The following is a 72,089-nucleotide window of genomic DNA, read 5'->3' as shown; positions in this document are numbered from 1 at the left end:
ACTCTCCAATGTCTCTGGTTCTTTCATATCATCTTCCTTTCCTCAAATCTTTTAATACTCCCTCCCTCATCATTTCCAACTAGTGACCCTACTTTCTATTTCATTAGGAAAACATACATTCAGAAGAGAACTACCAGTTTAAAGAACATTTATAAAGCCATCACCCATGTAATAACCAGCCAGGGCAAGAAATAGAGCCCTTTAATAACCTACTCCTCTCCCCCCACCACTGATGACATCCCTCCCTCCATCTCAGGTGTAGCCCCTATGCTGACATTTGTAATAATCATTTCTTTGCGTATGTTTATACGTTTTCTTCCTTATAAGCATCCCTAAACAACAGTTTTGTTTTACAGATGTTCAAACATTAAATGCTTTTTAAACTTGGAATTGTGACTATCTTGTTTCATTCCACATTGCTTGTGAGACTCATCGATATTGCAGATAGCTGTAGTTGATCCATTTTTATTGCTGTACAGTTTACCATTGTATAAATATACCATGATTTATTCATGATAACTTTGAGGAACATTCTGGTTGTTTGCAGGTTTTATTTTTACAGTTTATTAGTTTTATTGATGTATAATAATTGTATATGTTTATGGGGTACACGTGATATTTTGATACATGTGTACAATGTGTAATGATCAAATCAAGGTAATTGGGATATCCATCAGCTCAAACATTTATCATTTCTTTGCATTAGGAACATTACAAATCTTCTCTTCTAGCTATTTTGAAATACACGGCTGGGAGCAGTGGCTCACGCCTGTAATCCCAGCACTTTGGGAGGCCGAGGCGGGCGGATCACAAGGTCAGGAGATCGAGACCATCCTGGCTAACATGGTGAAACCCCCGTCTCTACTAAAAAATACAAAAAATAGCTGGGCGTGGTGGGGTGTGCCTGTAGTCCCAGCTACTCGGGAGGCTGAGGCAAGAGAATGGCGTGAACCTGGGAGGCGGAGCTTGCAGTGAGCCGAGATCGTGCCACTGCACTCCAGCCTGGGTAACAGAGCGAGACTCCGTCTAAAACAACAACAACAACAACAACAACAACAACAACAACAACAACAAAACACTGTGGTCATTCTGTTGTGCTGTTGAACGCTAGAACTTATTCCTTCTCTCTAACTGTATTTTTGCACCCATTAACCAATCTCTCTTCATTCGCCCCTCTGCAGCACCCTTCCCAGCCTCTGGCAACCACAATTCTACTCTCCACCTCCTTGAAACTTTTTAGCTCCCACATGAGTGAGGACATGTGATATTTGTCTTTCTGTGCCTGGCTTATTTCACTTCACATAAAATCCTTCAAGCTCATCTGTGTTGCCACAAATGACAGGATTGCATTCTTTTTTAAATACCTGAATACTATTAAATCGTGTACATATTATCACATTTTCTTTATCCATTTATTTACTGATGGACACTTAGGTTGATTCCATAACTTGGATCTTGTAAATAGTGATGCAATAAACATAGGAGTGCAGATATCTCTTCAATATATTGTTAAAAATTTTTTTGGATATATATCCAGCAGCAAGATTGCTGAATCATAATGGTAGTGCTATTTTTAGTTTTTTGAGGGACACCCATACCGTTTTCCATAATGGCTGTACCATCTTACATTCCCAATAACAGTGTATGAGAGTTCCCCTTCCTCCACATCCTTGCCAGATTCTGTTTTTTTTTTTTTTTTTTTTTTTTTTTTTTTGTCTTTTTGATAATGGCCATTTTAACTGGGGTGAGATGAAATCTTATTTTTGACTGTTACAAAACAGTGCTACCATCAATGTTCTTGGTAGTGTATATAAACACAGGTATTTCTAGGGCACTTATGTAAGAATGGAATTACTGGTTTATGGAATATGAGCACCTTCAATTTAATTGGATGATACCTAACTTCCTCAAGGCATGTACCAATTCACACCCTTACTAGACAGGTTTAACAGTTCTCATTGCTCCACCTGCTGGCCAACACCTGGTATTATCAGACTTCTTAATTTTTGCCTATCTAGTTGGTGTAAATGGCATCTCATAATTTGATTTTCCTGATGACTAATAATGTTGAGCATCTTTTCACATGCCTACTGAACATTAGGATTTCCTCTTTTGTGTAGCATTTATTCTAGACATTTGTCATTTTCTCCTGTTGAGTTGTATGACTTTTTCAAGTTAATTTGTAGAAGTTGTTTTAATTTTAGTTCTTTCTCCTTTATATGTGTTCCATACATCTCTCCCCACCTTGTCACTTACTTTTCCATTTTAATGATTTCTTTTGATAAACATAAGTTCTAATTATAAGATAGATATCGAAGTTATCAATCCTTTCTTACGGTAAGTGCTTTTTGTGTCTTTTCAAAGGAATCTTCCTATACTAAAATATCATGAAATATTCCTTTATACTATGATAACATTTACAATTTTTATGGTTTTGACTTTCAAATTTAGGTTTTTAATATACTTGGAATTAATTTTCATGTAGAGTATGAGAATAGAGGTCTAATTTTTTTCCTTATGAATATCCAATGCCCTAATATCATTTGTTAAAAAGTCTTTCCTTCTCCCATTCAGTTACAATGCCAACTCTGTCAAATACCAAGTGTTCATATATTATTGGGACTATTTCTGACCTGTCTGTTCTATTCCACCAGTTTATTTATCTAATCTTATGCCAGTACAGCATTGCCTTATTACCTGTAGCAGTAATAATAATAAATGTCTTGATATCTGATAGGGAAAGTCTTCCCACTTCATTCTTATTCCTCAAGAGTTTCTTAACTATTCTTATCAATAAGTACAGAAATAGGTGCTGAGATTTTCTTTTCACAAAATTACTGTTGAGATTTTAATTTCAGTAAAACGTAACTGTTGAGCCTTTTTTTTTTTGTTTCTTTGTTTGTTTTTGAGACGAAATCTCACTCTGTTGCCCAAGCTGGAGTGTGGTGGCGCAATCTCGGCTCACTGCAACCTCCACCTCCTGGGTTCAAGTGATTTTCCTGCATCAGCCTCCTGAATAGCTGGGACTACAGGCAGACACCACCATACCCAGCTAATTTTTGTATTTTTAGTAGAGACGGGGTTTCACTATGATGGCCGGGCTGGTCTTGAACTCCTGACCTCGTGATCTGCCAGCCTCAGCCTCCCAAAGTGCTGAGATTGCAGGTGTGGGCCACCACGCCCGGCCAACTGTTGAGTTTTAATGTAAACAAAAATAATGGTTGAAATAATGGTTGAAATTCTAATTTTAATGTTTCTCCAAGTTTCATAATATCCTTCATAGTGTTCAATATATCTTTTTTGGGATTTTTATTTATTCCTTACTGTTTTTAAACAATTACTAGCAGTAAAGCAGATTATCATAAATGGGATTATAATGAGTTTCTTACATACAATGTCCTTCTATTTTAAGAGAAAAAATATATATCTGTTAAGAAATCAATTTATATGTGTTGAAGCCTCATGTTGACATATTCAGTATAACATATATTAACATAATGAACTATGTTATTATCTATAAAGATGCCACTAATTCCTTAGGTTTTCAAAAAGTAAACAGCAAACCTTAAAAAAATGTATTATGACAATGGAGATGGAGTTGACAAAAAAGGTCAACTCTGAGATAGAGTACATAAAAGCTCAAGATATCTGTATCTAACTGCCTACTTGATATTTTCACTGATATATAGGCATTCCAAATATGTCAAGACTAAACTTTTTATTCTCCCTACCAATGTGTCCCTAGCCTTCCCATTTCCAATGGTATCATCATTTTCTGGTACTTTCAGCACAAAGGGTACTAACATATAGGGAACTTGACTCTCTCACTCATCACTCTATTTCCAGTGCCCAGACTGTCATGCACATACTAAGTGCTCAATGGATATTTGTAGAATGAATGAATGAATGGGTCCTGCTCTCCAAACCTGTTTGATTAAAAATCATTCAACAATATACACAGAGTAGTATATGAAAAACCGTCAAAAGACTTCTCTCCTTAATTTTCAATTATTAGACCCACAGCCTTAGTTTAGTCTCTTCTTATTTTATACCTGAACAACTACCACAACTCTTTTCAATGGATTTTCTTGTCACTGTCCAATGTGAATAGCTTACAAGATAAAATCCAAACCACTTGGCATGACATTCAAGGTCCTCCATAATCTGACACCAGCTTATTTTTTTCACCTGATTTTCCTCTACTTAAATATTATGAATCTCGATGTCCCAACCACATAAGACTACTGGATGTTTCCCAAGTGTGCCCTACATTTCTCTTTGTTCTTTTCCCCTCTTCCTGTAATTCCATTGCACCAATTTCTTCCTTCAACAAATGCTATCCATTTTTAAAGGCCCAATTCAAATGTCATTTCCTCTATGCAGGCTTCTTGGACTCCCTTAGGTAGAATCAGATTTCCCTCTTTTTCACTTTCCCCTGGTACTTATTAACCTTGATGTAACATTTAAAATCATAGATGTCATAGAATTATTAGACTTAGAAGTGGTCTTGGTGATCATGTGGTCTGACTTTTTCATGCTATCAAGGGCCAGAGCTAGAAGAATCCAGTTCTTTTGATTTGCTTTGCCTCATGATTATTTGTGTGTATATGTATATATATATATATATACACACACATTTTTTTTTAGACAGAGTCTCACTCTGTTGCCCAGGCTGGAGCGCAGTGGCACTATCTCAGCTCACTGCAACCTCCACCTCCTGGGTTAAAGCAATTCTCCTGCCTCAGCCTCCTGAGTAGCTGGGAATACAGGCGCAGGCCACCACGCCTAGCAAATTTTGTATTCTTAATAGAGACGTGGTTTTGCCCTGTTGGCCAGGCTTGTCTCCAACTCCTGACCTCAAGTGATCCTCCTGCCTCATCCTCCCAAAGTGCTGGGATTGCAGGCGTGAGCCACTGCACCTGGCCTATTTGTGTGCATACTTTTTATTCTCCACCTGACATGTCGCTGGGCAGAAATAGGGTCTTATTCATCTTTGTTCTTCATGATACTTAATACAATCTATTGTACATAGTGGATATACAGTATGTTTTAATTGACTTGAGATCAGAGGGATGGATACAGTAGAGGTAGCCTTCATAATATTGTACTCTGCACCAGGTACCATGCCAGTTTTACAAGAATTACCTGATTGATTGATCACACAGTACTATAAGATAAGCACCATTTCTAGCTTTACTTGCCCAACACTTCATAGCCAGTAAGTTGTAGAATCTGGGCCAGAATCCAAATTCCTCTGGCTCTAGATACTTTGCTCTTAGTCAATGTGCTATAGTGCAAAACAGTAAGGTGGGAACTCAAAGATTTTGAGTTTAGAATATGATTGATGGATTAATTTGGCATGAAAGACTAACTTTTATTTCCTGGAGGACATAGCAGCTAGGTTTGGGAAGATAGTTTGGGACTATATTGTGGAAGACTCTGAATGCCAGGTATGGTATCAGAAGTTACCTCCCTTCCCTAGCTCTCCATCTGCACCAGTCTAGATCACTGTCTGAGGCCCAACTGAAACACTACTTACTGTCTGAAGACTTCCAGAATCTTCCAAGTCACGATGAACTGCCCCTATTCCCACAGTACTTTGTTCATACCTTTGTTATGATACATAATGTTACTTTTTTTTTCTTTTTTTCTTCTTTTGACGGAGCCCCACTGTGTTACCCATGCTGGAGTGCAGTGGTGTGATCTTGCCTCCCCTGGGTTCACGCGATTCTCCCACCTCAGCCTCCGAGTAGCTGGGACTACAGGTGTGCACCACCATGCCCGGCTAGTTTTTGTATTTTTAGTAAAGTCGAGGTTTTCCTATGTTGGCCAGGCTGTTCTTGAACTCCTGACCTCAGGTGATCCTTCAGCCTCGGCCTCACAAAGTGTTGGGATTATAGGCGTGAGCCACCACACCTGGCCAATCTGACTTTCTTAACAGAAATATTTTGCAGCTCTGTCTTCTTCACATTTTATAAATTTCTTGAGAGCAGCCACTTTATTTATGATTGTATACTTCTTTTTATTTAGCATCTGATACATAGTAGATGCTTGTCTTAGTCCATTTTGTGTTGCTATAAGTGAATACCTGAAACTGGGCCATTTACAATCAAAAGAGGTTTATTTAGCTCATGGTTCTGCAGGCTGGGAAATTTAAGATTGGGCAGCTGCATCTGGTAGCTTCTGATGAGGGCCTTGTACTGTGGCAAAACATGGCAGAGAAATGGAAGGGAAACCAGGTCCCGGCAAAGAGAGTAAAACACAAAACACAAGAGGCAACCTCACTTTGCAACAACTTGCACTTGCATAACCAATCCAGTCCCACAAAGAGTAAGAACTGACTCACTCCCACCAGACTGCTTTAATCCCTTCATGAGAGTGAATCTCTAATGACCCAGAAGCCTATTAAAGGTTCCACCCCCTCTCAACACTGTTACATTGGGGACTAAGTCTCAATATGAGTTTTGGTGGGCACAAACCATATTTAAATCATAACAATGCTCAATAAATACTAGTTGAATTAAATGTTTCATTAGGAGAATATAGACATGAATAAAGCATGGTTTCTGCTCTCAAGAGAAGCCAACATTCTATTAAGGGAAACAGTGCATTATTCCATGTGAGAAGCTATACTAATGACATGTATAAGCCTGTGGAATTCAGTAATCAATTAGAAAATGCAATAGGAAAAATAACCTATTCATGATATTCCCAAAATCTATCAGGCAACTAGGAAGATAGCTAACAAAGATGTATAAACCATTATGCAGAAAAGTATGAGATTGTACTAAAGGAAATCCAATAAAAATCAGAAAGTGGAGGAATATACTTGTCAGGAACTACCAAAGGTCTAGAATTTGACCCTATTTACAAACTTAAAATTAGCCTGACACGACACACACAGTTTCATATATTCTGTCAGAAGACATGAGAATCTTGGGTGAGAGGCAAAGGACTTTATTACTCAGAAAAAGCAGTAGCTAGAACTTCTTGTTGGCTTGTGTTTGTACCCAATGCCCCCCAGATCCCACAAGGGCAATGCAAAGGACCAATGATGGATGGCTGCACAGTGGGTTGCATTACAGGAAAGAAACAACACATTTGGAGGATCCACTGCTTTTATAGAAAATGGAAATAAGCTGGCTCTTTGTGATGTTTCCTTATCCTTCAGGGTTTCTCACTGCAAACATGGCCCTGAGAATGGCCAAGGTGAAGAGTCATCAGTGCCTTACATTTTTGGCCTACTCAGAAAAAACATGCATGAATGCTTAGGGACCATGATGGGTTGTCTTTCCCAACAATACTCCATTTGTATGTGGGGAGACTTTAAGTCAGCAAATTGGTAATTCTTCTCAAATTAATCCATAAATCCAATATTATTCCAATCAAAATATTAATGGGCCAATTTTTTTGTGGAATTTGGAACATTGATTACAAAATTGGAAAAGGCACATACAATAAATTGCTATATGAAAGAAGTGACATTGCAAAGGAGTGAAAAAAGGATGAATAATTTAATAAATGTGATTGGGACAGTTGTTTCCCTTCTCAAAGAAAAATCTAGATCCATGCCTTATACAAAATAAAGTCTAGATGTATAAAAGACCAAAATACACAACCAAAATCTTAAAACAACAAAAAAAATAATGTCCCCAGAGTACAGAATTTCCTAAACAAAATCCCAAAACAAGTTTTAAAGGAAAATATCGATATATTTGATTTCACAAACATTGTATAATAAAAGACATGAGAAATAACATCAGTGTTAAAAGACGAGCAATCATTGGCACAAGCTTTTTGGAAAACTAGTTTGCTCTATCTACTGAAGCTGAACCTATGCATTCCTTATGACCAGAAACTCCATTTCTTGGTATATACCCAAGAAAAATGCATATGTATATTCACTAAAGATATTATGAATATGCTCATAACCGCATTATTTGTTATAGTCCCAAACTGAAAAAAACAAGTATCCACCAACAGTAGAATGAATAAATGAATTGTGGTATACATTAAAACGTAGCACATAAAGGAGAATAAACTAACTACAACTACAAACTCATGACAACATGGATGAATCTCATAAACCTAATGTTGAGCAAAAGAAGCCAGACACAGAGGAGTATATACTGAAAGATCCCATTTATTTAAAGCGGAAAAGAGGCAAAACTAATTGTCAGGAGAGTGGTTATCATCCTTGGGCATAGTGACTGGAAACGGGCACAAAAGAAGCTTGTGGTGGGGTGGGGGGAGGTTGGTAATGTACTGTGTCTTGATCTGAGAGCTGGTTACATGGGTGTCTTTACTTTGTAAACATTTATCAAGATATACACCTAAGATATGTATGTATATATACTGTACTTAAATAAAACATTTTGAAAATCTGCCTAACAGGATACTTTCTTATATATGGCTCTCACCAGCAGAGTTGCATACATACCAAAAGTCATGTTTTTCCTCAAACAGTTTTATTCCAGTTACATTTGTTGTAAATGAACATAACATGGATTCGAAAAAGAAGATCAGCAACAGACTTAGAGAAACTTATTGCAAAATATATTGCTGACCAACAATTAGATACAGAATATGTGAAGAACCCCTAAGAAGCAATACTTAAAAAACAAACAACTTATAGGAAAAACAGGCAAATGACGTGAAAACATACTTCACAGAAGAGGAAATGTATATAACCAGGAAACCTATAAAAAGATGCTCATACTCGTTCATGTCCTTTTCAGGGACATGGATGAAGCTGGAAACCATCATTCTCAGCAAACTAACACAGGAACAGAAACCAAACACTGCATGTTCTCACTCATAAGTGGGAGTTAAACAATGAGAACACATTGACACAGGGAGGGGAACATCACACACCGGGGCCTGTCGGTGGGTGGGGGACTAGGGGAGGGATAGCATTAGGAGAAATAGCTAATGTAGATGACGGGTTGATGGATGCAGCAAACCACCATGGAAAATGTATACCTGTGTAACAAATCTGCACATTCTGCACATGTATCCCAGAACTTAAAGTATAATTTTAAAAAGATGCTCATCTTTATGAAATAATCTGGGACATACAGGTTCAAACACTAGGGAGATACTCACTTTCACCCACTTAATTGGCTAAAGAAGTCTGAAAATACTAAATATTGGCAAGAATATGGGGAAAATGGGACACATACACTGCTGGTATGAATGTAAATTGATGCAATTACTGTGGAAACTTATTTGGCAGTGTGTAGTCGGTTGAAGATGCATGTACTATGTCATCTAGCAATTTCAATTCTAGGTGACATTTATAGACCAAGAGGAGGCTATTGCAAGAACATTAACTGCTGCATTGCTTGTAACAGAAAAAATTGGAAACAACTTAAATGTCTAGGAGGATGGAAATGCATTAGTTAGCTATGGAATATTCATATAATGGAATGTTATATATCATTTAAATGCACCTCTATTGGTTACAGTATAAACACAGGTAAAATGTTTAGAGATGCATAATATTAGGTGAAAATTCATAATGTTGGGTGAAAAAAACAACTGTAGAAGATTACACACAGATATGATCTAACTTATCATAATGCAAAAATCACCAGAAAATGATTCATTTAACAAATATTTATTGTAGGCACAATTCTAGGTACCTGGGATCATTGAAGAAAGCAGAGATATCTTCCCTTGTAGACCTTACATTTCAATGGGGGAAGACTGAAATAAGATAATTAGCATAATAAGTAAATAAATTATATAGTGTGTTAGATGGTGATGAAGCAAAAACAGAGGATGGTAAGGGGGATAGAGAAAACAGGGTGGGCAGTTTGCAGCATTAAGTAGGATGGTTCAGGTAGGTCTCATTGATATAGTGAGATTTGAGCCTTGAAAAATGTGAGAGAATTTAAATCAGCACTCCTTCCTGGAGTGGAAAACAGCACTCCTTCCTGGCAGAATAGACATTGCCATGGTCTTATGGCAAGAGTGAGCCCAGGCTGTTTCAAGGATAGCAAGAAGGCCACAGCTGTGGCAGAATGAGGAGAGCAGATGAGAGGTCAGAGATATAATGGAGAACCAGAAAATGTCAGGCTTCTGCAGGGACTTTGACTCTGATTCCAAGTGGAATACAGTGTCTTTGCAGGATTTTGAGCAGAGAAATGCCATGATTTGATTTATATTTTAAAATTATCACTTTAATTTTTGCATTGAGAATGTACCACCATAGGGGAACGAGAGTGGAGGCAGAGAGGCATGTTAGAAAGCTGTTGCAGTTATCCAGAAGAGATATGATGGTGGATTTGACCTTACATGTACCAATGGAGATGGTGAGAAGTGGTTGGATTTTGGATGCATTTTGAAGTGGAGCAAAAATGATTTCCTGATGGATTGGATGTGTAGTGGGAGAGAAAGAAAGAAATTGAAGGTGATGTCAAGGTTTTTGGCTCAAGCAGATGAACAGATGGAGTTGCCATCAATTGAATTGAGGAAGGCAATAGGAACAATAGGTTTTATAGAGCAGATTAGTTCTGCCTATGACATTTTGAGTTTGAAATGTCCATTAGACATTGAGTGGGGGTGCTGAGTAGGCAGTTGTATGTATCAGACAGGAGTTTAAGATGAAGATCTGGCCTGCAAACATGAATTTGGAAGTTAACCTAGAAATATTTTATATTGGCTATTGGACTGGAAGAGATCACCAAGGGAGTGCACACAGAAATGCAAAGAACAGGGATGGAGCCCTGCGGCATTCTCATTTTAAGAGGTTTGGAAGAAGAGGAGAAGCCAGTAAAGGAAACTGAGAAGGAGCACCCAGTGAGATCAGAGAGTGTGTTGAACTGGGAGCCACAGGAAGAAAGTGAACCAAAGAGGAGTGACTCGTTAGCAGTGCCCAATGCTGCTGATACGTAAGGTGAGGACTAAGAATTGATCATTGGCTTGAACAACAAGAAGTCATTCATGGCCATGATCATGACCATGACAGGAGCAATTTCAACAGATTTGTGGAGGTGGACCCCTGATTAGAATGTGCCCAAGAGAGAATGAGAGGGGAAAAATTGGGAACACTGAATAGAGACCACTATTACAAGGGGATGAGAGAGTAGTCAAATTCGTTACCTGGGGGAAGAACTTTCCTGATAGATGAAACAGACATTGCAAAGGCTCTAAGACAATAATGAGTATGGCTTGTTTGAGGAACGGCAGGGAGGCTACAGCTGGGGCAGAGTGAGTAAGGAAGAGAACAGGCAGAGCTAGTGGGAGATAGAAAAGTATGGTCATCTGGGGCTCCCTCTTGGCCCCAAACTGATATAGGTAGAAGGCCTAGGGGAGTATAGTCTTAGACAGGAACACTGGTTCAAGTGATGTCTTATATTATGTATAGAAACATATTTCATATGTGTCTGTAAAAGAGATTTGCATCAAAGGGGAGCAAGGGAATTGCGTGATGGCAGGTGGGGAAGTGGAGCCAAGATTATATATATATTTGTGTGGGTTATATAATAAAGATGAGAAATAACAGTATAATTTAATCCTGATTGACTGAAATGACCCAATAGACAACACAACATTGATAATGCTGGAGATAAGGGAGAGAAAAAAGGTAGTGATATCATTCAGTTGATAGGAGAAGATATCTAGTGGGAAAGGAGAGGGGCTGGCTTTAGAGGGCAGTCTGGAAATATCATTGTATTAACTTGCTAAGATTGCTATAACAAAATACTACACATTGGGTGGCTTAAACAACACACATTTATTGTCTCACAGGGTTGGTCTTCTGAGGCTTCTCTCCTTTGCTTGCAGATGGCCATCATCTCCCTGTATCTTCACATGGTCAGCCCTCAGTCTGTGTTATCTGTGTCCTTATCTCTTCTTACAAAGGCACCAGTAGTATTGGGTTAGGACCCATCTTAATGACCTCGCTTTGACTTAAGAGGTAATTATGTTACATTATGAGATACTGAGGGTTAGGACTACAACATATGAATTTTGGAGGGGTAAAATTCAGCCCATAATAATCATGTATGATATCAACAGGAAGACCATGTATACGGATGTGGGTGCAGGTAGGTGAAGTGATGTGGTGGTAGGAGTCTGTAGAAGTTCTCTTCTGATGGCTTCAATTTTCTATTGAAATAGGAAGCAGTGGAAGAGTTAGTCAGGATATGGAGATAGTGTTGGGAGTTTGAGGAGAAAGAAGTTACAAAATAATAACTTGGAAAAGTCAGAAAATTAAGGGACAGGAGACCTGTAGCATGATTGCCTAGCAGCATTAAAGTCTGGTTGAAGTTCATGGTCATGAAGTTAAACTGAGAGTTGTCATGTGGTTGTGAATTTTCCCCTAGCCAGCTTTAGTTGTGTGGGTGCAGGCTCATGGGGACATAGCTGGATTTAGCCAGGGGTTGTGATTTTGCCAAGCAACACAAAGTGAGAGAGGGGCAGGATACTGGAGGGTATTATGTAGAGGAGTGGTTGTAAATTGAGCATGACATCTGAGCTAGGAAAGGAGAAGAGAGAAGACAATAAAGGGAAGAAGAGACAGTAAAAATCTGATAAGGTCAATGGATTGGAGATTCTGGTGAGGATGAAAGAAAATAGGGTCCAAAGTGAGTGGGCTAAAAAGAGAGGGGTGTATGGTCAGAAAGAGGGATGTCTGAAATTGAGATTACAGAGGGGTTCCCAAAATTATAGTGACAAGGGCTAGGGTATGGCTACATGAGTGAGTACATGAGTGAGTAACTGAGGTGGAGTTGAGGACAATGTCATGCAGGAGAAATGCTCAAGGAACAGAAGGGGCTAGTTTGTCAGATTATCAGAATGATTTTTTTTTTGAGATGGGGGTTTTGCTAGGTTGCCCAGGCTGGCTCAAACTCCTGGGCAAACTTCCCAACTTAGTCTTCTGGGTAGGTAGGACTATGGTGAGCGCCACCATGTCTAGCTTTAGAATGATCGACATTGAACTCACTAAGAATTAAGATAGGACAACTACCACTGAGAGTGACCATGTTCTCAGAGACAAAATGTCTGAGAAATGAGGGGAGAATATTTCTGACAACAGCAATAAGAGCTGGTTGGTGACACTAGCTGTCAAAAGCTGGAAGTTTTTAGGGAGGTAGGAGAGGGATTGCTATCTAAAGGCAGCAATGAGAAGCAGTAAAGTCACTTACACAACTTTTAGGATCTGTGGTACAGTGGTGGTAGGAGAGAAAAATCATCTGCTCCTTGTGAGTGGGCTTCAGGGGATCCAGAGTCCTCAGGAGAGGGGGCATTCAGAGAAGAGGCTTCGACTATGGAGGAATTATCGTGGGTGCATTGTGTTTTATTAGTAGGGGAGGGGTGAGAGAGTGACCTAAAGAGGGGATGTGGACACAACCTTATGGAGGTTAGAATGTAGCAGTTGAGAGGTGTCTTGGGATACTCGTGGTGACTGGCACAAATGGAGATAAATGTTATCATTAGTTGAGTTATAATAGATTCAAGGGACATCAGGGTGGGAGGATTTTGAGGTTTGGGCTATGGAGAGGTGGGTATCTGGAGCTTCCTGTCAACCCCAAGGGATGTGGGGGGTGTGGTCTTAGACTTGGATCACTGGTTCAGATAAGGCTTCATTTTGCTCCTTCATTGTGCTCAGAAATCACATTAATCTGTAATGACAGAAAAATAGGCCAGAGGGCCAAGATGGCTGACTAGAAGCAGCTAGTGTGTGCAGCTCTCACGGAGTGGAATGGAAGGTGAGAGTAGACATAGTACCTTCAACGGAAACATCCAGGTTCTCGCATTGGGATTAATCAAGGAAATAACTTGTCCCGTGGAGAACAGAGAAAAGCAAGGCAGGACGACAGCACACCCAGGAGCAACACAAAGCCAAGGGAAGCTCCCCCGCAAGAGAAGTGGTGAGTGAATGTGTGGTCCTGGGAACCCATGCTTCTCCCATGGATTTTTGCAACCCACAGGTCAGGAGATCCACTCATGAGCCCACTCCATCAGGGCCTTCAGTCTCACACACAGAGCTATTTGGAGTCCCGGCAGGACAGCAGGTGTATGTGGAGAACCAGGAACTTCATATACTCTGGCTATCTGGGCATTCCAGCAAAAGTAACTGCAACTCCAGCAAAGCAAGAGGTTAGACCCCTGTACATACCCCTAGGAAAGAGGCTGAATCCAGGGAGCCAAGCAGCCATAGTCTGCGGACCCCACTTCCACAACACTACACAGGATAAGACCTACTGGTCTGGAATTCCAGCTAGCCACCAGTAGCAGTGCTGCACCTACCTGGGACAGAGCTCCAAGGGGGAGGGGCAGGCCGCCATGTTTGCTGTTTGGGTGACTTAGCCCTTCCAGCCTTCAGGCTTTGGAAAGTCCAAACCAACTGGGGCAGAAGGGATCTCTTAACACAGCACAGATGCTCTACCAAAACGTGGCCAGACTGCTTCTCTAAGTGGGTCCTGATCCTGTTCCTCCTCACTGGGAGGGACCTCCCAACTGGGGCCTCCAGCCACCCCTGCTGGTGTTCTGTGGGTGACAGAGATTTGAAAACTCCCTGCGACAGATCTCCCAGAGAAAGGGCAGGCCACCATCTTTGTTGTTCGGATGACTTAGCCATTGCAGCCTTCAGGCTTTAGAGAGCCCAAATTGACCAGGGCCAGAAGCGGTACCCCAGCACAGTACAGCTGCCTTATGAAAACATGGCCACACTGCTTTTTTAAGTGGGCGCCCAATCCCCTTTCTCATCACTGGGTGGGGCCTCCCAACCAGGGTCTCTAGCTATACCCATTGGTGTGTCTCTGAAGTTTCAGGCCTCCATGGGATGGAGCTCCCAGGGAGAGGGGTGGGCCACCATCTTTGCTGTTTGGGTAACTTAGTAGTTCCAGCCTTAAGGCTTTGGAGTGTCCAAGGTGACCAGGGGCTGAAGCAGATCCCCAGCACAGCACAGCTGCTCTATGAGAACGTGGCCAGACTACTTTTTAAAGCAGGTCCCCAATCACATTCCCCCTGACTGGGTGAGACCTCCCTACGGAGGTCTTTAGCCACCTCCAACAGTTGTATTCGGGCTGGCAACAGGCCCATACCTCCTTGGGATGGAGCTCCCAGAGGGAGGAGCAGTCTGCCATCTTTGCTGTTTCATAGCCTTCACTGGTGATACCTCCAGGTACTAGAACATCTGAGGTGACTGGTGACTAGGGACTGGAGTGGACCCCCAGCATACCACAGCATCCCTGTAGAAAAGTGGCTAGACTGTTACATGGGTGCTCATTCCCATACCTTCCTCACCAGACAGGTCTTCCAGGCCTGGGACTCCAACTACCCTCCTGCCAGAGCCACTAGCAACTCAGTAACTTCCTAGACAGAGTCTCCAGGGGCAAGTGAAAGCCTCTCTGCCTCTGCTTTGGCAGTGAAACCGTCCTTGCTAACTTCGGACTAACAAAGAAGCAGAGACTCTAAGTGTCTTATCCACACCTCCAACAAGCTACACTTAACCCAAGGAGAGGAGGCCAGTTTGTCTCTCACGGGTCCCACATACCATCCACTGCTTGTCACCAGACAGGGAACCCCTGGCTTGAGCTTACAGCACAGAAACTCTATCCTAGGCTAACTGCACTGAGCTACTGCTGACTCACATTTCTCTGGAGTGGAACCCCCAGGAGACAAGTAAAGTGGTGAAGCAGCAAGCAAGCTGATGTGGAGCCCAGAGGTTCTGGCACAGGACCATCTGTAGCAGAGAATGGCCAAGCATGGCCACCCCTTCAAGCTCAACATGCTCCCATAAGAGACTTTAGCACTATGGGAACTGTCTGACCTGATGTGTGCAGGGCAGTCTTGTACATCAGACAGGGTTGGTCAGACCTGAGCACTCCTTGGTCTGCTGTCTTCTCCCAGGGCCGCAGCCTGGCCACACCTGCTTACAGGGCAGTCTTGCGTGCCCTAGGGGCCCACACCATAGCTTCTGTGCTGGTGGATCATGCTTGACTGGTGGAGAGCTCCAGTATGGCAGCTCCTATGGCCGTGCACCAGCCTGCATGTTAACTCCCAAGCCCACAGCAGCTACTCCCAAGCCCACAGCAACTCCCTACATCACTCTGCAGGCACCTGTCTGCATGGGTGGGTTTTGCTTTACTTGCCCTGCCAGCATGTGAGAGTGCAGTAGGCCCCCAAACCCTGCCGACTACCATTGGAGATGAAGCCTTGGTGGGAAGAAAGCCAGCAAGCCTCACCTCACCAACAAATAGCGATCAGGGGATCTGCCCATACCCTAAGCAATCACTCCTGCTTGTGGGGCACAGGAAAGGCACCCAGACCTGAGCTAGCCAGCACTCTGCCCCAAACCAACATTACCTCCATTGTAACAGCCCACACAGTCTCCAGCAGCGGCCCCCTGCTCCCTGCTCCCCACAGCTGCTTTGCCTCTGCTGCTGTGATGAATGCCCACAGGGAGGCAGGCACCTCTGCATCCACTAGCACTTGGCTGCAGCTACTGCACCTTGATCCCCCCAGTACAGTAGATTCCAAATGTCAAGGAGACAGAGAACAAAGCTGGGGCCCAACACAAGTGCCTAGAGGTAGAGCATGCAGTCCAGGGGTTGGGAGCTGTACGTTGGCCCCCTAAAATCTTCCAGAAACAAAGCCAGATGGCTGAATCCACCTTATACCACAATCAAATCCTCAAGGTCATCAAATAGGATAAAAGAAAAAAAAACCCATCCAAAGGTCAGCAACCTCAAAGGTTGAAGGTAGATAAGCCCACAAAGATGAGAAAGAATCAGTACAAGAATGCTGAAAACTCAAAAAGCCAGAGTACCTTCTTTCCTCCAAATGATTGCATCACCTCTCGTGCAAAGGTTTGGAACCAGGCTGAGGCTAAGATGGCTAAAATGATAGAAGTATAGGAAAGAAGTTCACTGAGCTACACAAATACATTGTAACCAAATGCAAGGAAGTTAGAAATCACAATAAAATATCTTAGGAGATGACAAACAAAATAGCCAGTATAGAGAATGTAACTGACCTGATAGAGCTGCAAAACACACTACAAGGATTTCAAAATGCAATCACAAGTATTAACTGCAGAATAGACCAACAGAGGAAAGAATCCCAGAACCTGAGGGCTGTTTCTGAAGTAAAACAAGCAGATAACAGTATATAAAAAAGAATGAAAAAACCACCAAGAAATATGCGATTATGTAATGAGACTGAATCTATGACTGCTTGGTGTACCTGAAAGAGATGGGAAGAATGGAATCAACTTGGAAAACATATTTCAGGATGTCCTCCATGAGGACTTCCCCAACCTAACTAAAGAGGCCAACATTCAAATTCAGGAAATGCAGACAACCCCAGTAAGATGCTCCATGAGAAGATCATCCCTAACACACATAATCATCAGCTTCTCCAAGGTTGAAATGGAATAAAAAATGTTAAAGGCAGCTGGAAAGAAAGGCTAGGTCACCTATAAAGGGACGCACATCAGACCAATAGCAGACCTCACCGTGAAAACCCTACAAGCCAGAAGAGATTAGGGGCTAATATTCAACTTTCTTAAAGAAAAGAAATTCTAACACAGAATTTCACATCCAGCCAAACTAAGCTTCATGAGCAAAGGAGAAATAAGATCCCTTTCAGACAAGCAAATGCTGAGGGAATTTGTTATCACCAGACCTGCCTTACAAGAGTTCCTGAAGGAAGCCTTAAATATGGAAAGGAAAGACTGTTACTGGCCACTACAACATCACACTGAAGTACACAGCCCAGTGATACTATAAAGCAATCACATAACCAAGTCTGCAGCTAACATCATGATGAAAGGATCAAATCCACATAGATAAATACTAACCTTAAATGTAAATGGGCCAAATGGCCCAATTAAAAGACACAGAGTGGTAAGCTGGATAAAGAATCAAAACCCATTGGTATGCTATCTTCAAGACACCCATCTCATATGCAATGACAGAAATAGACTCAACATAAAGGGATGGAGACAAATCTAGCAAGCAAATGGAAAGCAGAAAAAGCAGGTGTTGCAATCCTAGTTTCTGACAAAACAGACTTCAAACCAACAGAGATCATAAAAGACAAAGAAGGGCATTACATAATGGTAAAGGGTTCAATTCAACAAGAAGATCTAGCTCTCCTAAATATATATGCACCCAACACAGGAGCACCCAAAGCAAGCTCTTAGAGACCTTCAAAGATACTTAGACTCCCATGCAATAATAATGGGAGACTCACTGACAATATTAGACAGATCATTGAAGTAGAAAATTAACAAAGACATTCGGGACCTGAATTCTGCACTGGATCAAATGGGCCTGATACACATCTATGGAACTCTCCACTCCAAAACAACAGAATGTACATTCTTCTCATTGCCACATGGCACATACTCTAAAATTGATCACACAATTGGAAGTAAAACACTGCTCAGCAAATGGAAAACAACTGAAATTATAACAAATAATCTCCTGGACCACAGCTCAATCAACTTAGAAATCAAGACTAAGAAATTCACTCAAAATCATACAATTCCATGGACATGGTAATTGTATTACAATTCCATGGACATGGTAATTGTATTACAATTCCATGGACATGGTAATTGTATTACAATTCCATGGACATGGTAATTGTATTACAATTCCATGGACATGGTAATTGTATTACAATTCCATGGACATGGTAATTGTATTACAATTCCATGGACATGGTAATTGTATTACAATTCCATGGACATGGTAATTGTATTACAATTCCATGGACATGGTAATTGTATTACAATTCCATGGACATGGTAATTGTATTACAATTCCATGAAAGACTTCTCCTGGAAGATTTTAGGGTAAATAATGAAACTAAGGCAGAAATCAAGAAGTTCTTTGAAAGTAATCAAAACAAAGATATACCAGAATCTCTCAGACACAGCTAAGGTGTGTTAAGAGGGAAATTTATAGCACCAAATGCCCACATCAAAAAGACAGATTGATCTTGAGTTAACAATCTAACATCACAACCAAAAGAACTAGAGAATCAAGAGTAAACAAATCCCAAAGCTAGAAGAAGACAAGAAATAACCAAAATCAGAGCTGAACTGAAGGAGACAGAGACATGGAAAGCCATTCAAAAGATCAATGAATCCACGAGCCGGTTTTTTGAAAAAAATTAATAAAATCAGTAGGCCACCAGCTAGAGTAATGAGGAAGAAAAGAGAGATGATTCAAATAAACACAATCAGAAACGGCAAGGGAGATATTACCACTGAGCCCCAAAGAAATACAAACAACTATCAGAGAATATTATGAACAGCTGTACGCACATACACTAGAAACTCTAGAAGAAATTGATAAATTCCTGACACATACACACTCCCAAGACTGAACCAGGAAGAAATTGAATTCCTGAACAGACCAATAGTGAACTCTGAAATGCAGGCAGTAATAAATTAGCCTAGCAACCGAAAAAAGCCCAGGACCAGGGGATTCACAGCTGAATTCTACCAGATGTACAAAGAAGAGCTGGTACCATTCTTACTGAAACTATTCCAAAAAATTGAGAGGGAGGGACTCTGCCCTAACTCATTCTATGAGGCCAGCATCATCCTGATATCAAAACCTTGGAGAGATACAACAACAACAACAAAAACTTCAGGCCAATATCCTTGATAAACATCAATGCAAAAATCTTCAACAAACTACCAGCAAACTGAATCTAACAGTACATCAAAAGGCTTACCCACCACAATAAAGTAGGCTTTATCCCTGGGAGGCAAGGTTGGTTCAACATATGCAGATCAATAAGTACGATTAATAACAGAAATAGAACTAAAGACAAAAACCACGTGATTATCTCAATAGATGCAGAAAAGGCTTTCAATAAAATTCAACATCCATTCATGTTAAAAACTCTCAATAAACTAGGCATTGAAGGAACATACCTCAAAATAATAAGACCCATATATGACAAACCCACAGCCAGCATCATACTGAAAGGGTAAAAGCTGGAAGCATCCCCCTTGAAAACCGGCAACAAGACAAGGATGCCCTCTCTCATTACCATTACTCCTATCCAACGTAATATTGGAAGTTCTGGCCAGGGTAATCGGGCAAGAGAAAGAAATAAAGGGCATCTGAATAGGAAGAGAGGAAGTAAAGCTATCCCTGTTGCAGGAAGTCAGGGACCCCGAACGGAGGGACTGGCTGAAGCCATGACAGAAGAACATAAATTGTGAAGATTTCATGGACATTTATTAGTTTCCCAAATTAATACTTTTATAATTTCTTACACCTGTCTTTACTGCAATCTCTGAACACAAATTGTGAAGATTTCATGGACACTTATCACTTCCCCAATCAATAACCTTATGATTTCCTATGCCTTTCTTTACTTTAATATCTTAATCCTGTCATCTTTGCAAGCTGAGGAGGATGTATGCCACCTCAGAACCCTGTGATGATTGCATTGGCTGCACAAATGGTTTGTAGAGCATGTGTGTTTGAACAATATGAAATCTGGGCACCTTGAAAAAAGAACAGGATAACAGCAATGTTCAGGGAACAAGGGAGATAACCTTAAACTCTGACTGTCAGTGAGCTGGGCAGAACAGAGCCATATTTCTCTTCTTTCAAAAGCAAATAGGAGAAATATCGCTCAATTCTTTTTCTCAGCAAGGAACATCCCTGAGAAAGAGAATGTGCCCCTGAGGGTAGGCCTCTGAAATGGCTGCTTTGTGGTGGCTGTCTTTTATGGTTGAAGACGAAGGAATGAAATAAGCCCCGGTCTCCTGTAGCACTCCCAGGCTTATTAGGACGAGGAAATTCCCGCCTAATAAATTTTGGTCAGACTGGTTGTCTGTTCTCAAACCCTGTCTCCTGATAAGATGTTATCAATGACAATGCGTACACAAAACTTCATTAGCAATTTTAATTTCTCCCTGTCATGTGGTCCTGTGATCTCGCCCTGCCTCCATTTGCTTTGTGATATTTTATTACCTTGTGAAGCATGTGATCTCTTGACCCACACCCTATGCGTACACTCCCTCCCCTTTTGAAAATCGCTAATAAAATCTTGCTGGTTTTACGGCTCAGGGAGCGTCACGGAACCTGCCAACATGTGATGTCTCCCCCGGACACCCAGCTTTAAAATCTCTCTCTTTTGTACTCTTTCCCTTTATTTCTCAGAGCAGCTGATGGTTAGGCAAATAGAAAATAACCCACATTGAATATTGGGGGTGGGTTTTCCCCCGATAATCCCTGTTTGCAGATGACATGCTCCTATAACTAGAAAACGCCATTGTCTCAGCCCAAAAGCTTCTTAAGCTGATAGGCAACTTTTGTAAAGTCTCAGGATACAAAATCAATGTGCAAAAATCACTAGCATTCCTATACACCAACAACAGTCAAGCCAAGAGCCAAATCAGAAATGGACTCCCATTCACAATTGCCACACAAAGAATAAAACACCTAGGAATACAGCTAACTAGGGAAGCGAAAATTTTCTTAAAAAATACAATAGAACTACAAATAAAAAAGGAGAACTGCTCAAATAAATCAGACAACACAAACAAATGGAAAGACATTCCATGTTCATGGATAGGAAACATCAATATCATTAAAATGGTCATACTGCCCAAAGCAATTTATATTAATAGATTCAATGCTATGCCTATTAAACTATTATTGACATTTTTCACAGAACTAGAAAAAAATATTTTAGAATTCACAGGGAACGAAAAAATAGCCAAGGCTATCCTAAGCAAAATGAACAAAGTTGGAGGCAAACCATACTACAGGGCTACAGTAGCCAAAACCGCATGGTACTGGCACAAAACAGGCACACAGACCAATGGAACAGACTAGAGAAGCCAGAAATAAGACCACATATCTACAATTATATGATCTTTGACAAACCTGACAAAAACAAGCAATGGGGAAAGGTTCCCTATTCAACAAATTGTGTTCCCATAAGTGGCTGCCATATGCAGAAGATTAAAACTGGACTCTTTCCTTACCTCATATAGAAAAATTAACTCAAGATGGATTAAAGACTTAAATGTAAAACTGAAAACTATAAAAACCCTGGAAGACAACCTATGCAATATCATTTATGATGTAGGCACATGCAAATATTTCATGACAAAGATGCCAAAAGCAATTGCAACAAAAGCTTCTGCACAACAAAAGAAACTATCAATAGACAGACAACCTACAAAATGGGAAATAAATTTTTGCAAGCCATGCATCTGATAAAAGTCTAATATCCAGCATCTATAAGGAACTTAAATAAACATACAAGAGAAAAACAAAACCCATTAAAAAGTGGGCAAAGGATGTTAACAGACACTTTTCAATAGAAGACATACATGTGGCCAACAATCATATATTAAAAAAATGCTCAACATCACTGATCATTAGAGAACTGTAAATCAAAACTACAAGGAGATACCATCTCATGCCAGTCAGAATGGCTATAATTAAAAAGTGAAAAAATAACAGATGATGTCAAGGTTGTGGAGAAAAATGTATACTTGTACACTGTTGCTGGGAGTATAAATTAGTTCAGCCATTGTGGAAGACAGTGTGGCAATTCCTCAAAGACTTAAAGACAGAAATACCATTTGACCTGCCAATCCCATTACTGTGTATATACCTGATGGAATAGAAATTGTTCAATTATAAAGACACATGCACAGGTATGTTCATTGCAATACTATTCACAGTAGTAAAGACATGGAACCAACCTAAATGCCCATCAATCATAGACTGGATAAATAAAATGTGGTATATATACAGCATGGAATACTATGCAGCCATAGAAAAGAAAGAGATAATGTCCTTTGCAGGGACATGGATGGAGCTGGAGGCCATTATCCTTAGCAAACTAATGCAGGAACAGAAAACCAAATATCGCATGTTCTCACTTGCAAGTGGGAGTTAAATGATGAGAACACATGGATACAGAGGGGAACAACACACACTGGGACCTGCCAGAGGGTGTAGGGTGGGAGGATGGAGAGGACCAGGAAAAACACCTAATGGGTACTACGCTCAATATCTGGGTGATGAAATAATCTGTAGAACAAACACCCATGACATAGTTTAGCTACGTAACAAACCTGCACATGTACTCCTGAACTTAAAAGTTAAAAAAATACGCTGGAGGTTACACATCACATTCAGGATAGGAGTACCCCTGGGGAAGAGGGAAGGTGAATGGAAATGGAGTGAAGGTCAAGGAAACCTCAATTTTTTTTTCTGTAAAGTTTTCATTCCTTAAAAGAAAGACAAAGTAAATATACCTAAATGTTAACAACATTGAAATCTGAGTAGTGGAAACACTGGTGTTTATTATATTTAATTCCAGGGACATTGTAGGTACACAATTAATATTATTTGTTGAATGAGTATGCTTTTCTGTTTTAAAAGTTTCTCCAACAAGCATACACAATTTTCAAATTAACAGAAAGTGCTACAAGAGCAAAGAAAAGGGAATGAAGTGAGGTAGGGAAGGCTTGAGAAATCCCTGTGGAAAGAGTGATTTCTAATCTATATAAATCTGTACCACCATACATGGGGTGCAAGCTAAAGACATAGTTCTACCTCCACCTTACCTTAATGCTCTAAGGTTCTGGATAAGCATCCAGAAAATGATCTTGAACACTTAGTCCTTTCAAGTAAATACAGGATCCTCAATTTTCTCTTCCAATAGACACTGGGTGGTGCTATTGTCCAAAAATTCCTCCCCGTCACAGATTTATTACTTCAATCTATAGACATCTCCACAACCAATGTGTCTTGTGGGCCAAAGTGCTAGGGATTGGGGATATAAAGGTGAATAGCTTCAGTTGTTCCGTGATTATAAACTGATTGCTATCGGGTTCCGTGGCCGAGCAAGTTGCAAATGTGACTGTTACATTTTATAGGAGAGCACTACTGTCACAGAAATGTCCAGTTGTAGGGGTGAATGGCCCTGAACCACCCACCCTCACCATGAGCACCCCTACTCCACGACCTGGCTAAGGATTAGAGCAGACAACACCGAGCCCCACTTCCAACCTACTGTTAGGTTTTCATAGCGTCCTTAGGCCCCAGTGGCTATAAAAAGCCCAGAGAGCCTAAATACCGGTCATTCGGCTTGGACTTCAGTGTTCCAGATGTTCTAAGCTCACTGGGCAAGATGTGTCTGCTTAATGCAGAGGTCTCTGTTATTGTGAAAGAGTGAGGGTACTTAGGATTAAGGGAATGTGGACCCTCAGGACTAAAGCAGTGGGAGAGGCCTGGGAGGTGGAGCCTGGGGAGGCGGGGTCTGCTCTGATGTCACCAAGCCCCTGATCATAGAGGAGATGGTGGGCAGGCTCTGGAGGCTGAAGCGGAGGAGGGGAAGGAAACGAGTCCGGAAACCCTGGGCCAATCAGACAGGGCTGGGGCGGGGTCTGCTGCAGGGCTTAGCGCTGCAGGCCTCTGGCGGGAACGCTAACCTGGTCGATCCTGGGTCTCAGCCCCGCGGACAGCTTTTCACGAGTCTTCAAGCCTTCAGGTGAGGACCTGTGGCCCCGCAGGAGCCAGAGGACCATGGGAACAGGGAGGCCTCGGGGTCGCGAGGCGGAGGATGCCGCACCTTCGGGAGCCAGAGGGGCCGGGGTTGGGACTGGCGCTTTGCGTCTGCGCCGCCGCCAGGCCTGGCGAGTCTGCGCCTTTGCCTGCCCCGGGCGCCGCCTTCTGCGCGCGAAGTCCAGCCCTGCAGGGTGCAGGTCCTGGGAACAAGACTCAGGGATGGGGGGTGGGGACATACCCTTAAAAGCGACCCGTCCGCGGTAGCTGCATGTCGGAGGCTTTGAGGATGAGGAGTTTGGGGGCCGCCCGGAATGGGCCCTCTGGGCTGGGCCCTGGTTCCCTCCCATCCCGTGGCCGTTACGCTGGGCGCCAGACAACGCTAATAGTTATTTGAAAAGGTATGCAAGCTGCTCCTGACAGACTGGCCTATGCACCTGGCCCTGCTGTTATTTATTTGTTCCAGTTTCCCAGCTCGGAGCTTGGCGTCTGATCGCTTGGCAGAGGAGGGTCTTAGGGTAACCTCGATGGAATGGAGGCATGTTCGGCACTTCTGGCTGCTTGGGGGCCTCTCCATTCTACTCCAAGCACTAGACATAGTATCTTACTCCACCAGGGTGGGGCCGGGCTCTCTTATGAGAGCTCTGCCTTCCGATTTCTGGGATACCCTATTGTCTCTTTTGGACAAACTCGGGATGCTCACAGGGCACCAGGCATTTGGTCAGGTCCATAGCCACGGACTTCTGAGTCTCATCTCCTTGCCTGTCTCTTTGCAGAGAAAACATGGTGAAAGAAGACTCACTTCTATTTGGTTTATCCCATTCTGCTGAAGTCATGGGTCTGATCCTAGTTAGCTATCTCTTCTTACAACGTTTACAAACCAGTGCCACAAGGAGCTATTATGAGGCGTGCACTGCCTTAATGTACTATCGTCTTTGGGGATTTAAAATAGAAAGAAATTAGTACAACTTATGCCACTCTGTTTTGTGTGCTGCTCCCCATCTCTCAAGAAAAATGCCAAAAACCAAAAGTAATTTAATAGAAAGTGAAGATGCTCAAATAGTGCTATCTCCTGTTACAAAATAATTACCTGTTTAAAGTCAGTCTTTACTTTTTCTTCTATCCCTATCTGCTCTTGTGCTTCTATCACCTCCGTTTTACTCTTGCTGTGATTTTAAGAGTCCGACATACTGGCTCTGGGTTTCTAGGGCACCTTGGTTTATAGTGCGTTCTGATGTAGTGGCATTTACTGCCTATCAGAAATGGGCTAATGATGTAGAGATGAAATTATTTTAACAAAAATATAACTTTTTTTTTTAATAGAGACTTGCTCTGTTGCCCAGGCTGGAGTGCAGTGGTGCAATCTCGGCTCACTGCCACCTCAGTCTCCCAGGTTCAAGCAATTCTCCTGCCTCAGCCTCCCGAGTAACTGGGATTACAGGCGCACGCCACCATGCCTGGCTAATTTTTGTATTTTTAGTAGAGATGGGGTTTCACCATGTTGGCCAGGCTGGTCTTGAATTCCTGACCTCCAGTGATCCGCCCACCTCGGCCTCCCAAAGTGCTGGGATTTTCTAAGATGTGTTGCTGTTTTTCTGTTGAAAATAAGCAGGTAGAATATACACTGATAGGAAATGTGAATTTTTTTGCTTGTGACCCATTAGTCTGAAGATAGTTCTGCCATGTACATTTTCTTAAAAATGTTTTTTTCTTTTCAGGCTTTCTTCTAGTCAAGATGAGTGATAAACCAGACTTGTCGGAAGTGGAGAAGTTTGACAGGTCAAAACTGAAGAAAACTAATACTGAAGAAAAAAATACTCTTCCTTCAAAGGAAAGTAAGTCATGGGGGGTTCTGATGGAAACAAACAATAGAGAAAGTTAATAGGTTCACTAAATAAACCTATCTTCTAGTAAATTTTTGATGCAAAGTAAGCAATAATTAGAGTACCATGGTATTTAATGCAGCAGTTAAAACTATCAAATATTTTTCTTCTGGTTCTCATATGATGGGGGCCCAGTAGTGATAGGGGAATAAAAAACTAGATTCTTGTTAGAAAATTATTAAAATCACGTTAAAACCAATCTTGGGATATTGGATGTAGCACTAAAAAACACTTAGTTTTTGTCTACTTTTGGGTATTTGGCATTTTTCTGCATTTAGAAATTTGAGTCCATAATATCCCTAAATAACCCTGTAGACTGCAGTTTTGGCTTTCTATATCTGATGACAAGATAAGGTGAGACAACAAATTTAGATCTTGGTGTACTCAAAGCTCTCAGATTCAAGGGATGGGTTTTGCCCTCTGGAGTTAGACCCTGCTGGAGAAACTCTAAGCATATTCACAAAGGCTGAGGGGCACTTTTTGTTATTTCACTTTTATTTGAGAGTTGCAACATTAGTTAAAATTATTTGAAAGTGTCTAATTTCCTAACTGTGTAGTGATAGATAAATCTGAAGAAAGTGCTTCACTTGCTCCTCTGTCTTGAATAGTCTAAAAAAATGACAACAGCATTTGGAAAAACAAACCCTACAGTTGATGTAGTTTCTAATGAATGTTCAGGTGGTTAACATACACACGCATGCACACACACACCCCACTGTGAGTTTTGTGGTTAATGCCTTGGCATTCTAAATTTAAAGCATGTATGGCAGCCTTCAATGATTTACAAAGAGCTCTTTTGGAAGAAGCTGAACTTAGTCTTAGGAAAATTCTTTTGTAATGTTTTGTTTCTTTTATCCCCCCAGCTATCCAGCAGGAGAAAGAGTGTGTTCAAACATCGTAAAATGGGGATCTCCTCCAAAGAGCAGATTTCAACATTGTCTGACAGTCTTGGTTTTGGGTTTGTTTTTTTTGTAACCCTATGTGTTTGTAAAGATTTCAGGCATCTTCTGATTTCTTCTCAACTGTATTCCCTGGCTAAGAGGTCAGGGGTAGTGAATGTTTCCTTAAGTTCCTTTTTAAACTTCCCATTGGTATGTAAATTCCAAATGGCAGATGCTGTCAATAATCTTGCCATTGATGACCTTTGTGTACGTAGTCCTTGCACCTCATACAGGATAAGCCAATTTAAACTTTCTACAATGGATGCCTCAATTGTTTTGTAATCTTCATGAGGTTGCATCCTTTTGCAGCTTCTTATAGTTTATTTTCACTTCCAATGTAGCAATAAAATAATAAATATAATAGTTATCGTGTGACTGTTGTGGTTCATTCTGGTAGGTAGTTTAAGGAATGAAAAGTACACAAGGCTACCCTTTCAGCCAAACAAAATGGTTGAAGGAAAACTTTTAGCAGATTATTCCTGGGGGGAAATACTCAATTCTGTCCAGGTCCAGTGAGTCCTGACTTGGGGATGGTAGGTGCTTTTTCTTTAGAGTTGGAATCACAGAGTTAGAGAACCTTGGGAGAGAAGGTCATGTGGACTAATCTCCTTATTGCAGAATGAAGCAATGAAAACAGGGTCTGATGTGATCTGCTCAAGGTGAATAAGGGTTGGAATTCAAGCTAGGCTCTCTTTCCTTCTGGAAAGTATTTTTCAGCTTAATGGGAGTTAACATCCAAGACTGAAGTTGGATGGAGAAAGGAGCAGGAGGCACTTCCTAACAAACACATATTAAGCACATCACATCTTCTAATGACCTGTAGCACCGAACTTCTGGTATGATTTTTTCTACTGAACAGAATTTGCTGTTTTATGAACTAAACATTTCTAGTGTTCATGGTGAGCATAAATGCTATGGATGAATTTTGTCACCTGTGACCCCCCCCAATTCATATGTTGAAACCCTAATCCTTAGTGTTATTGTATCTTTAGATAGGTTGTTTCAGAGGTAATTTAGGTTATGAAGTGATAACAGTCAGGGCCTCATCCAATAGGACCATGGCCTTATAAGGAGAGAGAGACCAGTCTGCAACTTGCGAGGACACAGCAAGAAGGTGGCTATCTACAAGCCAGGAAGAGAGCCCTCACCAGAATGTGACTGTGCTGGACATCGACTTGAGATTTCTAGACTCTAGAACTGTGAGCAAGTAAATTTTTGTTGTTTAAGTCACCTAGTCTGTAGTATTTTGTTATGGTAGCCTCAGCTAATACAATAAGGAATATGTATAAATGCATGCATTTTAATTCCTGCCTTTAAACAATACTTTTATACCTTTTTAAAAATTATTATTTTATTTTATTTTTATGAGACAGGGTCTTGCTCTGTCACCTAGGCTAGAGTGCAGTGGTACAATCATAGCTCATCGCAGCCTTGACCTCCTGGGCTCAAGCATTCCTCCCACCTCAGCCTCCCTAGTCCCTGGGACTACAGGCACATGACGCCACACCCAGCTAATCTTTCTGATTATTAGTAGAGATGAGATCTCGCTATGTTGCCCAGGTTGGTCTTGAACTCCTGGGCTCAAGCAATCTGCCTGTCTCAACCTCCCAAAGTGCTGGGATTACAGGCATGAGCTACCATGCCCAGCCTACTTTAAAGCCTACTTTAATCATGTGTATAAAAACAAATCACCTATAATCCCACCAATTAGAAGTATTAACCATCCAGACTTGTGATCTATTAATGTACATATCTTCCTACAAAGACGGATTATACCGTTCATACCTATTTTCAACCTCAAGTATTATCTTACCTCCCCCTTTCTAAGGGCTCACATTCTTAAATAATCAGTGGGATTACATGAAGTGGAAGCTGTTTTCTCTGCTATAGCTTAAAGTTTCAAAATCAAAACAGTAGGTAGGTCAATTTTGATCAAGTGCTGATGAGGTGACACAGTCACAGGGCTTAGTGTAGCCAGAGAATTTGAACCTTGGAAGTAACCATGTTAGTCAACAGTACCTTATCTTCTACCTGAGGCAATTGTCCAGTAGAGTTTCTCAGCTCCTTGCAGTTCTCTGGAAGTGCACCTTTGTTTTACACTGAAGTCTGCACCTCCATGGTATACAAACTGTTCACAGGAATAGTATGCATTTCAACGGGAATTCCTTGATACGGATCATGTTGACAAAACTTAATGAGGGTATCCTTGATCTGCTACTACTGTTTTTCTTGGTATGATGCTTATAATTTGTTAGTTACATGATGCACGCCAATTCCTTTAGTTCCTTCTTTCAGCAAAACACACCATTAGATCACCGATGCTCACTTATTGCCCTTTACCTGCTTTCAGCCACAGAGACGGATAATCAGATGTATTCATTTCCCATTCCAGTCTTCAACATCAAGACCTATTTCTCCTTTCCCTTGCCTATAATTTGTCTATGTCAGTCACCCTTACACTTCTAGTCAGCATTCCACAGCTGGATTATGGTGCATTTTAAACATTTCACTACGCTCCGGTATACTTTCTGAATTTACAAAGGCAACACACAAGAAGAAAGTCCTAATCATTCAATGTTTACAAAAATGACTACTCACGAGACTAAGTGCTTAGAACTGTATGCAAGAATTAACATTCTTTAGTGGGACATTTTTATGTCCTATGGAAAACTTCTGGCAAGTTCATGCAGCACCAATGAGCCTGATAGAAATAAAGTGATTGAGGGAAATGCAGTGTTCTTCAAACAACTCCACAGTTACTTTTTATCCCTGCAAAGGCAAACAGCTCTGAAAAGAGGCTCAGCTTCCATAATTTTATTAGGGATGTGTAAGACAGTCTCGAAGCACCACACGGGGACATTTGTTGCAGTTAATTTTGTGAAAGATTTTTTCAGTCACTTTTGGAAGCAAACTTTTTTATTCTTTTTGAAATACTTTTATGAGATTTTCTTAAAATTCAAAAATAAGTACTAATCCTGATAAGGTGGGTCAATGGCCCTAAATCCTTAGTTTATCTATTTGAAGGAGAGCTGTGGAGGTATTATGGCCCAGCACAGTTAGTCAGCATTGGGCCTAAAATGAAAAACAGATTTCTCCATGGCCTCCTTGATCAGCCATCGTTCCCCTCTTTCCACCTGCACTGTTCACGGAAGCTCTCTGGAGCGTCTTGCGTTGCCCACATTCTTTCTCTTGAGCACTTGTGGCTCTGCCACAGGTGAAATCCTCTGTGGTTGGTCTCTTCTGCCAGGGATTTATCACGATATTATGAGCTGCAGAAGGATTTTGTTTTTGTAGATTATCCAGGGTTCGTTTTATCATTTCCTTGAATTGACATCCTAATCAGGTGTCGGCATCCTACTCGGAAGGAGAATTTACAACATATTTTGAAAGTACTGATAACAACAATACAATAGACAAACACAGGGCTTTCAAGCAACTCATCATACATTTCCAAGGATTGAAATCCCAGAATATGTTCTCTCTCCACAGAAGTGAGTGCTAGATATAAATAATACTTTTTAAAAAGTAACTGGAAAGTCACAACTGTTTTGAACCTCAGCAATATAGATATAGAAAAACAAACACACACCCAACGGGCCAAGAAGACAACACAATGTAAATTATATTGTATTAACATTCACAGGAATATTAACATTGACATCCCAGGAGGAGAAAGGAGGGATCATCTTAGTTCTCTTAGTGCCTCATCATCTTTTTCTTAGTCATTGCAAGGAGCAAGTGACATGCCCCACTACCAGCTAATTCATATCTCCAAATCAACACATTTGAAAGCAAGAGAGCAAAAAGTCACAGGGCAAGCAAAAATCATTCTCTGTCCCTCTTCCCTGTAATAGGGCAACACCAAGGAACACACATACTGTTTCAGTCCCAGTCATCTTCCATGCTTGTGCCAATGGCTGTGGCTCATGGGCTGCAGGTTCCTCTGTGGTGAAATGAGTGGAGACCGGGGCTTGGCATTCTCTTTGGACGCTCCCGTCAGCCAATGATGCACAATTGCAACTGATAAAAGTTTATGTTTTTAAAAAACAGGAGTTTATGGACAAGAAAGGAATAGAATTGGATAATTCTGAAGCAATCGGAACAGTAGTTTCCATGCTCAAGGACCCGGAATAATGAGATGCTTCCTGAAAATTCTACTTGGCTATTTAATGTACTCTCTTTGCGTCCTAATTTGTGTATTGAAAAGAATTCTGTGTATGAGACATGTTCGAAAAACAGGATTAAATAGGTAAGATGTTTATATCAAGAATTTCTTTTTATATGTTCCCAAATCGAGCATAACGGACATGTGGACTATTCCACCAAACTCTCTAGGGAGAATAAGAGTGAAAATATTAAGGGACTTAGCTACAAAAATAACATTGATCTGACTAATCCTTATAAACAGAGGCCTGGGAATCAAACTAACAGAAATGAGCATGTAGCGAAGGGATTACATTCAAAATTATCAAATGAAATCAATTATTTCCTGTGGAATAAACTGCACCACAGATATAAATTGAAGCAGAGTTGACAATGTTTAGTTCTTGGGGAAAGAATGCATGAAAAATCAGTGGGATGCCACAGGTCATGTGCCTCTTAAATCGCAAGGATGATGCCCTTGTGCACATGATGCGTAATTATAATATTTAGTTCTTTCTTATTTCATTGATTGTTCAATGTCTTCATAGTCTTCACGGTATCCGTTTCATAAGTCATTGTTTTTCATTCACCCCTATATGTCAGTGTATTGCATTACTATTCCCTGTTGGCACTTCCAGTCGTACTCTTTTGGTCACTTTACATCTCTTTAAATGACATTCTTCGGAAATTTCTTTAACAAGGTTTCTGTTGATGTCAACACTGGGAGTTTTCAATTTCTCTCCCATCTCATTGTTTCTGGGTTAGGTTCTGCAGGAAGCTGACACCGTGATGGAGTTTAGTGTGCAGGACACTTATCCCGGATCAGCAGCTGAGGAACAGACAGGAAGGAGGCAGGAGTGGGCAGAGGAAGAAGTTCATGCTTACTTCAGGCCAAACAAAAGCCTCTTGGGATACCCAGAGAAGCTCTGAAGATAAAATGGCTCATCAGAGTTATTCAGCATTGGGAATAGTTAGCTAGATCTTTATACCCCTTCCTGGATTTGTCTTTGCATGTGGTCCACCTCGGGAAGGGCATGAGGTAGAGCAAGGCAGCTCAGGTAATGTCCTCAGGGACAAGTGGCTGTTGACTGGCAACTACCTGCACTCCGAGCCTCACAAACATCAAATCCATCCTCCACAGGGATTCTGGGTGGTTCTCCTGCCTGTCTATCACAGCCTTCTTATTATTTCATGATACTTTAGCTAGGAATGCAACTCTATGTTGACAGTATTTTCTCTCAGACTCTGCTTTTGACTTCCATTCATTGATAGACAGAGGTCTGCTGACACACACTTTGTTATTCCCTGGAAGGCAACGTGTTTTTTCTTAACTATTATGATCTCTATGTTTTCACTTTTCTGTAGTTTTAGTATGATGTGTATAAGTGTGTTTCCTGAATCAGCAAATCATGTGTTTCCTTTGATCTGCAAAATTACCAGCCATTTCTCTCTGAATATTATTTTCTCAAAATTCACTCTTATTTCAATTTTTGTAATGCCCATATGATGTTCATTCTACTTTCTTTTTCCACACCTTTAGTCTCCTTGCCTCTCTTTAATCTTTTCTTTCTTTGTTCTCTGTATGAGGTATCATGTATAATTATTCTGATCTATCTTGTCATTCACTAAATCTCTATTCTGCTATCTCTAAACTGGTGTTACTTCTAGGGTTCACTATGTTTGTTTCTTTTCTTTTCTTTTTATTTTACTTTAAGATCTGGCGTACCCATGCTGTACGCGCAGGTTTGTTACAAAAATACACATGTGCCATGATGGTTTGCTGCACCTGTCAACCCGTCATCTAGGTTTTAAGCCCCGCATGCAGTAGGTATTTGTCCTGATGCTCTCCCTCCTCTTGTCCCCGACACCTGACAGGTCCCGATGTGTGATGTTACCCTCCCTGTGTCCATGTGTTCTCATTTTTCAACTCCCACTTTTGAGTGAGAACATGCGGCGTTTGGTATTCTCTTCCTGTGTTAGTTTGTGGAAAATGATGGCTTCCGGCTTCATCCATGTCCCTGCCGAGGACATGAACTCCTTCTTTTTTTATGGCTGCATAGTATTCCATGGTATATATGTGCCAACTTTTCTTTATCCAGTCTATCATTGATGGGCATTTGGGTTGGTTCCAAGTCTGTGCTATTGTAAATAATGTGTCAATAAACATATGTGTGCTTGTGTCTTTATAATAGAATAATTTATACACCTTTGTGTGCATACCTAGTAATGGGATTGCTGGGCCAGATGGTATTTCTGGTTCTAGATACTTGAGGAATCCCCACACTGTCTTCCACAATGGTTGCACCAATTTGCACTTCCACCAAGAGGGTAAAAGCGTTCCTATTTCTCCACAGCCTGGCCAGCATATGTAGCTTCCTGACTTCTTACTGATCGCCATTCTAAGTGGCATGAGATGGTATCTCATTGTTGTTTTGAGTTGCACTTGTCTAATGACCAGAGACGATGAGCTTTTTTCATCTGTTTGTTGGCTGCATTAATGTCTTCTTTTGAGAAGTATCTGTTCATATCCTTTGCGCACATTTGGTGGGGCTGTTTTTTTCCTTGTAAATTTCTTTAAATTTCTTTTAGATTCTGGATATCAGAACTTTGTCTGATGGACAGATTGCAAAAATTTTCTCCCATTCTGTATGTTGCCTGTTCACTCTGATGATATTTTCTTTTGCTGAGCAGAACCTTAAGTGTGCAGAAATTTGTTTGATTCCTGCTTTGGTAATATTCTACCTGTTTGATCTCGGACAAGTGACACTCTTATGTGATTCGGTGTCTTTATCCACAAACATGGAGATAATAACACTACTTCACAGAGATCTTGTGAAAGGGAATTGAAGTGTTCCCTATAAAACACTTAGAACAATGCCTGGCAAAGTCGCCATTCAGTCAGCGGTGCCTCTTTTTATTACTATAGCAATGCCTGGTTTAATTGACACCAACCAATATGAGTGTGGGCTATATGGGTGGTAATAAGGGAGTGCAATTAACTGGCAAGGTCGGAAGTGGGGTAAGTTCATTCAATCTTCTGGTTAGCACGTGTCACAGGGACTCTGCCGATGTTCAAGGGATTGTTACCTTCAGTGATAATAATTGTAATTAAGTCCTCAATTTTACCATTGAACTGAATATGTTGTTATCCCCAGTCATATCAAACGATGAAGAAACATCTCTTAAGACCCAGGGAAAACTACTGACATAATTGTGTAGTCAGTAATCAAAGGGACAGGTGTTGATTAATGGAATCATGAAAATGTCTGATATATAACCGGATATTTTACATGTGGAAACAACACTCAGATCTCTGCTGCAATGTTTTAGTGCAGAAAGCTTGTATTAGGGGATTTCCAGACAAATAAAATCAATAGGATATTTATCCTATCTGTTGAGAGAGATTTATTTTAAGAAACTGAATCATGTGATTAAGGAAGCTGACAAGTCCTAAATCTGCAGGTTGGGCTGGCAGCCTGGAGTCCCAGGTACAAGCTGACGTTACGGCCATGAGGCTGAAGACCCATGGGAGGGCCGATGTTGCAGTTCAAGTGTGAACGTTGTCTGCAGCAGAATTTACTCTTGCTTGGGGGAAGTCAGTCTTTTTGTTCTTTATCTGTTTTTAAGTTCTAAGGTACTCAGGCCATTATGGCGGGCAGTCCACTGTACTGAGGCCCATTGATTTAAATGTTAATCTTACTAAAAAGCACATTCACGGAAGCATTCAGAATGAAATTTGACCACATATCTAGGTACTGTAACTCAATCAAGTCGAGTTACCTAGATCTCTGTCCTTGCTTATTTGGGAAAAAAATCTCCCCCTGTTTGGAAAGACAAAACATGAAATTGGCCATCACAGAGCTAAATGTGGATCATCAGGTGATGACTATGTAACCCTAACCTGAAAATTTTCCCACTCTCTGCTTCCTACCCTTTCTCTCACTAATTTGCAACAGAGTAAACTTATGCTCCCCAACTTAAAATGGAGTTAATTCCAGTTAAACCTATCATAACGGCAAATAATTTTAAGTTGAACCATGCTAAGTTGGAGTCCATGTGTATTGGACACAATTGTGCAACATGGAATGGCTATCCAAATGTTTCAGACAGCTATTGAAACACAGAATTGAGCTCAGGCATGGTTGAATTTCCTAACTGCTGCTTGAAGAAACTCCCGTGGTTGCACAAGAAAATCAGGTTCCTTGCATACCTTTGCAGGAAGGCTAACTTGATGCTTTTGCTTTTACACCTCTGAATTTATCACGTTGCCTTCAGGGAAAGATCAAGCTACAAAAAGACTTGTTGTAAAGGGGAGGCTAACCTTAGACTGTCTACCTAGGTATCCATGCATTGAAGGTGCCATCACTGCAATATGAGAGAGGATGGCAGAAGACAATGTTCAAGTGCTTGGGTTCTGGAGTCAGACAGATGTGGATTGGCATTTCTGCCCTTCTGTTTATCAGTTGTGTGATCATTGGACACGTTTCTTAGTTACTGTGTTTCTTGTCTGCCAAAACGTTGAGGCTAAAATATCTACACCATAAAGGGTTAATGGGAGGAGTCAATGTGATACACAGATCATGGAGGAAATAAAATCTGCCGTTCTCATGGGTTTAACACGGGGACTCAGACAGCTTTGTAGAGAAATAATTTTTTTAAAGTGCAGTACAGGAAAGGGGACTGTACCCAAGTGGTTCAGAAGGGTCGTGTGGACTAGCCACAGAATTCAGCAATGGTCTCGTAGGTTGTCAGGGGCCAGTCTCTTATCTAATTTAGGTTCATTTATTTATCTGTTCATTCAACAAATATCTGAGAGCTACTACACTTACAACTAACTGCATGATCTAGTTACCCTGGGAAGTACAGAGTTGTAAATTTGGACATGTTTCAGAGTGAAAGGGGGTGCTATTAAGAATTACTCAGGGACAACAGGCGAAATCAGGACATATGGTCACTATACTAGGTAAAATGTCTGGGATAAGGAAAAAGAGTAAATAGCCACCCTTTACAGCATATTCTGTGCCCTCACTCACTTCCACACTCCTTCCTCCTTATTCCAGAGTGACAGTCTCATGAAAGAGGAAGAGTATTATATTGGGTCAAGAATCATGCCCAATCATATTTTGGAGAAAGCATTGTACTGAAGTGTTTTTATTGTCTCAAATTATCATAGTGGGTTAATTTTGTCAGACACATGTGCCTGAAAGGGAAAAAGCCCCACAACAGTGAAACTGAAAAAAAAAAAAAGGAGAGTCATCCTAGTTTTTTTAATTGGTCACTTTCTTTTTCTTCAACTTGTGAACAAATGTGAACCTAAAAGAGTCCATCTTTCAAGATGGATCCCAGTGACTGAGCCTAATTTGAAACTAGAGCCAAGCTGCCACGTGCAGACTAGAGCCCACACATGTACTAGGAATTCCCCAAAAACCCACACCTCTATCTAACTCTGCAGCTTTCAGAGGTCACCTGAACCAACCAACCTGAGCTCACCTGCCCTGCCAATCAGGGCTCAGTCGTGTTGACCAATCAGAACTCAACTGAGTCAACCAATCAGAACTAAGTTTGAATCCTTTATTTGCATGAATGGACTGTACTGGGAACCTTGATGAGAACTTTCTCTATACAAGCCATATCCTTTTTTGGTTCTCTGGAACTGCACCTTTGTTTTACACTGAAGTCTGCACCTCCCTGGTATGCAAGCTGTTCACAGGAATATTCTCTTTCCTCCAAATTCCTTTTCAGAGAACTTTCCTTCGCAATATGATGCCAGAGGTAGGAGACATGCTTACTTACAGCCTTGGATTCAAATCCTTAAGTCACCACAATTACAAGAAAAGGAAAAATCAAACAAAGAAATAAAAAGTAGATGAACACCTCAAACTAATTTTCTCTTCACTTTACAAGGCTGAATAGCTCGAGGTCATTTATGGGTTCAGGACTGGTCACCTGCTCACATTCTGAGCCAATGGCTCAGGCCCAGGGCTGACAACACTTCATTAGCTGAGCCAGTGGAGAGTGGGGTGTTGGTCCTCTCATTGGATACTTCAATCGTAAGTGATGCATACTCACAGGACATTAAGCTTTGCATTAAAAAAGATTGTAGACTGGGAAATAATAGAATTAGACAAATGTGAATGAGTTAGAGTCCTTATTTCAGTTTCTCAGAAGCTTGAAAAGGGTGCTTCTCATTGAATTTTTGATTTAGTTGTTTCTGCACTGTGTGTTTTTATGTATTTAAATGAATTGTATAATAGAGGTAATATTGAAAAAAGATTCTATGAGATCTGCTTGTTCCATTAGTAATGTTTGTCCCGTTTGATGCTTCTAAATTGTTATTTATAGCAGTAAACAGTTTCTTTGTGTGTGTGTGTGTGTGTGCGTTTAATGTGATTTAGTTAATATTTCAGTATGAGTTTTGTAACCACGTTTATAAATATTCGCAGATTTTTTTTTGTTTGTTTTTAGGGTGCATCCTTCAGTGGGTATCAATATCATGTTTTATTTTCCTGGAATAAGTTTTCTCAGCGAGATACAATAGCTCCTGCCTATAATCCCTTAAACTTGGGAGGCCAAGGCGGGAGAATCGATGTAGTCCAGGAGTTCGAGACCAGCCTGAGGAAACATGATGCAACCACGTTTTACTATATATATATATATATATATACGCACACAAAACTTAGCCGGGTGTGGTGGCACATGCCTCTAGTCCAAGCTACTTGGGAGGCTGAAGAGGGAGCATCGCTTGAAACCAGGATGCAGAGGTTGCAGTGAGCTGAGATCGCACCACTGCACTGCAGCCTGAGCGACAGAGCAAGACTCTGTGTTCCTTTGTCTGAGGTAGGCAACTGGGCAGCTTAGGCCGGCAGACACCCTCTGTGATTGGCTGATGTGATGCCAAGCAACAGGATCATCCAATCACCTTCAATGGAGGGAGGATTGTTGACAGGCTCCCTGGGTGACCCTTCATCCAATCAGATGTCGAGTTGGACTGTGACGTAGAGCCACACGGCCATACCAAAGTGCCCCGCTTCACTGATCCACAACCGTCACTCTCTGATCTTGCATCTAATGGCCGCTGCCTCCATCATGGCTGAGGCTTCCTCTAAGACGACCTCTGAGGAAGACCAGAGCATCCAAGAGCCCAAAGAGGCCAAATCCACCACTGCCCAGAAGAAGAGGCGAGGGCTCCGAGGTTCCCGCAGGCGCCATAACCGCCGCAGGGACAGCTTCGGGGACAGCTTTGCCACCTATTTCCCCCAGGTGCTGAAGCAGGTTCACCAGGGCCTCAGCCTTTCCCCGGAGTCCGTGAGTGTCATGGACTCTATGGTCCATGACATATTGGACCGCATCGCCACCGAGGCTGGTCGCCTGGCCCGCTACGCCAAGCGTGTGACCATCACCTCCCGGGACATCCAGGTGGCCGTGCGCCTACTGCTGCCGGGGAAGATGGGCAAGCTCGCTGAGGCCCAGGGCACGAATGCCGCCCTCAGGTACGCCAAAAGCAAGTGCGCTGTCTCAGGAGCACCTGAGCACCCGGGAAACCCAAAGGCTCTCTTCAGAGCCTCTGCAGGTGGCCCTAAAGACCAGTGGCTCGTCAAGGGAGGGGACCCCACTGGAGGTTGGGGTGGGTGGCACCCTGCCGACTTGGGGGGCATGTGGCGTCCTGTGGTTTATCAAGCATTTTTCCCACTGTGCAGAACACTGTCAACTCCAATATATCTGTAGTGCAATATGCTCCAAGGAAAAGTAGGGGGTGTTTCCGTGATCGGGTTTCATTTCCTCGGTTTCCTAAATGTCCGTTTTTATTAGTTATCTTTCTCAGTTATTTTATGATGATATTATGAAGGTACTGATGTTTACCTTTTTCACTCTCATTCTCCTACGACTGTATGGTGGAATTTTCCAGGACTTCATTATGTGCGATATGGCAACAGAGAAAGTGAATACGCTGACATAAGAAGAGAGGTAACCCTCCTAAACGTGTTCAGCACCTCCCTCATCATGAATCCATGTAAATAAGCAAACGAAGCCCAGTTACAGTGTATATGTAGCTAAATAAAATTTTCAAGAATCCATTCATTTTCCAGCTTCCCCGACTCTGAGATCACTATTGCAATTCATTCTCTGTTTGCTCTGACAATAATTTTTTCATTTCTTTTTGAACAGAAACCTTCCTTACTTCCAGGTATGTGTCAGTAGGATTACTGAGTGTCCACAGAACAGCTCATGCCTTAGTGTACAGCGGTGCAGCCAATGAGTGACCTGCAGTCTATGAGCAACAGTCATTTTCCCAGAGTGGGGGGAGTGACCCAAGCTGAACCCACAGCAGCCTTCCTGTGATATTCAACCCGGTGTTTAAAGGAACGGCAGTGTGATTCTTTACCTGATGTTTTTGTTTGCAGAATTTGTAATCATAGTCTTTTAGGGATATGAATCCAAAGCTAAGATTAATCTATGTTCCTTGTCCCTAACATCAAGTCATACAGAGCATTGGCAGTCATTAGTAGAAGTCAGATAACGCTTATTTCCTCAAGAGATTGGCATATTAATATTCTTGTTAATATTAATATAGGCTACCATTCATTGTTCTCTCTTCTGGGTCCCAAGTCTTGGTATTTTTAGCATTTTTTTCTATAAGTGTATTGCTGAATTTCAGAGCAGGTGCTGACTTTCCCATTGCTTTCCTTTTCAATTGATTTCCAGTCCCTAAGGATGTGGACAAGAGAACATACTCTGGGACTGCAACCCACAGGAATTTATTATATTGTGCCTTGAAGCTCAATCTATAGCCATTTTTGTTAAATGTTTCATGTGAACTTTGAAACATCTCATAAACACCCCTTCTCCTTCATATGTAAAAACCAGTAAAGGATGGCACTCTCAGTCAAACCATGAAACAAAAGCTGGATAAATGCCAAAAATCAAAATTTTCTTGAACCCACTAGAAGTGGGAAAGAACCACCCCAGAGGGCCCAACACATAGCCACATAGATTATTCCACCATTTAAAGAGGAATCCTTGGTCAAGAGGGAAATGGGTTCAGGGCAGGATAGTAGCCAGATCTTCCCTGAGTGGTGCAGATGGGAAAGGGGGAAGGTCACCTCCAGAGCCCCGCTTGGGATCCACAGAGAAAGGATGTAGAACCAAGAAGTCCCCTCATTGGGATTTGTTACTTTCTGTTTTTCCAGATTGTTAGAAAAATGTTACGAAAATAGTTAAAGAGAAATGTTATGAAAATAGTTGAAGCTGTGCTTACTGCACAAGGAGACCAAGAAAAACCCCACAAAATCAGCTGCAAGTAAATCCCTCTGGATGGTGCCGCCAAATGTTCCTACAAGCCCAGAACAACACTTGCCAAATGAAAGACTCTTGGCAGAACCCTGTTTCTTTGCAGAGACAGAGCCGTGTAGCTAGTCCAAAACACCACATCACACTCAGTGACTTATTTCTCATTATGCTAATTGTTTTGCTGTAAAGTGCCAGTTTCTGTGAATTAAGACCTACGAATAAATTTCTGAAGTTACCCTTGCATATGTGTGTAATTAGACAAGTCCTTTTGAGAAACCAAATCTACTGGGATATTTTACCCTGGATATGTGTTTTCCCTTTGTAAATTCAGAAATCAAAGAGGGCCATTAGTAAAACACAGTCAATACTGAAATCTGACTTGCTTGTGGGGAGTGAAGAGTGAGGGGGCAAGGGGACTGACACCGGTGAATTATAGGAAGAAAGAGGAAAGGGGTGGATTGATGTGAAGATTGGAAGAGGAAGCTCACACATTTGATACAGCATTTCTGTGGGTGACTGAGTGGAATGGGAACCTAGTGAGCAGTCGTGCTGTCATGCTGTGACTTAAGGAAACACAAACTACGGGAAAGAGCTTAACTGCCCAAACAACAAATAAGAAGTATCAATGTAGGGAAAATAGCATGAATGGGATAAAGATAGTCCAGTCAGGCATTTCACCAGCCTTCCCTGTAAGCTGGAATTAATTTGAAAATATAAACAAGGACCCAAACATGGCACAGAGAAAACTACTCCTCAAAAAGTTTAAGGAACAATGCCTATTCTAGGTTCCCTCATAATGAAATCTCACTTGTTTAGATTTATCTGATTCTGCTCTTCTTCAGGCTAGAATCTTCTGTTTAAGAAAATCTTCATGACTGGCCTCTATGCATCATGGGGATGATGGAATGCTGTACAATGGAGCAGCACAAGCTCCACTCGGTTCCGTGTCTGCCAGGGAGGCACCGGCAGCCGAGGAGCCACAGCCCAATGTGTGATCAAGTTTCCTGGTCTGAACTAGGAAGAGTTAGTTGTCCAGGGATGCTCAATGGGAGTTGAAGGGGAAACTTGTGATTAGATGGGTGTGCTTCTTTGGTTCTTCCATGGGTTGTATGCTTTTAATGCTGTTGATGGAGGTGTATTCTGTTAGTTTTCTAGGGCCGCTGAAAAACATTCCAGAGACTGGCTGATGTAAACACTATGTATTTTTTATCTCACAGTTCTGGATACCAATTGTCACCTTTTTGTAAGGATACCAATCCTGTTGCATAGAGTCAACCCTCACAACTTCACTGTAACCAGATGACCTGTGTAGAGACTCTCTCCAAATAAGGTCACATTCTAAAACACTGGGGGCCAGGAGTGCTACCTGTGCATTTTAGGAAGACACCACTCCATCCATACTAGTATATCTTCTGTATCCACTCAGCAGCACAAATTAACATCTTCACATAGAAAATACATTTATTTCAACACAATATCCCCAAAGACTTAACTCACTCCAATGTCAATTCTCCAATATCTCACTTGATAATCTTCTGTATCCGGAATGGGTGAGTCTCCAGGTATGACTCATGCTGAGATGGGAAGTTTCTCCAGCACTGCACCTGTGAAGCTAGACAAGGTATCTGCTTCTGAAAGACAGTTGTGGGACCGGTACCGGATAGGGCTTATCATACCAAAAGTAAGAAATCTGAAAAACTACTGAAGTTCATGGATCCTAAGCACTGTGGAAATCTAGTGGGGACAAATTCCATTGCCTTCTAAGGATGGAAAATATTCTGCTTGGGCTCAATGCTCTCAAACAGAGAGAGATAAGGTCGCTCCTGCTGTTCTCACTCCCTAAATTCCAGTGGCCTGAAACCTGTCTTCTCTCGAACGCTGAGATGTATGCTGAAGTAGGCTCCATAGAGAGGGATGGATAGTCAGATTTTAGGGGAGTCCTGAAAGAGGAGGTCGATGAGGGAATTTGGAACACCCAAGGGCCCCAAATGTGGAGGATCAGATATTGAGACCAGGTTCTAGTCAAGTGCCTATTAACAAGTACTGATTCCCCATTTTCTCTTTACTGTCCTCTGTGTGTCTGTTTACGTTTGGCCAGGGCCCCAGAAGGGAGAAAGAGTGTCTATAATGGTTAGAAACTTCATGCCACTTAAGGGCAATCACTGTGGCATAAAGAAGGAGGATCCACTAAATGGGAGAGGTCACCCTGATAGCAATAGGTCCAATGTAAAACCTGTCGAGAGGCTACCCCTTTGACCCAGAGAGTAAAGGACCTCTTCTTATGCACATGCTCTGTGTGTGCCCCCTATCAGCATCACAAAAAGTGTGTGCAAATAGGCTGCATCCCAGGAAGGCTGCTCCTCCCATTGCCTATTCCTGAATGCTCCTCCCATTGCCCCGTTGGACACATCTGTTTGCCTCTCCCAAGGGATCCTGATAGGCCCGTGATGGCTTTGACGCATGGAGAATGGTGGAGGTTTGTCTGTCCCAGAGCTATCCTTTCAGAGGACTGGAGTGGCCTATGCCTGGCTGTCTGAGAGCTCTGAGCTGCCAGGTAAGAAGTCTGCCTCTCCTGCTGGAGACACCGCAGTGATATGCTCTAAGGAGCCTTGGAGAGGTGCAGAGGCCCAGCTGAGCTCAGCCCTCCAGACAGCCCCTCCAAGGTACCAGCCATACCAGTACAAGGTGTCTGGGACCTTCCCCAATGACCTTAGGCATTGGCTGAATAGCAATGAGTGAGGGTCCTCTGGCTTCTACTTGTAAAGGACACTTAAGCACAGTGGAGCCTGTCTCCTCATTGCATCACAGGTCCCACACATGATCTTGTAGCCTGCTGCTCTCCAAAGGATCTGTGGGAGTGAAATGCCCACCATGGACTCCCAAGGGATTCAACATCTTCTAGGCTAACAAACCTCTTCCAGGGAGGCTAACTTGACCCGGGCTTGTTCTACAGTTCACCTCGAGGATGGCCAGTGGGTGGGTCATCTGCTACTGTTTTGGGGGATCCTGGAGCCACTGTGGAATTCCCTGGGACAACTCCCTTGAGGTTTAGCTTGACCAATCTCCTCTCCGTTTCTCCCCATGTCCTGGAGTGACTATATCCCCTTACCTAAGCTCGAGGACCCACTGAGTCCTATGTCTTTATTGCCTACATCTTTCTCTCAAGCAGGCCTGCCTATGCCATGTAAAAGTAATGGGGCAGGCACTCCTATTCTGGGTTCTACGTGTGTCCCTCTTGCCAACTACCCATTCACAGGCATTCACTAGAAACTTAATCTATCATAGGACTTGAGGCCTGGCAAGGCCACTTACTCATGTTGCGACCTTGGTAGCGGTTGACCCAATCTGGTATAATTAAAGGAGAATCAATGCCTGCACATCCTGGAAGAGAGCTAAGAGGTGAAAGAGTGAGGACTACACTTATGTGCATTACACACATAGCCGAGTGCCTGCCACATGGTACCCTAAAGTGGCCAATGAAAAATGGTGATGATGGCCTTTGTTGTAGCGTTGGATTCTGGAAGGTGAGGAAGGATGAGATATGGCCCCACACTCCTTCGTCTGTGACATTGCAACTGAGGAGAAAACTAGCACAGGCATGATCCCCAATGACTATCAAGAGAAGGCAGCATGTGATCAAGGCCACCATGCCTGCATGCTGGGGGTTCAGAGGGGAGGAAGAGGAAGAGGCAGGGAACTCACCACAAGCCTACACCAGATACTGCACCTAGCATGCTATATCGACTCTCTCTTTCCTTCCTCATCACAATCCATCTGTGGGGATGCTGCAAACAGTATGCCCATGTCACAGTTGGAGATCCTGAGACTCAGGACATCTTCACAGGGGAGGCAGGATTTGAGCCAAGACCTGAAAAGTGAATAGGATTCAGATAGGGAGATGGTGGGCGGGGGCAAGGAGGTGGTATGGGAAGCCAGGTTCCATGGCAGTGAGGGGCAATTGCTTGACACAAAGCCCCGAGTGGGTAGTGCCCCAAGGCTGGAGCACTGTAAAGTTGCTCCCCAGCAACTTCCCTTCAGGACTCAGAGCAGCATTATCCGTACCGCTTTACTAACACGTGGCTCAGGTGTCAGCTACTATCACTGTCAGCCCGAAGCAAACAGATGGGGCCCAGATAGCCAGGAGAGCGTGTTCATACAGCTGTGTGGCACTGGATCCCACCCCCACCACCTGTGATTGCCCGAGGGCATGAATCTCGGAATTGGGACCAGGTACCGCCGACATTCATTGGTTGCTGACTATGTGTCTGGCACCCCGTCTGCATCATCACCCTGGATCTTCACAACCACTTTCTAGACCCGTATTCCACAGAGGAGGAAACTGAGGCTCAGAGAGGTCAAGCCACTTGCCCAAGGCAGTACAGCCAGTAAGAGGCACAGCTGGGGTCTGAGCCCAGGTCTCCTCTGACTCCTAAACCTGTGCCCTCAATGACTCTTGCTGTCGAGTTCGGTCCCACTAGCTCACATGAGTTCTAAGACCCAAACAGATGCTCTCACAGTGTTGTGTCTCTTTCCCATGTTAATGCAGCCTAGCCATACCAGTTGTCTCCAGGAAACAAAAGCACCAGGACTTCAAAGAAAGGAAATCATGAAAAAGATGCTGTTAAAAGTAAATCGGATTTTATTTCTCCTTCACTTATGAAACTTAGTTTGGCTGGATATGAAATTCTGGGTTGAAAATTCTTTTCTTTAAGAATGCTGAATATTGGCCCCCACTCTCTTCTGGCTTGGAGAGTTTCTGCCGAGAGGTCTGCTGTTAGTCTGATGGGCTTCCCTTTGTGGGTAACCCGACCTTTCTCTCTGGCTGCTGTTAAGATTTTTTTCCTTCATTTCAACTTTGGTGAATCTGGCAATTATGTGTCTTGGAGTTGCTCTTCTCGAGGAGTATCTTTGTGGCGTTCTCTGTATTTCCTGGATTTGAATGTTGGCCTGCCCTACTAGGTTGGGGAAGTTCTCCTGGATGATATCCTGAAGAGTGTTTTCCAACTTGGTTCCATTTTCCCCCTCACTTTCAGGCACCCCAATCAGATGTAGATTTGGTCTTTTTACATAATCCCATACTTCTTGCAGGCTTTGTTCATTTCTTTTTCTTCTTTTTTCTTTTGGTTTCTCTTCTCGCTTCATTTCGTTCATTTGATCCTCAATCGCTGATACTCTTTCTTCCAGTTGATCGAGTCGGTTACTGAAGCTTGTGCATTTGTCACGTATTTCTCGTGTCATGGTTTTCATCTCTTTCATTTCGTTTATGACCTTCTCTGCATTAATTACTCTAGCCATCAATTCTTCCACTTTTTTTTCAAGATTTTTAGTTTCTTTGCGCTGGGTACGTAATTCCTCCTTTAGCTCTGAGAAGTTTGATGGACTGAAGCCGTCTTCTCTCATCTCGTCAAAGTCATTCTCCCTCAAGCTTTGATCCATTGCTGGCGATGAGCTGCGCTCCTTTGCCAGGGGAGATGCGCTCTTATTTTTTGAATTTCCAGCTTTTCTGCCCTGCTTTTTCCCCATCTTTGTGGTTTTATCTGCCGCTGGTCTTTGATGATGATGGTGACATACTGATGGGGTTTTGGTGTAGGTGTCCTTCCTGTTTGATAGTTTTCCTTCTAACAGTCAGGACCCTCAGCTGTAGGTCTGTTGGAGATTGCTTGAGGTCCACTCCAGACCCTGTTTGCCTGGGTGTCAGCAGCAGAGGCTGCAGAAGATAGAATATTGCTGAACAGTGATTGTACCTGTCTGATTCTTGCTTTGGAGGCTTCCTCTCAGGGGTGTACTCCACCCTGTGAGGTGTGGGGTGTCAGACTGCCCCTAGTGGGGGATGTCTCCCAGTTAGGCTACTCAGGGGTCAGGGACCCACTTGAGCAGGCAGTCTGTCCCTTCTCAGATCTCAACCTCCGTGTTGGGAGATCCACTGCTCTCTTCAAAGCTGTCAGAGTCCTTTGCGTCTGCAGAGGTTTTTGCTGCTTTTGTTGTTGTTTAGCTGTGCCCTGTCCCCAGAGGTGGAGTCTACAGAGACAGGCAGGTTTCCTTGAGCTGCTGTGAGCTCCACCCAGTTCGAGCTTCCCAGCAGCTTTGTTTACCTACTTAAGCCTCAGCAATGGCGGGCGCCCCTCCCCCAGCCTCGCTGCTGCCTTGCTGCCATATCGCAGACTGCTGTGCTAGCAATGAGGGAGGCTCCGTGGGCTTGGGACCCTCCCGGCCAGGTGTGGGATATAATCTCCTGGTGTGCCTGTTTGCTTAAAGCGCTGTATTGGGGTGGGAGTTACCCGATTTTCCAGGTGTTGTGTGTCTCAGTTCCCCTGGCTAGGAAAAGGGATTCCCTTTCCCCTTGCGCTTCCCAGGTGAGGAGATGCCTCGCCCTGCTTCAGCTCTCGCTGGTCGGGCTGCAGCAGCTGACCAGCACCGATTGTCTGGCCCTCCCTAGTGAGATGAACCCAGTACCTCAGTTGAAAATGCAGAAATCACCTGTCTTCTGTGTCGCTCGCGCTGGGAGTTGGAGACTGGAGCTGTTCCTATTCGGCCATCTTGCTCTGCCCCCCCAAAATGAAATTCTTGATATAAACATCTTATCTATTGAATCCTGTTTTTTGAACACGTCTCATACACAGAATTCTTTTCAATACACAAATTAGGACGCAAAGAGAGTACAGGAAATAACCAAGCAGAATTTTCAGGAAGCATCTCACTATTCTAGGTCCTTGAGCACTGAAATTACCGTCCTGATTGCTTCAGATTTATCCAATTCTATTCCTTTCTTGCCAATAAACTCCTGTTTTTTAAAAACATAAACTTTTATCAGTTGCAGTTGTGCATCTTTGGATGATGGGAGCATTCAAAGAACCTGCCAGACTCCAGTCTCCACTCATTTCACCACAGAAGAACCTGCAGCCCATGAGCCACAGCCATTGGCACAAGCATGGAAGATGACTGGGACTGAAACAGTATGTGCGTTCCTTGGTGTTGCCCTATTACAGGGAAGATGGACAGAGAATGATTTTTGCTTGCTCTGTGACTTTTTGTTCACTTGCTTTCAAATGTGGTGATTTGGAGATATAAATCTGTAGCTGGTAGTGGGGTATGTCTCTTGCTCCTTGCAATAACTAAGAAAAAGGTGATGAGGCACTAAGAGAACTAAGATGATCCCTCCTTTCTCATCCTGGGATGTCAATGGTAATATTAATGTGAATGTTAATACAATAAAATTTACACCACGTTGTCTTCTTGACCCCATGGTTGTGTGTTTGTTTTTCTATATTTATGTTGCTGAGGTTCAAAACAGCTGTGACTTTCCAATTACATTTTAAAAAGTATTATTTATATCTAGCATTCACTTCTGTGGAGAGACAACCTATTCTGGGATTTCAAACCTTGGAAATGTATGATGAGTTGCTTTAATGCCGCATGTTTGTCTATTGTATTGTTGTTATTAGTACTTTCAAATAAGTTGTAAATTCCCCTTTGGAGTAGGAGGCCGACACCTGATTAAGATGTCAATTCAAGCAAATTATAAAACAAACCCTGGATAATCTACAAAAACAAAATCCTTTTGTAGCCTGTAATAACGTGATAATACCCTTGCAGGAGAGACCAACCACAGAGGATTTCACCTGTGGCAGAGCCGCACGTGCACAAGATAAAGAACGTGGGCAAGGCAGGATACTCCAGAAAGCTTCCCTGAATCGTGCAGGTGGAAAAAGGGGGCCGATGGCTGATCAAGGATGCCATGGAGAAGTCTATTTTTCATTATAAGTCCAATGCTGATTAACTGTGCTGGCCCATTATACCTCCAGAGCTCTCTTTCAAAAAATAAACTAAGGATTTAGCGCCACTGATCCACCTTATCAGGATTAGTACTTACTTTGGAATTTTAGGAAAATCTTGTAAAAGTGTTTCAAAAAGAATAAACAAGTTTGTTTCCTAAAGTGACTGTGAAAATCTATCACAAAATTAACTGTCATAAATGTCCCTGTGTGGTGCTTTGAGATGGTCTTACACATCCCTAACAATATTTTGGAAGTTAAAGTCTCTTTTCAGAGCTGTGTGCCTTTGCAGGGAGAAAAAAACGGTGGAGTTGTTTGAAAAACACTGCATTCTCCTCAGTCACTTTATTTCTGTCAGGCTTATTGGTGTTGCATGAACTTGCCAGAAGTTTTCCATAGGACATGAACATGTTCCAACAGAGAATGTTAATTCTTGCATACTGTTCTTAAGCTCTTAGTATCGTGAATAGTCATTTATGTAAACATTGAATGATTAGGACTTTCTTGTTGTGTTTTGCATTTGTAAATCCAGGAAGTACATGGGAGCATCTGTGAAATAATGTTAAAAATGCACCATAATCCAGCAGTGGAATGCTGACTGGGAGAGTACGGGTGACTGACACAGACAAATTATAGGCAAAGGAGAGGAGAAATGGGCTTTGATGTTGAAGACTGGAACGGGAAATGAATACATCTGATTATTCATCTCTGTGGCTGAAGGTGGGTAAAGGGCAATAAGTGCGCATCGGTGATTTAATGGTGTGTTTTGCTGAAAGAAAGAACTAAAGGAATTGGCGTGCATCATGCAAATAACCAATTATAAGCATCATACCAAGGAAAATAGTAGTAGTAGATCAAAGATACCCTCATTAAATTTTGTCAATATGACCCGTATCAAGGAATTCCCATTGAAATACATGACTGAGGATTCAAACATATTATAGAAATACCGAGATCAAAAAATTTTTTAAATACAATATAACCCTTCCAAATGTCCCAGTAGCTAAAGATACTATTGCAACTCATTCGGTTTCATCTGTGTCTACTCTTTTCCCAGTTATAATCTTTTGTTAAGAAACAAAAATAACACTTCATGACCTTCAACTGTACATCACTGAGAAGATGGGAGTGTGCGACGAGAGGAGCTGAAGTTCCACTCTACACTGAATCACTGGAGGGATGCAGCCACTGAGCCACAGCCATTGCTTCCACGTTTGCTAAGGGACCCAGACAAAAAAAGCGTCTGTCTGGGTGTTTGTCCTTGAAGACTGAGGAGGAAATTTGTGTTTACATTCTTGTTGGGAACTTATTTTTCTGATCATTTGGTCACAGTCTTGGTGATTGAAAGATATGAATTTATAGGTACAAGTAGAAATTGTCTCCTGCCTATTCCATCAATAAGAGAAGAAAGGGAGTCAAATGGAAATTGAGAGATAAAAATGATTCTCTCTTTTGCCATTCCCAATTTTGTCCCCAAGCTACTTTAATGTTCAGGCAATAAAATGTTTTTTTCACCTCCCAGCATATGGGCCTGACAAACAAAACCCACCACATTTATGTGGCAGGATAAGACTCCCACCCCAGTGTAGTGGCCGGTACTATGGGGTTGATCCTCATTCTTGACCTATCACAGCCTTTCTCCTCTTTGATTGTGGCCCTGACTCCTGGATAAGCAGAGAACAAATGCATGGTGGGGAGGACGAAGGTTGAAAGAGTGGCATTTATTCTTTTACCTTATTATGAAGCACCACTGTCAAACATCTGGGGTCACAGGCCAAATGGGCCGGCACCTGAATAGGGCATTAGTGGAGCACAGAAGCCTCTTGACTCCTCTCCACTCGCGTCATCAATCCAGTCCGTGCCATGCAGCATCTCTCTGATGTGTGTGACAGGCCGGTCCTACACCTCATGGGCCTGCTACTGCTTCCATGATTCTTCTGAAATCCTGAAATATGTCCATCATTTAACTAGCTCTGCTCCCAAAATCTCCACAGAGGCACTGGTGAACAACACATGCTTTGGGGGACTGACATTAGGCAAGGACTATCTGGTGGCCTGGATGCTTGTTGAGGTACTTTGTCATGCACCAGAGGGAACTTTGTGCTAAGGAGGAATAAGGTACATAATTACTGTGCTTGCTATAATCCTTGGACTGGTAGAGTGAATTCTGTCCTTTCCAGGAACTTAGTATCCCTTCACAAATACAAGAAGGACCTTCCTTACCCAGAGGTCCACAGCTACTGGGTTAGATCTGACACCAGCACACAGGTTGATCTCCCAAATGTCACTCCAGTGCCTGGTCCACCTGACATGGTATTAGCCTTTGAGTTTGTCAGCCTGTCAGAGTTTAGTAGAAGTAATGATTCTTGAGGTTAATGTACCTCACAGAAAATACCTCAAACTGTAAGGAAATGCATCATTGATTTGCTTCACCTTACTCAGTCTCCATTTGAGTGTGAATTCAAATGAAATTGCATAAACAAGTGTTCCACCTAACCAAACTTCAACGGAGTGGGATGTCTGACAGAAAGGGTTCCCTCTTGTTTTTACACTCACTGAATTGTTATTATTTGCAAATGTCTTGTTTTCTTTTTATATGCTTTAATTACTCTTGAGTCAATATGCAGGACTAGGATTGCAAGATCACATGGTAATTGTCCATTTAATTTCCAAGGAGCTGACAAATAGTTTCGGAGGGGCTGTTGCATTCTCTGTGAGCACTATCAATGCATGAGAATTCCAGTTGTTGCACATCTCTGCCAACACTTGATATGCTCAGTCTTTTTGTATTTCTGTTAATGTTATTTTTAATGGACAAATCTTAACTGTATGCAATTATGGGGTACAATGTGATATTTTGAAATATGTATTCAATGTGGAAATTTTGCATACAGCTAATTAACATGTCCATCCCCTCGTTTACCTATCATTTTTATGCTGAGAGATATGAAATTACTTTCTTGGTTGTCCTGATTTACACAATCCATTACTACTGACTGTAGCCATCCTGCTGTGCAATAGATCTCAAAACGTACTCATCCTGTGTGTCTAGAAAGTGGGCCCCTTTGACCGGCAACTCCCCATTTTCTTCCTCCAACCCCTCCCCACCCACTTCCCAGCCCCTGGGGAGCCGTCATTCTACTCTCCACTTCTATGAGTTCAGCTTTTTAAGATTCTACCTATAAGTAAGACATTTGGTATTTGTCTTTCTGTGCCTGGCTTATTTCATAACAGCAGAACGTCCCCTGGCTTCGTCCACAGTGTTACAAATGACATACGTTACTTTTGTCAAGGTTGAGGAGCATTCTGTCGTACCTACATACCACGTTTCCATTACCCATGTACCCAATGATGAACTCTTAGTTAGATTCCGCATCTTCACTGTGGTATATAATGCTGCCATGAACATGGGAGTGTAGATGTCTTTTCATGGTACTGATTTCATTCCCTTTGACTATAGACCCAGAGCGGGTATGTAGGATTTCCGGACCATATGGTATTTCTATCATTCTGTTTTTTGAGGAATTTCCACACTGTTTTCGGTAACGGCTCTGCTACTTCACATTTCCACCAAGCGTGTACAAGAGTGCCCTTTTCTGCATTCTCGACAACACTATTATGATGTTCATCTTTTCTGGTAAAAGCTATTCAAATAGGTGTGTGAGGTAACATCTCACTGTGGATTAAATTTGCATTGCTAGGCCAGGCGCAGCGGCTCATGCCTGTAATCCCAGCACTTGGGAGGCCAGTTCAGGTGGATCATGAGGTCAGAAGTTCAAGAGCACCCTGGCCAATATGGTGAAACCCCGTCTCTACTGAAAATACAAAGATTAGCCAGACGTGGTGGCAGGCACCTGTAATCCCAGCTACTCAGGAGGCCGAGGAAGGAGAATCGCTGTAAGCTGGGAGGCAGAGGTTGCAGTGAGCCGAGATCGTGCCACTGCACTCCAGCCTGGGCAACAGAGAGAGAGGCTCAGTCTCAAAAAAAAAAAAAAAAAAGAACTTGCATTGCCCTAGTGATTAACGATGCTGAGCATTTTTAATGTACCCACTGGCCGTTTGTGCTGCTTCTTTTCAGTAATGTCTATTGAGGTCGTTTGCTGATTTAAAAATTGAATTATTTGTTTTCTTGCTATTGTGTTGTCCACATTCCTTCTATATTTTGAATATTAACCTCTTATCAGATGTACATTTGCTAGTATTTTCTCGCATTCTGTGGGCTTGTTACCTATGAAAGGGGTCCCCTGAAAGGTGGTATCTTTCCCTGTTTGGTGTTGTGAAGCCAGTATAATAAACTGCAAGTGAGTGTCAGGCAGTGCAGGCTTTATTCCATGGCCATGGACTTCACAAGCAGGAGGTTGGCTCACAAATCAACTTCTCAGCTCGGGAGAGGGAGAATATCACAAATACAGGGGATTTTTAACGAAGGGATTGGGCATTAGAAGCAAGGGGAGGAATATTTATTTCTTTTCTGTGAATAGGTGCAGGACTTCTCGAAAACAGAATGCCACCTACCTTATTGCCCATTCAAGGTTTCTTTCAGTCGTTGTCACAGTGATTGTCAACTGTTGTGGTGCTGGTGGGGGTGTCAGTTCGTATGGGAATTAGATTATAATGAAGTTCCAGTTTCTTTAAAGATCAATTGAGCTGCCATGTTGCATCCCATCAGTCTCGGCCGGTTTAGTCACGATGGGGAAATTCTGATGTCAGGTATCCTGCTTCCTAAAGACAAGCAGAGTTAAGGCAGGGTAGAAATTTAACTAGGTCCTGTAGGCATTACATTGGGTAACACGTTGTCTCCTCACTCTATTATTTATTCTTTTTCTGTAAAAACGTCTTTAATTTGACACCATCGCATTTGTCTACTTTTTACTTTTGTTGCCTGGGCTTTCAGGGTCATATCCAAAAAATCATTGCCCAGGCCTATGTCATGGAGCTTTGTCAAAATATGAAACTTGAATGGCTATATCACAAAATTAAAGAAATTTTAAATAGCAGAATAGACACAGTTGGACTGAGAATTGGAGAATGAGAAGACAGATGTAAAGTCATTGTGAAAATTTCATAGGGACATAACTCGTGAGAAAGGAGTGAGGAGAACTGATAAACCTTAAGGATCTGACTAAAAGGCACAAAGTATATCTCATAAGTAATACTGGGCAAGTTGGAAAGAATTCTAATCAAAGGGAAAATCGCTGGTAATTTTACAGAATTGAAGGAAGACATGATAAACTACCTTCAGGGAGGACACCTGTTCCCATCCTTCTAAAGCTTAAGAAAAGTGAAAGCAGAAATCACAATAGCTAAGAGAAGAAAAAGACAACTGCAAGGCCTATAAAGGAATAACAAATAGTTTGACAGTCAACCTCCTTATATCAATAAATAAAACTCAAAAGCAGAGGAGATGTGTGTCAACACAGAATGTCATTGCTAGCTAAAGTATTATTTGAGAATGAGGCTGTGGTAAACATGGACGAGCCAGGGTCCCCTTTAAGGATGGATTTGCTGTTTCGGGTTTTGGGAATGCAAGCAGGTGCCAGTCCTGAGCCATTAGTCCTTTTCGGTATTACTGTAGCTACTCTTAGCTGCCTTGTCCATACACACTGCCTGATCCAGGAGAAGTGGAACGGTCTGGTATTTCGGCACAATGGCGAATATCCTGATGGGCCCCTTTATCTTCAGATCTCACCCTGGGAACAGAATAGGATTCCACTGGCCTTGCACTCGAGATGCACTTCTCTCTGTTCCCAGTCCTGCCTGCCTCCTGACCCTTCCTCAGCTATTGACCATGAATAAGTTTCCCACGCACTAAACTTTATTTCAGAGTCCATTTCTTCCAGGACCTAAGTCAGAAATGATGAGATTTGAGAGAAATGGGAAACTCTTAGTGTAGATAACAACAAATTTTTGTTAAGGAAGTTTCTCAAGAAGGTAATTTAAAGAGATTTAAAATGATCACAAGAAGATGACTGGAGGTGCCAAGAAGGAAAGGTAATAGAATGGATTAACAAGAGGAATAAAACAATGATTGTATAAAACTGATGAAAGAGAAATACAACAGAAAAAGAAAACCCTTCAGGCTCATATCCTTGATAAACACTGATGCAAACATCCTCAACAAAATACTGGCAAATCGAATCCAGCAGCACATCAAAAAGCTTATCCACCACGATCATGTGAGCTTCATCCCAGGACTCCTGTGATGCAAGGTCAGTTCAACATATGCAAAGCAACAGTTGTGATTCATCACATAAACAACACTAAAGAGAAAAACCACATGTTTATCTCAATAGATGCAGAAAAGACTTTTGATAAAATTCAACTCCCCTTCAAGTTAAAAACTCTCAATAAACTATATGCTGAAGGAACACACCTCAAAATAATAAGAGCTATTTATGACAAACCCACAGCCAACATCATACTGAATGGGCAAAAGCTGGAAGCACTCCCCCTGGAAACTGGCCCAAGACAAGGATGCCCTCTCTCACCACTCCGATTCAACATAATCTTGGGAGCTCCGGCCTGGGCAATCAGGCAATAGAAAGGAATGAAGAGCATTCAAATAGGAAGAGAAGAAGTCAAAATCATGTCCCCGTTTTCAGACAACATGATCCTATATCTAGAAAGCCCCATCGTCTCAGCCTAAATGTCTCTCAAGCTAATAAACAACTTCAGCAAATCCTCAGGATACAAAAATCAATGTGCAAAAATCACTAGCACTCTTGTACATCCACAACAATGAAGCCGAGAGACAAATCACGAAGGAACTCCCATTCACATTTGCCACAAAAAGAATAAAATGCCTAGGAAGACAGCTAGCCAGGACAGTGAAAGATCTCTACAAGGAGAACTGCAAACCATGGCTCAAAGAAATCAGAGGTGACACAAACAATGGAAAAACATTCCATGCTCATGCATAGGAAGAATCAGTATCATTAAAATGACCATACTGCCCAAAGCAGTTTACAGATTCAATGCTATCCCCATTAAACTACCATTGACATTCTCCACAGAACTGGAAAAAATATTCTAAAGTTCACCCAAAATCAACGAAAGAGCCCAAATAGCCCAATGCAATCTTAAGCAAAAGGAAGGAAGCTGGAGGCATCACGCTACCCGACTTCAAACTATACTCAAGGGTTACAGTACCAGTACAAAAACGGACACGCAGACCAATATAACATAAGAGAGAACGCAGAAATTATTATTACTTTGTGACAAACCCAGAAATAAATACTGCACACCTACAACTATACGATCTTTGACAAACCTCACAAAAACAAGCAATGTGGAGAGGATTCCCTATGCAAAAAATGGTGCTGGATGTGCTGGCTAGCCATAGGCTGAAGATTGAACCTGGACCCCCTTCCTTACACCATATACAAAAATTAACATGAGATGAATTAAAGACTTAAAAGTAAAACATAAAACTATAAAAACCCTGGAAGGCAACCTAGGCTACACCATTCAGGACATGGGCACCAGTACCAGGCAAAGACTTCATGACTAAGATGACAAAAGAAATTCCAACAAAAGCAAAAATTGACAAATGGTATCTAATTAAACTAAAGAGCTTCTGTACTGCAAAAGAAACTCTCAACACAGTAAACACACAACCTACTGAATGGGAGAACATTTTTGCAAACGATTCATCTGACAAAGTGTAATATCCAGCATCTGTAAGGAACTTAACCACATTTACAAGAAATAAACAATCCCATTAAAAAATCAGCAAAGGACATGAACAGACACTTCTCAAAAGAAGACCTACATAGTGCCAACAAGCAAATAAAAAAAAGGTCAACATCACTGATATTAGAGAAATGCAAATCAAAACCACAATGAGATATCGTCTCACATCAGTCAGAATGGCTATTATGATGAAGTCCAAAAATAACAGATGCTGGCAAGTTTGTGGAGAGAAAGGGATGCTTACGCACTGACTTTGGGGAGTGTAAATTAGTTCAACCTTTGTGGAAGACGGTGTGGCAATTCCCGAAAGACCTGAAATTTGAAATACCATTTCACCGAGCAATGCCATTACTGGGCATATACACAAAGGAATAGTAATCATTCTATTATACAGACGCGTGCATGTGTATACTCATTGCAGCACTATTCACAATAGCAAGGACATGAAATCAACCCAAATGCCCATCAGTGATAGGCTGGATAAAGAAACTATAGTACATATACACTGTGGAATACTATGCCTCCATAAAATAGAACAACATCATGTCCTTTGCAAGGACTTGGATGGAGCTGGAGGCCATTATCCTTAGCACACTAATGCAAGAACAGTGACACTGTTTGGCTCTGTGTCCCCCACCCAAATCTCACCTTGAATTGTAATCCCTATACTCCCCCCATGTTAAGGGTGGGACCAGATGGAGGTGATTGAATCATGGGGGTGCTTTCCCCCATGCTGTTCTCATGATAGTGAGTGCGTTCTCACAGGATCTGATGGTTTTAGAAAGGGCTTCCCCCTTCGCTCTGCACTTCTTCTTCCTGCCATCACAATAAGAAGGACGCGTTTACATTTCCTTCCACCATAACTGTAAGTTTTATGAGGACCCCAGCCCTGTGAACTGTGAGTCAATTAAAACTCTTTCATTATAAATAACCCAGCCTCGGCTATTTCTTCATAGCAGCGTGAGAACAGACTAATACAAGCAAAAGACCAAATAGCGCATGTTTCCACTTATAAGTGGGAGCTGAATGATGAGAACACATGGACATATAGAGGGGAACAACACACACTGGGGCCTATTGGAGGGTGGAGAGTGGGAGGAGGGAGAGGATCAGGAAAAATAACTAATGGTTACCAGACTTAATGCCTGGGTGATGAAATAACCGCCACAGCAAAGCCCCATGACAAACGTTTACCTGTCAAAAAAACCTGTACATTCTGGACATGTACCACTGAACTTAAAATAAAACAGAAAACAGCCTGATGCAATAAAGATTATGACTATATTAAAAATTAAGAAAACAGGCAGGGTGCCGTGGCTGATGCCTGTAATCTCAGCAATTTGGAAGGCCGAGGTAGATGGATCACTTTAGGCCAGGAGTTCAAGGCCAGCGTGGCTAATATGATAAAACTCTGTCTCCAATAAAAGTGCAAAAATTAGCCAGCTGTGGTGGCGCATCCCGGTAGTCTTAGCTACTGGGGAGCCTGAGGCAGGAGAATCTCTTGAACCCGGGAGGCGGAGGTGGCAGTGAGCTGAGATAGCACCAATGCACTCCAGCCTGGGAGACAGAGTGAGACTCTGTCTCAAAAATAAAAATAAATAATTAAAGAAACAAAATAAGAACTATATATTATACTTTTGTATCACGTGGATGATGGGAGCATCTGTGAGAGCAGCTATGCCACAGCCACCACTGGCTCAGGCAATAAAGGCTTTCCAGCCCTTGAGCTAACACCAGCCATGGCTGAAATTGTGGGAAGGTGACCCAGAAACGAACCAGTGAGAGCCTCCCTGGGATGTTTAACCTTGCAGATTGTGAAGAAAAATGATGTGGCTCTTTCTCTGTTGTTTGTTTGCTTTTTTTTTTTTTTTTTTGAAGAAAAATAACATGTTGACTTACTGATATGAATAGAGAGACTGTTGTGGACAGGTCTCTCGTGCGTTGTACCAAACTAAAAGACAGATTGGCTTGCTAACCTATAGAATGGGAGAAAATTTTTGCAATCTACTCATCTGACAAAGGGCTAATATCCAGAACCTACAAAGAACTCAAACAAATTTACAAGAAAAAAACAAACAACCCCATCAAAAAGTGGGCAAAGGATATGAACAGACATTTCTCAAAAGAAGACATTCATACAGCCAACAGACACATGAAAAAATGCTCATCATCACTGGCCATCAGAGAAATGCAAATCAAAACCACAATGAGATACCATCTCACACCAGTTAGAATGGCGATCATTAAAAAGTCAGGAAACAACAGGTGCTGGAGAGGATGTGGAGAAATAGGAACACTTTTACACTGTTGGTGGGATTGTAAACTAGTTCAACCATTATGGAAAACAGTATGGCGATTCCTCAAGGATCTAGAACTAGATGTACCATATGACCCAGCCATCCCATTACTGGGTATATACCCAAAGGATTATAAATCATGCTGCTATAAAGACACATGCACACGTATGTTGATTGCGGCACTATTCACAATAGCCAAGACTTGGAATCAACCCAAATGTCCATCAGTGACAGACTGGATTAAGAAAATGTGGCACATATACACCATGGAATACTATGCAGCCATAAAAAAGGATGAGTTTGTGTCCTTTGTAGGGACATGGATGCAGCTGGAAACCATCATTCTTAGCAAACTATCACAAGAACAGAAAACCAAACACCGCATGTTCTCACTCATAGGTGGGAACTGAACAATGAGATCACTTGGACTCGGGAAGGGGAACATCACACACCGGGGCCTATCATGGGGAGGGGGGAGGGGGGAGGGATTGCATTGGGAGTTATACCTGATGTAAATGACGAGTTGATGGGTGCAGCACAGCAACATGGCACAAGTATACATATGTAACAAACCTGCACGTTATGCACATGTACCCTAGAACTTAAAGTATAATAATAATAATAAAAAAAGTAGATTTATAAAATCACCGTTTGTAAAGGGGACTGTTTAGAAATCGTTGACTAGACTTCAGTCAAGGAGTTTACCATATATGATGTTATCTAATAACAAAAATGAGGCTTTTTGTCCTTCTTAATCGTGAGCCGATTTGTTTGGAATAGAACAAGTCGTTTGTTAAATATATGACAGGAAATACACTTGAAAGCCTGACCTTTGAAATGACAGTTCATTGATGACCTTTATTTCTTCATTATTTTTTAAGAATCTTTTTTGTTCCATTCCTGCAACTTAATGTTACTTAAATGAATTTAAGGAATGTCTTTACATATATTATCAGAGACTTTGAAAGCTATCTATCTAACTTGCACATAATTTTCATTTTCGGAATCCCTTTCTCTCCCTCAGGGGTTTCCTAGGAGATTTAAGGTGATATTTTTTAACCCAATATCTCTTGAACTTATTAGCCATTTCCAGCTTCTGAGTTGTGATTTGTGGTGGTTGTTTTGTTTTCCTTTTCTTTATTTTTTTTAAAACCTGGTCAATGTTGAGTGTTGTCATATATTTTTAATAAAAGTACCTTTCTGTTCCTATTGTCTGCTTGGAGGCTGTGTTATGGCTATTTCTTGTTCTCCTGATTCACGGAAGATGTTGATCAGAACTGAAGCCAGGAGCCAGACTGCCAGTTCCTTGGATGCCCAGGAGCCCTCGGCGGCCATGTCAGGGAGTTCCTGCTCAAGCCAGGGTGGCTTAGCCCAGGATAACAGTAGATTCTGAGATGGTGAGAATTGTTCCACACGTGGCCACAATCATTCCTGTAGTATAATGGACATGGGCTCAGGAGGTCTGTCTCTCCTCAAGGATCATGAGCTGAAATTGCTAAACTTTGGGAGTTTTCAGTGACACCCTTCAAAGTGCTCACGGTGTGACATGGATTAGCTGAGAAGGGCGGATGTGCTTTTGCCCTGTGGGACATCTGTCTGTGTAGCTTTCTCCGAGTTAGGCCACAAGGGGCGCTTAAGCCCGCAGACGCCCACTGTGATTGGTTGATGAGACGCGAATCAACAGGACCATCCAGTCACCTTCAACGCAGGTAGGTTTCATCCAATCAGACGTGGAACTGGCCCATGATGTGGAGCCATGCTGCATACCCAAGTGTCCCCGCTTCCCCGTTCCACAACCGCCATTGTCTGTTCGTGTCATCTAATGGCCGCTGTCTCCGCCATGGCTGGACCTTCCTCTGAGATTATCTCTGAGGAACAGCTGATCACCCAGGAGCCCAAAGAGGCCAACTCCACCACGGCCCAGAAGCATTGCAAGCAGAGGAAGCGAGGGCGACGTGGGCCCCGCAGGTCCCACGCCAACTGCCGCAGGGACAGCTTCGCCACCTATTTCCGCCGGGTGCTGAAGCAGGTTCACCAGGGCCTCAGCCTTTCCCGGGAGGCCGTGAGTGTCATGGATTCTTTGGTTCATGACATACTGGACCGCATCGCCACCGAGGCTGGTCGCCTGGCCCGCTCCACCAAGCGCCAGACCATCACCGACTGGGAGATCCGGACCGCTGTGCGCCTGCTGCTGCCGGGGGAGATGGGCAAGCTTGCCGAGTCCAAAGGCACGAAGGCTGTCCTCAGGTACACCAGGAGCAAGTGTGCTCCCTCAGGAGTGCCCGAGCACCACGGGAACCCAAAGGGACTTGGTAGAGCCACTGAACGTGGCCCAAAAGACCAGTGGCTCGCCAAGGAGGGAATCCCACTGGAGGTTGGGGTGGCTGGTGCCCTTTCGACTTGGGAGGCATGTGACGTGTGGCATCCTGCAATTTTTCGAGCATTTTTCCCGCAGTACTAAACATTGCCAACTCTAATATATCTATAGTGCAATTTGCTCCAAGGAAAAATAGTGGGTGTTTCCGTGATCGTGTTTCATTAATTTCCTCAGTTTCCAAAACGGTTATTTTTATTACTTATGTTTCTAGGTTATCTTTATGGTGATATTATTATTGCACTGATCTCTACCTTTTTCTCTCTCATTCTCCTGTGACTGGATGGTGGAATTTTCCAGAACTTCACTATATGCCATACAGCAGCAGAGAAAGTGAATACAGTGATGCAAGAAGCAAGGTAACCCTCCTAAACGTTTTCAACACCTCTCCTGTCACGAATCCATGTAAATAAGAAAATGAGGCCCAGTTAAAGTGTACATACAGCTAAATAAGATTTTCAAGAGTCCATTCATTTTCCAGCTTTCTCGATTCTGAAATCACTATTGCAGAATCTTTTTTTGACCTGAGGATAATCTTTTCATTTCTTTTTAAACAGAAACCTTTGTTACTTCCAGGTTTGTGTCAGTAGGCCTAGGGTGTGTCCACGGAAACGGCTCATGCCCTAGTGTTCAGTGGTGCAGCCAATGAGTGACTCGCAGTACAAGAGCAACAGTCACTGTCCCAATGTAGGGGGAATGACCCAGGCTGAACCCACAATAGCCTTGCACTGATATGCAGCCTGGTTATTGGAGGGACAGGATTGTGATTCTTTACCTGATGTTTTTGTTTTCAGTGTTTGTAATCATGGTCATTTAAGGATATGAATCCAAAGGCAGGAGTAGGATATGTTTCTTGCCCCTAGCATCAGGTTTTGCAGAGCATGCTCAGCCTTTATGAGAAGTCAGATAATGCTTATTTCCTCAAAGATCTGCATATTAATATTCATGTTAATGTTAATATAGGTTACCTTTCATTGTGCTTTCTTCTGGGTCCCAAGTCTTTGTACTTTTAGCACTTTTTCCTAGAAGTGTATTTCAAAGTAGCTGCTGACTTTCCCATTGCTTTTCTTTTCAATTGATTTATAGCTGCCAAGGATTTCAACAAGAGAACATACTCTGGGATTGTAACTCACGGGAATTTATTATGTTGTGCCTTGAAGCTCGACATGTGGCCATTTTTGTCAAATGTTTCTCGTGAATTTTGAAACATCACATAAACAACCCTTCTCCTTTATGTGTAGAAACCAGTAAAGGGTGGCACTCTCAGTCAAACCGTGAAATGAAAGCTGGATAAATGACAGAAATCAAAATTTTCTTGAGCCCATCAGAAGTGGGAAAGAACTACCCCAGAGGGCACAACACATAGCCACATAGATTATTCCATCATTGACAGAGCACCTTTTGGTCAAGAGGGAAATGGGTGCAGGGCAGGATAGTAGCCAGAGATTCCCTGAATAGTGTAGATGGGAAGTGGGGGAAGGTCACCTCCAGAGCTCCACTTGGGATCCATAGAGAAAGCATGTAGAGCCAAGAAGTCCCCTCACTGGGATTTGTTACTTTCTGTTTTTGCAGAATATTAGGAAAATGTTATGATAATAGTTGAAGAGAAATGCTCAATACACAAGGAGATGAAGAAAAATCCCCACGAAATCAGCTGCAACTAAATCCCTATGGACGATGCTGCCAGGGGGTCCTACATATCTGGAGCAACACTTTGAAAACCAAAGACCCTTGGCAGAACCCTGTTCCTTTCCAGAGACAAAGCTGTGTACCTGGTCCAAAACACCACATCTCACTCAGTGACTTATTTATCATTATGCTAATTGTTTTGCTTTAAATCGCCATTGTTTCTGTCAAATGGGACATACAAATAAATCCCTAAAGTTATCATTGCATGTCTACAGAGTAATTTGACATATCTTTTTCAGAAACTATATCCACTGTGATATTTTACCCTGGAGTGTGTGTTTTCCATTGGTAAATTCAGAAATGAAAGAGGAGCATTAGTAAAACAGGGTTAACAATGAACTCTGATTGGACTGTGGGAAGTGAAGAGTGAGAGTTCAAGGGGACTGATGCTGGTGAATTATAGGAAGAAAGAGGAAAGGGGTGGATTGATGTGAAGGTCGGCAGAGGAAGCTCACACATGTGATACAGCATTTCAGGGGGTGATTGTGGGGAAGGGGAACCTAGTGAGCAATCGTGATGTCAAGCTGTGGCTTACTGAAAACACAAAGTAGGGGAAACAGCTTTGCGACTTAAACAACAAATAAGAAGTATCAATGTATGGAAAGTAGGATGAATAGGACAAACATAATCCAACCAATCTTTTCATCAGCATTCCCTGTACCATGGAGTTCATTTGAAAACATAAGCAAGGACCTAAACACAGTACAGAGAAAACTACATCAAAAAGTTTAAGGAACAATACCTATTCTAGGCTCCCTAGAAATGGAATCCCACTTGTTTAGATTTACCTGATTCTTCTCTTCTTCAGGCTAGAATATTTTGTTTTTGGAGACCTTCATGCCTGGCCTCTGTGCATCATGGGGATGAGGGAATGTTGTCCGATGGAGCAGCACAAGCTCCACTCGGATCCGTGTCAGACAGTGAGGCACCTGCAGCCGAGGAACCACAGCCCAAAGTGTGATCAGGTTTCCCGGTCTGAAGTAGTAAGGGTTAGTTGTCTAGGGATGTTCAATGGGAGTTGAAGGGGAAACCTGTGATTAGATGGGTGTGCTTCTTTGGTTCTTCTATGGGTCGTATGCTTTTAATGCTGTTGATAGAGGTGTCTTCCATTAGTTTTCTAGGGCCTCTGCAAAATTATTCCAGAGACTGGCTGACTTGAACACTTTTTATTTTTTATCTCACAGTTCTGGATACCAATTGTCACCTATCTGTAAGGAGACTAATCCTGTTGGGTAGGGTCAACCCTCATAACTTCACTTTAATCACAGGACCTCTGTAGAGACTCTCTCCAAGTAAGGTCACATTCTAAAACTCTGGGGGCCAGGACTTCTATCTGTGAATTTTAGGGAGACACAACTCCATCCATACTAGTACATCTTCTGCATCCACTCCGTGGCACAAATTAATGTCCTCACATAGAAAATACATTCATTTCATCACAATATCCCGAACGTCTTAACTCACTCCAACATCAATTCTCCATTATCATACCTGATAATCTTCTATATCTGGAATGGGTGAGTCTCCAGGCATGACTCACACTGAGGCAGGAATTCTCTCCACTACTGCACCTGTGAATCAGACAAGTTATCTGCTTCTCAAAGGCAGTTGTGGGACTGGTTCCAGATAGGGCTTATCATACCAAAAGCAGGAAATCTGAAAAACTACTTGAGTTCATCGGCCCTAGGCACCTTTAAAACATAATGGGGGCAAATTCCATTAGATTCTAAGGATGGAAAATATTCTACTTGGGCTCAGTGCTCTGTCCTTCAGGCGCAATGGTGTAACAGCTTCACACCCTAAGCTCTGAGCAGTGGGGCATGGGCTCTCCCCCTAGCCTGGGCTCAGCCCATCCCTCTGAAACCGAGGAGGTGAGACAAATGCTGGAACTCATGAGGTGAGCTCCGTTTAAAATTGTTGGCTTCCCATGGAATTCACATGAGTCCAGGCCATCAGAAAATAAGTTGTCTACTGATCATTCTTGAATACCCATATCTCCCATGTCTCAATTCCTAACATCTGCAGAGATGGTTGATTTGATCTGTGAGCCTCATGCGTCACTTCTTTAGCTAATGGTGGAAAAACTGTCTTCCCTGAAACCAGTCACTGGTGCCAGGAAGGTTGAGGACCACTGGTCTAGCTAGCATGTGTTGGCAAACTGCAATCCCATGAGTCATTTGTTATCTTAGCCTATTTGTGGCAACAGGGGTAATGTTTGAAATTACTTCTTTTCTGAAGAGGGTATGGCATCCTGTCTCTATTGAACTTCAGTATACTATTGAGAATTCTAATTGTCAATGGCCAATAGATTGATCCTCTAAATTAACCTGCTTAATTATATTAAAAGGACTTTATGGATTTCTTATTCTAACCAATTGATAAAAAGATTAAATATATAAAAAGACACATCCTGGTGTGACAGCTAGCCTTAAAACTTGGCTTGACAAAACTGAAGAGCAAAACATCTGAACAAAACAAAGATAACCTCCTGTGTCTGCTCAAACTGCCCCTTGTGGGCATAATAACAAAGGCCACTCCACCCTGGGCCCTTTGAGTTCAAATTCTGCACTTTTGCCTCAGCGCCGTGGGTTGGATTACTTTTCAGGAAACAAGCCTCTCCTGGTTGGATATTGGTGTGACCTTTGAGGAGTATCTATTTCTTATTGACCCTTTTACCTTCCTTGATTGGTTTTGATGTCCTGTCTTCCTTCATTTGCGATGGGGGTACATGAGGCCCTTTGGCCTTCGTGTGGATATAGTTGAGAATCTAATACCCCGGAAAATTTGGTAGGACAAATATGTGGGTTGTATCCTGTTAAAGGCTAGCAAAACTTTCTTTTCTCTTTGAGCTGTCTCTGGGGTTTGGGATTGTTCTGGACCTTGTGAAATCGACTTTCCACCTCTTTAGACACAACTCATGCATCCTTGGTTGTGTCATAATCTTGGTGAAACTTAACTGAAAAGGTACCTTTACTTTACAGAAAACAAAACTAACAAGAAAAGGTCAAAACTCAGAAATATCAACTGCTTGTCTTCTGCTTGTGGGCCATAGTGGCTTCAGTAGCTTTGGGCTCCTTGGTGCTCAGGCCTTCGTCCGAGATCCTCTCAGAGGAAGGCTCAGCCATCTCAGAGGCAACTGCCAGTGGATGTGAGGAACAGACAATGACGGTTGACCACTGGCAGGAGGGCCTTTTGTAGTCACTGCATGGCTGACGTTATGGGCCACCATCTCCACATTTGAGTGAATGAATTGCCATGCAGGGAGGCTATCAGCAAGCCTCCCAGCCTCAGAGGCGATTCGATGGTCCTGTTGCTTGGCAATCACAGTGGGTGTCTGTTGACATGCACCAAACCCTCACCTGCCTCAGAGCAAGTGCTCTACCCTGCCCACTCTCAACTAGGGCGAGCTCTGCATTCCACACATTCTTCCACTCCTGTTCTACGACCACTCCAACTCCAAACAAACTGGGTTGTACTAGGAATCCACTGCAAATCATATTCTTAGTCTGTTTATTCCTTATTTCTTCCTCCAGAAGCCCAGTCTCTCTTGGGAGAGCTGCGGATCCTCACTCAGCATGTTTTGTCAGGGTTGCCAAAGACCTGATGTGTAAGGCTTCTTTGCTTTTTCATAGATAGGGTGAGCACATAATTTCTTGTCAAATAAATGTGGGGGCAGCTTTTGGGGTGAATGGGGCACTATGAATCACTGGTCTGGGACAATAGGCAATATCAGGATGTGTGGCCCCCTTTCTAGGGGAAAGATCTGGGGACAGAATAAGAACATCCCTTGGGGTTTGGAACACAAAGGTTGGTGGGAAATGAGATTGATTTACTTTTAATAGCATCTTTTTCATCATTTCTTCTCTTTGAAGTTCTGGTGCTTTTGTTTCTTGGAGACAACTGTTGTGGCTAGGCTGTATTAACATGGGAAAGAAACATAACACCGTGAGAGCATCTGTTTGGGTCTTAGGACTCATGTGAGCTAGTGGGATCGGACTTGACAGCAAGAGTCATTGAGGGCACGGGTTTGGGAGTCAGAGGAGACCTGGGCTCAGACCCCAGCTGTGCCTCTTACTGGCTGTACTGCCTTGGGCAAGTGGCTTGACCTCTCTGAGCCTCAGTTTCCTCCTCTGTGGAATACGGGTCTAGAAAGTGGTTGTGAAGATCCAGGGTGATGATGCAGACGGGGTGCCAGACACATAGTCAGCAACCAATGAATGTCGGCAGTACCTGGTCCCAATTCCAAGATTCATGCCCTTGGGCAATCACAGGTGGTGGGGGTGGGATCCAGTGCCAGACAGCTGTATGAACACGTTCTCCTGGCTACCTTGGCCCCATCTGTTTGCTTCGGGCTGACAGTAAGATAAAGGAGGATGACTTTTCCCTCCTGAGCCACATGTTAGTGAAGCGTTAGAGATAATGTTGCTCTGAGTCCTGAAGGGAAGTTGCTGGGGAGCAACTTTACAGTGCTCCTGTCTTGCAGCACTACCCATTCAGGGATTTGTGGCAAACGATTCCCCCTCACTGCCATGGAACCTTCTTGCCCCTGCCCACCATCTCCCTATCTGAATCCTATTCACTTTTCAGGTCTTGGCTCAAATGCTGCCTCCCCTATGAAGATGTCCTGAGCCTCCCAGCCTAGAGCGACTTCTCCCTCCTTGAGTCTCAGGATCTCCAACTGTGACATGGGCATATTGTTTCCAACATCCCCACAGACGGATTGTGATGAGGAAGGAAAGAGAGAGTTGATGTAGCATGCTAGGTGCAGTGTCTTGTGCAGGCCTGTGGTGAGTTCTCTGCCTCTTCCTTTTCCTCCCCTCTGTACCCCCAGCATGCAGGCATGGTGGCCTTGATCACATGCTGCCTTCTCTTGATAGTCATTGGGGATCATGCCTGTGTAGTTGCAATGTCACAGATGATGGGGGTCACATCTCATCTTTCCTCACCATCCAGCATCCAACACTACAATAAATGCCATCGTCACCATTTTTCACTGGGCACCTTAGGGTACCATGTGGCAGGCACTTGGCTATGTAAGTAACGCACATAAATGTAGTCCTCACTCTTTTCCCTCCTAGCTCTCTTCCAGGATGTGCAGGCATTGATTCTCCTTTGAATTATGTCAGAGAGATTGGGTCAACCCCTACCAAGGTCACATCATGAGTAGGTGGCCCTGATAGGCATCAAGTCCTATGCTAGATTAATTTTCTAGTGAATGCCTGCTAATGGGTGGATGGCAGGAGGGACACACGTAGAACCCAGAATAGGAGTGCCTGCCCCATTACTTTTACATGGCATAGGCAGGCCTGCTTGAGAGAAAGATGTAGGCAATAAAGACGTAGGACTCAGTGGGTCCTCGAGCTTAGGTAGGGTGATATAGTCGCTCCAGGACAGGGGGAGAAATGGAGAGGGGATGGGTCAAGCTAAACCTCAAGGCAGCTGTCCCAGGGAATTCCACAGTGGCTCCAGGATCCCCCAAAACAGTAGCAGATGACCCACCCACTGGCCATCTTCGAGGTGAACTGTAGAACAAGCTCGGGTCAAGTGAGCCTCCTTGGAAAAGGTTTGTTAGCCTAGAAGATGTTGAATCCCTTGGGAGTTCATGGTGGGCATTTCACTCCCACAGATCCTTGGGAGAAGAGCAGGCTATAAGATCATGTGTGGGACCTGTGATGCAATGAGGAGAGAGGCTCTACTGTACTAAATGTCCCTTACAAGTAGAAGCCAGAGGACCCTCACTTAGTGCTATTCAGCCAATGCCTAAAGTCATTGGGGAACATCCCAGACACCTTGTACTGGCATGCTTGGTGCCTTGGGTGGCCTGGCTGGAGGGCTGAGCTCAGCTACAAACAAAATTTTGTTTGTAGAGCATGGCCTTTGCACCTCTCCAAGGCCCCTCAGAGCATATCACTGTGGCATCTCCAGCAGGAGAGGCAGACTTTTTACTTGGCAGCTCAGAGCTCTCAGACAGCCAGGCAGAGGCTACTCTAGTCCTCTGAAATGTTACCTCTGGAACAGGCTAACGTCCATCATTCTCCATGAGTCAAAGTCATCATGGGTGTGTCAGGAGCCAAGAGGGAGGGGCAAACAGACAGGACCAATTGGCCAATGGGAGGAGGATTCAGGAATGAGCAGCCTTCCTGAGATGCAGCCTCTTCCACACACACACTTCTTGAGATGCTGCTAGGGGGCACACACAGAGCATGTGCATAACAAGAGGTCCTTTATTGTCTGTGTGTAACTGGTAGGCTCTCAAATGGTTTTACATTGGACCTATTGCTAGCAGGGTGACCTCTTCCATTTAGTGGATCCTCCTTTTCCATGCTGCAGTGATTGTCCTTAAGTGGCATGAGGTTTCTAACCATTATATATGCTGTTGTGGGCAGTCAGGGACCCTGAACGGAGGGACCAGCTGAAGCCACAGCAGAGGAATATCAATTGTGAAGATTTCATGGACATTTAACTTCCCCAATCAATAATCTTATAACTTCCCATGTCTGTCTTTACTTTAATCTCTTAATCCTGTCATCTTCATAAGCTGAGGAGTTTGTCACTTCAGGATCCTGTGATGATTGCGTTATCTGCACAAATTTTGTTTGTAGAGCATGAGTGTTTGAACAATATGGAATCTGGGCACCTAGAAATGGAACAGGTTAATGGCGATTTTCAGGGAACGAGGGTGATAACCATAAAGTCTGACTGCCTGCGGGGCCGGGTGGAACAGAGTCATATTTCTCTTCTTGCAAAAGCAAATAAGAGAAATATCACTGAATTATTTTTCTCAGCAAGGAGCAGCCCTGCGAAAGAATGCACTCCTATGGGGAGGCCTCTAAAATGGCCGCTCTGGGAGTGTCTGTCTTATGCAGTTGTAGATAAGGGATGAAATACTCCCTGGTCTCCTGCAGTGCCCCCAGGCTTGTTGGGATTGGGAAATTCCAGCCTGGCAAAATTCTAGTCAGACCAGCTCTCTGCTCTTGAACCCTGTTTCCTGTTAAGATGCTTATCAATGACAATACGTGCACAGAGGGACAGGGAACCTCATCAGTAATTGTAATTTCACCCTGGACTTGTGATCTTGCTCTGCCCCCATTTGCCTAATGATATTTTATTGCCTTTGAAGCATGTGATCTCTGTGACCCACTCCCTATTGGTATACCCCTCCCCTTTTGAAATCCATAATAAAAACTTGCTGGTTTTGCAGCTCAGGGGGCATCACAGAACCTGCTGACATGTGATGTCTTCCCCGGACACCCAGCTTTAAAATTTCTCTCTTTTGTACTCTTTCCCTTGATTTCTCAGACCAGCTGACACTTAGGGAAAAAAGAAAAGAAACTACATTGAAATACTGGGGGCTAGTACCCCTGATAATATGCTCTTTCTTCCTTCTGGGCCTTTCTCCCTCCTGGCCATATATATAAATAGACACACAGACAGTAAGGAGAATATGGGGAATCAGGAGTTGTTAATAGCAGCTTGACTAGAACCTGGTCTCAATATCTGATCCTCCAGAATTGGGGCCCCTGAGTGTTCTGAATTCCCTCATCAACCTCCTTTATCAGGGCTCCCCTAAAATCTGACACTCCAATGACAATCCATCCCTCTCTATGGAGCCTATGACAGCACACATCTCAGCATCCTAGAGAGGACAGATTTCAGGCCACCGGAGGAATTTAGGGAGAGAGAACTGCAGGAGTGACCTTATCCCAAGCTGTTTGAACAAGCACTGTGGGCCAATGGCCATGGCCCAGGAGCCGCAGGGTCTTCATGGACTGAGCCAGTGCAGAGTGGGTCTTGGACTCCTCTGATTGGGCATCTCCGTCATCCCAGCAATGTGGTAGTTCCAAGTGATGAAGGTGGGTGTTTCCAGAAAGAAAAGACTATAACCTGGAAAAGAACAGATAAAACCACAAACATTAGAACTAGTTAGAGTAATAACTTCAGTTTCTAGGGAGCTTGTATAGGTATTGGTTGTTGAACTTTGTGATGTACCTATGTCATCAAAAACAAATACATTTTGTGAATGGGTAACTGCTAAGATATTTATTTATTCTTTTTATATATTATATATATTTTTATATTATATATATATATTTATATATTTTTTGTTTTTTTTTTTATGGTAGGGCCTCACTTTGTCACCCGGGTTGGAGTGCAGTGGCGACATCTCAGCTCACTGCATCCTGGACCTCCTGGGTTCAAGCAAATATGTGATATCAGCCTCGCAAGAAGCTGGGACGGCAGGCATGTGCCACTGTGCCTGGCTAATTTATGTGTGTGTGCGTGTGTGTTTGTATTTTTGGTAGAGATGGGTTTCTCCATGTTGCCCTGGCTGATCTCAAACTCCTGAACTCAAGTGATCCACCCGTCTCAGACTTCTAAAGTGGTAGGATTATAGGTACTGCGCTGGGCCCTAAATATTCAAATGACTTCCATTATATGGGTTGTGTTGTGAAAAACAACCCGGTGGGTTACGTTTGTCATATTAATACATCTGTTTTCTAGGTTGACGGTTATACTTTGTTACAGAAGTAGTAAGCCATTTCCTTTTAGGTTGTCTTTTCCGTAAACACCACCACCAGATCATGAAGGCTCCCTAGGTGTCCTTTTTCCTTTTGCACCCACTGCAGTGAACAATCAATTGTCCTCTTTTTCCCTTGGATCTTCAGCATCAAACCCCATTTCCCCCATCTCCTTCCTAAATTTCATTAGTGTCAGTCAGCTTTGAGCTTCCAGGCTTCAAGTCTATAGCCCGCTTCCAATGCACTTTTGAATGTTTTATGGACAAACCCTGGCATTTTGAAGCAACAGCAACGACCATGATAGAAATTAAGTGATTTGTAGAGAAATGGTGTTTTCTTTTTGCTCTGATGTGCAGAGTTCTGTTTTTGAAAGTGTGCACATGTCCACAGAGATTCTTTGGCTTCCAAAAGTTTAAGACAAACTCAAGGCACCACACAGAGGGATTGAATTGCTGTTGAATTGTCATAGTTTCTCCTGGTCTGCTTAGGGAAAAAAAATGTTTTTCCAAGTCTTTTCATGATATTTGTTTAATTCAGCAGAGTAAAAGTAAGTAATGATTCTTATGAGGTGGCTCTTTATCCTAAATCTTCACCTTCACGATCCCAAGGAGAGTCCTGAAGGTATCACGTCCCAGCAGAATTCTTGTGATTTAGGCCTTGAAAATACAGACATTTATTCCCACTCCTCGATCAAGCATTGTGCCCTTCATGCCTGGGCTACTCGGGAATGCTTCCCTTAGTATCCTCCCTTCCTCCCATTCATTCACTTGAGGTCACAGGGGTCTACCAAAGTTAAAGAACCTTTGTGTTTTGTCTTTCCTGGAGGGTCCTAAGCTTTTTCTGATGGGTTACAAAAAAGTGTTCATTTTTGGAGACTATCCAACATTGGTCGCATGGCTTCACTGACAGTGATGTCCCTTACAGGTTGTACATCCTACTGAATAGTGGAGTTTACACATTAGTATAAAAC

At 42.5% G+C, this 72,089-nt stretch overlaps 3 protein-coding genes across 3 annotated transcripts; all 3 read left to right on the top strand.

Annotated features, from left to right (window-relative positions):
- Positions 1-24,408: 24,408 nt before the first annotated feature.
- Positions 24,409-27,717, top strand: LOC698801 (thymosin beta-15A). The gene is made up of 3 exons (XM_001087286.5): positions 24,409-24,507; positions 26,240-26,356; positions 27,268-27,717. The coding sequence occupies exons 2-3, from the start codon at positions 26,257-26,259 to the stop codon at positions 27,303-27,305; spliced, it is 138 nt and encodes a 45-aa protein (XP_001087286.1). The 5' UTR covers positions 24,409-24,507; positions 26,240-26,256; the 3' UTR covers positions 27,306-27,717.
- A 10,839-nt stretch (positions 27,718-38,556) lies between these two features.
- Positions 38,557-39,431, top strand: H2BW2D (H2B.W histone 2D). The gene is made up of 2 exons (XM_028842060.2): positions 38,557-38,978; positions 39,395-39,431. Exons 1-2 carry the CDS (start codon positions 38,557-38,559, stop codon positions 39,429-39,431), a joined length of 459 nt encoding a protein of 152 aa, XP_028697893.2.
- Positions 39,432-60,293: 20,862 nt separating this feature from the next.
- On the top strand, positions 60,294-61,248 carry H2BW1C (H2B.W histone 1C). Its single transcript, XM_001091440.5, has 2 exons — positions 60,294-60,784; positions 61,212-61,248. The coding sequence occupies exons 1-2, from the start codon at positions 60,294-60,296 to the stop codon at positions 61,246-61,248; spliced, it is 528 nt and encodes a 175-aa protein (XP_001091440.1).
- Positions 61,249-72,089: the final 10,841 nt, after the last annotated feature.

The sequence above is a fragment of the Macaca mulatta genome, chromosome X, assembly GCF_049350105.2.
Source record: "Macaca mulatta isolate MMU2019108-1 chromosome X, T2T-MMU8v2.0, whole genome shotgun sequence".
Lineage (NCBI taxonomy): Eukaryota > Metazoa > Chordata > Mammalia > Primates > Cercopithecidae > Macaca > Macaca mulatta.
Note: the sequence above shows the minus strand (reverse complement) of the source record. Positions and strands in the feature narration are given on the sequence as shown.

What these genes read in the sequence shown, in the direction of transcription:
- LOC698801 (XM_001087286.5), top strand. Translation starts at nt 26,257, where the DNA reads ATGAGTGATAAACCAGACTTGTCGGAAGTGGAGAAGTTTGACAGGTCA. An exon ending in TACTCTTCCTTCAAAGGAAA is followed by an intron (nt 26,357 to 27,267) that starts GTAAGTCATGGG and finishes TTATCCCCCCAG; the next exon opens with CTATCCAGCAGGAGAAAGAG.
- H2BW2D (XM_028842060.2), top strand. Translation starts at nt 38,557, where the DNA reads ATGGCCGCTGCCTCCATCATGGCTGAGGCTTCCTCTAAGACGACCTCT. An exon ending in GGCACGAATGCCGCCCTCAG is followed by an intron (nt 38,979 to 39,394) that starts GTACGCCAAAAG and finishes GGAATTTTCCAG; the next exon opens with GACTTCATTATGTGCGATAT.
- H2BW1C (XM_001091440.5), top strand. Translation starts at nt 60,294, where the DNA reads ATGCTGCATACCCAAGTGTCCCCGCTTCCCCGTTCCACAACCGCCATT. An exon ending in GGCACGAAGGCTGTCCTCAG is followed by an intron (nt 60,785 to 61,211) that starts GTACACCAGGAG and finishes GGAATTTTCCAG; the next exon opens with AACTTCACTATATGCCATAC.